Below are 60,948 nucleotides of genomic sequence, written 5' to 3'. Positions count from 1 at the left end.
ATCTTTGGAGTACAGCTGGGAATCAAAAACTGTTTGTAGAGGGTGACCATATGACATTCCCTACACAGTGTCACAAGTACCTGGAGACTTGACAGATAGCCTAGATCTGGTTTGGTTTTCTTTCCAAAGTATTTTCTGTTTCAGGTCACTGAATACAACTCTATTAGGCTCATGATGTCCAGCCCCCATGGATAAGAAAACAAAAGCTACCATGACATGATACAGGGCTTTGGCCTCTTTATTTTCTTTGTACAGTTAATTCCACGCATAAGAGACTTCATAAAGCACTATGGCTCTGGCTATCCCCCAAATGAGTTGCTGAGGATGGAACTGGTTGTTTTGGACAAACTGCACTGGGACTTCTATATTGGGACACCACTGGACTTGACCACAGTAAGTATGAGGAGTTTGCAGAGTCTACCCTAGACTCATTTGTTCCTTTGGAACAGCTCATAATATAGAATGGCCAAGCACAAGCGTGCACACGTCCTTGCACATGCAGCACAGTAAGGTGACCCACAAGGCTCATGACATACAGAACAGTGAAAATATATCTTAAATCCAATACAGTTCCACCAGACTCCCACTTCTAAAGGACATTAAGTTTACAAAGATTTTTAGATGGCACTATTATGGTGAGTTCTCGTAAATACACATTGCAAAAATATTTAACTTTCCATTCTATGAATACTGTACATAAAAAGCTGTCTGCTTTTGCTACACTTTACACACATTCACTTAGCTGTCTTATTCACCTACACACAATCCTTACTGAGGCTTTAGACCATATTGATCTGGCACTTAAAAAATATCATATTCATCTGTATTTGTTTTAGTTAGGGGATGATGGTTATCTTTAAGGATATGATTCTGTTAATAAGGCAAAATTATGCAATGTGAAAATGTCATGGGGTTTTGGTCTGTTATGAAGCATGGAGATTATATCACTAAGGGCTGTTTCATTATGAAAATCGGCCACTGTTGCCAAGTTGCAGAGTTTCTTCTCATGTCAAGCAGATACAAGGAACTTTTCTGCTACCTTAATCTTGAAGAGCATGCTTCTATTTTTCAGAATTGAAACATTGTTATCAAGGTACTTTGGGCCTCTTAAGGCCATGTTACAAAGCAGACTACCTTTTTCCTCCAAGGTTGAAGCTCAGCTTGACCACAGAATGGGCATTAAGCCTCAAGCCCCTTGTGGGGCCGATGGAAATGAAGGAAGTTGGGCAACATTTGATGTTCCCTGATGGAAATTTAAGTTGTTTGCACTTTTGGTCATTGATATATGAAAAGTATGGGGTTTTCTGTTCTAACATTAAAAACCACAGTCTCCAGTTCTACTCCCTGGCAGTTGTGGGCTGGCCCTACATGGTGGAGCTGCTGCCTCAAAGGAATCCTTCCCTCCACGTTGCATCCCTGACCAAGCAGCTGCAGCACTGTATGGCGGGCCACCAACTGCTGCAGTTCAAGGGCTCCACACTGGCCTTGGTCATCATCACCTTAGAGTTGGAGAGGCTCATGCCCGACTGGTGTGCTCCTATATCTGATCTGCTAAAGAAAGCACAGGTAGACATCAACTTTGCCCCACACCAAGGTCTCAGTTTTGTTCCTTGAGCTGCTGCCCTCAGTCCCCAAAAGGGTACCCATGGCCCTTGTGGATTCCAGAAGATGCTCTGGCCATGATGACTCTTTGAAGAATCTGCCTATAGGCTAGGCTTCCCACACGTGGCATGCCCTCTGGATTTGATTGTGGGATATGTGTTCCCTTCACTGGGCAGTCAGGGTGGGATTCTCTTGACAGTGAGAGGAGCTTTCTCAGGGGCAGCCCTTGCAGCCAAGAGGATGGGGAGACGTGATCAGTTTAGTGGGAAGCAACCCTGAGATTAATATTGAGGAGTATAAATTTCAGACCTCTTACCCTCTTTATGGGTCTGTGACACCAGGTACTGAGGGGGTGGGGGCCAGAATCCCTCAAGATGGACAGGGTAGGATGGAATGCATAGTTAGATTCATGGCAGTTTCACTGAAGTTGGAAGATGGATGTCCCTGAGGTGGTGAGGTTAATGTGCTTAAGTTTTGTGATTGGCCCTTCCTGAAATTGTTCCATGCTAACATTTTGACACTTAACTGCTCATTCCCTATAATGCAAGATGGTTCTGGGTCAAGAATGACCACTCTTTTAGTTACAGGTCAGTACTGAGAAGTTGGTCCCCTGCAGGAGATTAGCAAAGCAGCAGCTGAGAAGTCTTGAGTTCTCCTCCCACACAGACAACTCCCTCTTTCCCCTGCCAGCCTGTGTGCCCCCACCCCAGTGCTCTTCAGAGCATAATGGCATCCTCTCCTTGCTTGGCCCTTCTAACTTCTAGTTTTATGGATCTTGTAGCAAGGAAGGAAGGCACTAGAAGAACAAGTGAGAAAAAATTCCTGTGTCCTTAGAAGAAAAGGGGGGAGTTGTTGGGGTCACTAGAGGTAAGGGTAGATAATGACCATGTTCCCTTCTTTCCCCTGAGCCTTCTCTCTGGGGGAATGAATGAACACTAATATAGCAGCTGGTGTTTCTCCAGCAAGGGCTGCTGTGGCCCCCAAGAGAGATGGAATGTGGGACAGGAGGAAGGCCTTGCTCAGGGCTGAAGGGCTGGGCTGGTTTAGACTGACCAGCTCCTGCTGCTCTCCCCACCAGAGCTGGCCAGGTCCTTCCGACTTCCCAGGCTTATACTGAGCAGGGGTGCAGCACTTTAAGCTGTAGCCACTGCAAAAATAGGATGGTCTCTTCAAATACATTTATGCTGATTTAGTCTTGACTTATGTCCTCTGTCTACATGGCCTAGATTATAATGTATGCTTTGTTTAAAGTATGGTAATCAGACCAAGCTTTAAACGTATTTTTTCTTTGTTACTCTTAAGCAAAGTAGTTGATTGGCTTAACTAAATTAAAGCCAATTGGCTTATGCTAAAGAATATTACAGGGTGTGGCCCCTGTGATGGGCGGTGCCGCTCTGAGAGCTTTCCGTTGCTTTCTGAGGTACTCAGGTTCTGAGGTCGAACCCGCTCTGACCACTGTGCTGCCAGAGGAGGAGATGGACTGGCATGGCTGTGAAGGGGAAGCCAACTGCCTCTCCGAAGCTGTGACACCATAGAGCCATTCTTTATGCAGTGGGGTCCAGCAGGCAGGGATGACAGCTGGAGCGGTGTAAGTCGTGTTGGGATATGAATGACTGAGCCACATTTAGAGGTGATTTGTGAAGTCTTTCCACCTTGAACAGTTTTTGTAAATGTGCTCAGCCATGGGGAGTGTGATCTGCTACTATGTGCAAAGTGTTTAAGGCCCAGATATACTGTAATAGGGTCTGCGCTGCAGTCGGGACTGATCCCACCCTTTTCTTGAAACACATTTGCTTGTTGGAGCTTTTGTCAAAATAAACTTTTGACAAATTATTTTACAGATACATGGGATACCAGGCATTTAGACTTGGGGTCAGGCACAGCAGGAATACCATCTCCTGGGTCCATAATAACTGCCCTCTAGTCCAACATAGATGGATATGCTGAGGATAGTGTGTCCTCTGCCTCCTTCCTTACACTGTTAGTGGGCACTGTAGTAGGTGGGATGGGTGGAGGCCCATCCTGAGGGCTGACACCCTCAGGCTGTCTCTGGCTTTGGGGAACTGGTAGACCTTTTAACTAGGTAGCTCTGGATATAAGTTGGGTCCCCAGGCCCAATTCAACTAAATTTCAAAGAAGGCAGACCTGTGAGACCCAGTATTGGGGAAAGGGACAGTCTTGTTGCTGTGTCGTTTTGTAAATAATAAAAATTATTTGTATTATTTGTAAAAATTGCTCACAGAAATTAGGGGATCAGGGAATGTGCAGATACTCCAGTACTTTCAGTCTTTTGTAGAATTAATGTTCGCCAATGAAATAAAAGTTGGTTCTGTATCTCATTTGCATAATCAAACAACTTTATTTGACTTGTTTGTTTTTCCGATGTTCTTGTTTAATAAAAAAAATCAAATGCTTTTTTTTATTGCTTCATATTCATTTTGAAATATCCCCTAATTTTTGTGAGCAGTATATTCCTGTCCTTTGGGGAAGCAAACTTGTTTTGCCAAAGTACCACTTGTGACTTAAAAACAAGTTGTTATGCTGTTCAGGCTTGCATGGGGGTCCTATCCTACTCTCTTCTAACTTTTTTATTTTTAGCTTAGGAATTTATATCCCATCTCAGATCGGAGATAGACACAATCCCCCTTCCTTTTGTCCCCACCACAGAAGAACAGGGATTGGTGAGGGTTTTGAGTTGCAAAAAATGGAGAAGGGAGAAGGCTCAGATGGGCTAAGGGAAGTACAGGGTAGGTGAGCATCATGCACCTTTCTTAAACTTGTCCAAATAGTACTCCCCTCCAATAGATGAGCTAAGGTGTATAGTGTTGTTCCTGCCACCACCAAGGCCCCCTCCCTTTGGCTTCCTGGAGAATCTCTGTCCTCCAAACCTGGTAGACTTTCTCCCCAGCGCCCTGCCTCCCTGTGGGTAGAGTTGAGCTGTACCTTCATTAAGAGTGTCTGCATACCAGTATCCCTGCTGGGCTGTGGCTCCCTGACTTCAGTCCCAATCTCCTTATTTTGGTCTCCCCTGAAATTAGTCTAATGCCCAACAGAGAAGCTCCTCAACAAATCGACCCATGAACTTGTGATCACTTCCTTCCAACACCAGCCTACCTTCCTCAATCAATTATCTGCCTACCTGCCAGGGCATGCCACCTCCACAAAACCATCTCAGGTCCACCAACCCACACTGTCAGGCTCACACTTTAGTACTGGCTGCATTTCCACTGTTCTCCCACCAGCCATAATGTTGCCACTATACCTCAGGAATTAAAGGCATAGGATACCAATAGTCAAATCCCAATACCTCCAATTACTAGTTGTGTGACCTTGAATAATTACTTAACCTCTGTGTGCTCTAGCTATAAAATGGGGAAAATGGTAACTGATCATAACATTATTATGAATATTAGAGGGTTAATGCATGTATGTACTTTAGACTGAGCAAAGCCTGACACACAGTAAGAACTCAGGTGTTAGTCTTCCCATGTCAATCCTCTTCCCCAAGGATGGACACTCTTCCAGGACAGGATTTGCCTTCTTTGTGTCCTGCACAATTCCTATAGAAGCTGACCAACCCCACAAAGTTCACAGACAAGCTGTATTTTGCAACAAGTGTAGTGAATTAATAGACTAGTAAACTTGTTAAATCAGAAAAGCTATTGCCCAAAAAGACACTAAAAAAATTCAAAATAAATGCAAAATTTAATGAAAACAAAACAAAACAAAAACCAATACAAAGTGAATGAAAAGGAACAAAAACAGTCAATGAATGGAGGAGTAAATGAATTAACAAGGGAAGCAGTTTTAGGAAAGCATGTTAACATAACAGACTAGCAAGCCACATTTCCTCAGGCCTCTTACCCAGAAATACAAGCCCCACTTAACAAAGAACCCACAGACATACAAGCATACGTGCAGCTGGTCTGCACCTGTACAGACCACCTAGGCTCCAGCTCCCCATAACTGGGCAGACCACACCTCCCGGTTTGTCTGAGATGATTCTGGCATATGCCTGATGAGCTAGAATAAATCACAGCATCTCCTTTCACTCCCAACGTCTCAGTTTGGACAATAAATTATATGGTAATTTTACCCCAAAACAACTTGATTCATGAAAGACACAATAGTAAATGCCAGCATGATCCCAATGACAGCCCAAATAATGCCAACCAATGATACTGAGAAAGAAAAGAAGGGGCAAATCCGACCCTGCAGGCCAGGGTCACATTCCATGAGGGGTAGCTTATTAAATAATGGCAAGTTTTAAGCTCACCTTGTGCACCTAGGACTAATACGGTCTCAGCTAAAGATGAGGAAATTCCAAACACAAATAGCACAGGGGGTAAAGTTCAGTGGGGTTCATTAAAGCTGATGGGACCTGTGGAGGCAACTCAGGCCCCAGAAAATGCAACAATGACAGGTGCCCCAGGAATCTCCCTCGGATAGGTAACCAGTCACAATTCCGGCCTTCCAGTATGCCTGGGCGCAGCCTGCAGTCTACGGTGGATGGGTGGCAGAATATGCTCCCTCAAGTCCCCAAATTGGCTCATGAGCCAGGTTCTTCACTTCTTACATAACCAGTGAATCAGCTGGGTCATCGAGCCTCATCCTTGGAAATACATTAGCCAACAGAGTCTATCTTTAGGTCATACTTCTTTCCAAGTTTATATACATTCAGACAAGTCACTACCCTAAAAACAAGCAACTCACAACCCATCTCTGCCTTAGATACTCTGATTTACCTGTCTGGATGCCCACACTGAAGCATCATTTATATCTCACAACCAGAGGTGTGCTGGGAGGCTAATGAAGCTTATAGTCCTCAAGGCCCCTTCTGAGGCCCCGTCCCTAACGGTGTAATCAGGTTCTTTTTCTTGAAGAAGCTTTCTCAAATAGTTCAAGTTTCTAACCCTTCAAAAGCTGGATCTAGGCCCTGGTCAGTTGGCTCAGTGGTAGAGCGTCGGCCTGGCATGTGGGGGACCGGGTTCGATTCCCGGCCAGGGCACACAGGAGAAGCGCCCATTTGCTTCTCCACCCCGCCCCCCTCCTTCCTCTCTGTCTCTCTCTTCCCCTCCCGCAGCCAAAGCTCCATTGGAGCAAAGATGGCCCGGGCACTGGGGATGGCTCCTTGGCCTCTGCCCCAGGTGCTAGAGTGGCTCTGGTCGTGGCAGAGCGATGCCCCGGAGGGACAGAGCATCGCCCCCTGGTGGGCAGAGCATCACCCCTGGTGGGCGTGCCGGGTGGATCCCGGTCAGGCGTATGCGGGAGTCTGTCTGACTGTCTCTCCCCATTTCCAGCTTCAGAAAAATACAAAAAAAAAAAAAAAAAGCTGGATCCACCCAGGGTCATGTCATAACACTGGGAGAATTGTCACTTTGAACATCAATAGAACCTGCTCTGCTCCTGGTGAGCCCCTTAGGTGCAGAGGCTGCCTTTTCCTGGCCTTGCCTCATGGACACACACAGCCCAGCTCAGCCTCATCTATATGGAGCACCATCTCAGAAGGGCAGGAGAGAGCCAGGACTTGGTCCTGCAAAGAGATAAAGCCAGCAACAGGAGGGAAGAAGGTGGACATGAAAAACAAATCAATCACCGCAGCTGCCCGAGGCTGCCACCAGGGAGTACGCTGGGTTATGATGTCCTCAAGGGTAGGGCTGCGTGTTACACTGGGAGCCTGTGCCCCGCACAGTGCTCATCAACATTACATGAAATTCTTCCTTTCATCTATTCACATCTTGTCTCCCATTTCATTGGGCTATATTTTCAACCCTGATCCTATTGCCAACCAACCAGAATTGCAGAATCAATGAGCCTAGTACTTTTTTAAAACAGCCCCTGTAAGAATGCAGCATGAGGGAGGGCGGTCCTTTGCTGACAGTTTCTTCTTAAACTGTCCACAGACATCAGACACCTTCATCTTTTGCCTGTGACTCAGCCAGGAAAAAGAAAACAAGGACCTTGAGATAAAAACCTCTTCCTGGCTGAGCACTCTGTGCATCTGGAATGGGCAGGACTGGCGTGGGGTCTTAGGAGTCAGACACGAGCACACAAATGGAGTTGGTCCTTGGCTACAGGCAGCACCTTGCAGGTACACAGACTAGGGCTTTGGGCTGCTGTTCCATTTACATTCACAGTGAAAATACTGGACATAGTCTTGTTCGTGTTCCACTTTTATCCATAAAGAAATTCCAAACACTGTCATTACAGGATGTTTATTACCCACCTCTCCCTGTATAGTATGGGGATACTTTTACATAAAAATGCTGAGAGAAATTTTTAGTTTTTAAAAACCAGGGAATTTGTGTTACTTATGAAACTAATGGAAGAGGATGTTATTAGTCTTTACACTTGTGCCAAAATAAAAATTTAGAAGTGTTTTATAAGTTATTGAAATTAAGCTCTAGGTTAGAAAAATTAAAATGAGGGAGAATTGGGCAAATTTTGCAGCATGTATACTGGACCACATGGCCACTCTTAAGGCACCACAAGAGTTGCCATCTTGACGCTGAACAATTAGACCGCACGTCGCCAGCGGGGCCTCGCTAAGCGGCACATAACTGCTTCATCAAGGAATAGTGACACTGTAAATGGAAGCCCAGCCACTGGCTCTGAAAAAAATAAACCTTGTCAGTTTTGGATTCCAGCATTCATGGCTTTGTCGTGTTTGCATAGAGAGGGGTTGCCTGCCAGGCCCAAGGCGGCCTGAGAGTGGGGTGGGGACAGAGCAAGGCTGTAAACACTGGAGTCCAGACTGGCTCCCAGTCCGTCCTCACACCATGTTATGGGAGAAGGGTCACAAGGTGTAACTCAAGCAACTTAACACATGAAAATCTAAAGTCCGCTCTTGACATGTAAGTCTGTGCGTGCGTTAACTGAAAAATAAAAATAAAACAAACAGAACAAAAACAGACATATTAAAAGATACGCAGACAACCAAATCAAACAGAAGCAAAAGACAGCAAAATGGACTCTGGGAAAGAGCAGTCAGTTTAGCATCTGTCACGAGCAAAGCGAAGAATTAGCTTCAGTTTGTGACATCCCAGGCTGAGGGTCAAGATATTATTGGGAAGTAATTTTACAAAATAGGATTAAAATTTAAAGAATAAATACAACCAATTGAAACCATTCAACTAAATGGTCATAAGCCCCCACCCCTCCAAATGCACTCCAGACATACCCCATTCCCCTGACCAGCGCAGAAGGGAGGGGTGCTCCCACCATCCCACCTAGCCAACTCCAGCCCCCACAAGGCCATATAGGAGGAGAGACCGCTCGCCCAGAGGCCAAACTGACTGGAACTTTCTGGCATGTCCAGCGAACAGAAAAGGCCTGTTTTCCAGGCCCCAGCCACATGGGAAAAGCAAGGAGACCGGCACCAATGAGCCCCCTCCCTGAGAGCTATGTTGGTACCCTTGTAGCCAGTCTGCACCCCACCCCTGACCCTTATACCCAGACCTGGCCACAGTCCTTGTCTTCATTTCTGAGTGGTTTCTCCATAGCTTGTTTCCTAGGGGGACTCCACCTGACTTTTCTTTATGGCCTGGGCCAAGCTGGCAGGGGGCAGGACAAGTCACGTGGGTGTCAACACCTGAGTCATAGACATGCATAACCCATTCCAGGGAAAACCAGCTTTCTAAGCCACTACCTTGTAACGCACCCACGTTCTAATGAACAGAGCCCCCACACTTACCAAGCCCAGACTAGACGGGGACAAGGGCTAGAAGCAAGAGCCAAGCAGAGGAAAAGTTCATAGGGCTGAGGGAAGTGTGGGGCTGGGTTCTCCCTGAGCCCAGGCAGGGCTTCATCTGTCCCAGTAGTTGGGATGGGACCACCAGTCAGCAGGATGGGGGTGACTACAGAAAGGAGGAGGGTCTGTCCCAAAGCAGAGGACAGGCCCTACGAGTGAGAACTAGCATCCAATTCCTAAATGCCTGGCTTTGTCCCCCTCGTCTCCCCCAGGGAGAAGCTCTTTACATTTCATTTCCTGAGCTGTGTCTGTGCTTCTGTGCTGTGTGTCTGGGGGCAGTGTGTACTGGAAGGTAGAAGCCTGAGTCTGCATGTGACAGGGCAAGAGGGAGAGGCAGTGTATGTATACATGTACGAGTGCATGCGTATGTGTGTGAGCATCTGTTTTAGGGAATGCAATATAGCTTTGCACTGCATGGCCCTGACCACCGAGAAAGGAAGGGCCTGGTACACACACTTCCCAACATTTCAGGAGAAAACAGGATTCCACGGAGCCTAAGAATGAGGGCCCAGATGGGTAGACCTGCTCAGTTCCTATGCTAGCAAGGCAGCAAGGAGCCTGGCACAGCTGGGAGCTGCAGGGGTGGGCCAGGACCCCTATAGCGTGATGTGCTAGCGGCACTGAATGGAGCAGGGTGGGCAGGGAGCTCCCCAGGAGCCGGAGCATCTGGACTCCAGCTGAAAGTATGGAAACAAGCCATGGAAGAAATGCCAAGAGTGACTCTGTTGCCCCGACCTGGCCAATCTGTTGACAGACTCCTGGAGGCTGAATAAAGCCTCCTTGCTACTCTCACATGGACTTCAGGGGTGGACCTTTTCCCTAGCAGGACTCATAGAGCCCCAAACCAGGGCTGCTGTCTTCCCTTCAGCCAGGCAGTGACCATAGTGTCCAGGGGACAGTGCTGGCTGGGATCAAGTCTCTGCTGTTCTCAGTCACCACCTGCCAACCAGCAGGGGTCCCGCCCAATGCCTGGGGATGGGGGGTGGGGAGGGATGCACCACAACTGGCCAAGCAGAAACCACCAGAGCTTTTGGAATCTGTCAGGGAATGCTGACTTTCCCAGGCCCTATCTCTCTCTGGCCTGAAAGACCTGACCCAAGATCCCTACAGACTATTAGGGCCACTCCCTGCCTGCAGGGCCCAGCCTTCACCACCTCAGCTCTTAAGAAGGCTGCAGGAAAATAAGAGAGAGAGAAAGAACAAGAGAGAGAGATCACTTGTGCGAGAAAGAGTGAGTGCACAGACACTTGATACCTTGAGATATCGAGATCATCAGTGAAAGAAAAAGAAAGGTGAGCAAGAAGGAGGTGAAAGGGCAGTGAAAATGAGAGAAAAGTGGTAAACAAGCGGGGGGGGGGGGGGGGGAGAACAGAAGTCACCGTGAAGGAGTGAAGGAGCCAAGGGGGACAGAGTGAGCGCCCAGGAAAGAGCAGGAGCAGCGCAGGGCAGGGAGCCCCCCACCTACTTCTTCTTGTCCTTGTCCTTCCTCAGGGGCTGCTGCAGGGTGGTGTGCAGGGCCTGAGACTGCAGGGCCTCCGCGGCTGCCTTCCTGCGGTTGAAGGCATTTGTCTCCTCCTCCAGCTCCCTGCGCTTCTCCTCCACCCTGCGCTTCTCCTCCTGGTGGACTCGCTTGAGGTGCTCAAACTTCTCGTGGAGCTGTGGACAGAGGTGGGAGCCAGCATTCCGTGTGGGCCGGGAAGGCGCCAGGCCCGGGCTCGCCCCAGAACTGCAGCCCAGCACCCACCTCCCTCTCCTTCTCCTTCAGCTCCAGCTCCGTCTCCTTCACTTTGTTGACGAACATCTGCCTCATCTCCTCCTCCTTCCTCTGCAGCTCACTCAGGAACTCCTTCCTCTTGGCCTCGTACGTTTCCTGCAGGCTGTGGAGACCAAAGAGGCAGGGTGGGATTTTAGTGGGATGGGGTAGGGAAAGCCAGAGAGGCCGAACTGCCTGGGCACTGGGGGCAGGAAGGTGCTGGGGTCCTGACGGCCATGGTCCCCAACTCACGGGACCCCAGAAGCAGGTGCCAGCAGGGCAAGTCAGGCTGAGGCTGGGAAGACAGATTTGCTCTGTGCCCAGGACATCACCTGAAGGGCTGGCTGTCCCCATCGCTGTCTTGGAAGCCCATCTCCTCCAGTTTGCAGCGGCGGTAGAGCTCGTAGTGCCGGCTGTGGGTCTGCTCGCGGAGGTCCTCCATGTTCACCCGGATCAGCATCTCCCGCAGCTTCACAAAGTCGCAGTGATTCTCGTTCTCCACTGCAGGCAGAGGGACACGGGGCATCAGGACAGCCGCAGGTGGGCACAGGAGGACAGGGCACAGGACAGAGGCAGACTCCAGAGGCAGGACAGACCACAGGGGGTCATGGTGAGAACATAAGACAAGGGCTACAGGCAGCAAGGCAGGACAGGGGACTAAGTATGGGCCCCAGCTGGGGATGCGTCCTCCCCACCACACTCACCCTGCACCACTCCCCATGGGTATTGCCGTGCTCGGACCAGCTTGTTCCCCACCTTCACCTCCTCCGTGCTGCCGACCACGGCAAAGGGCAGGTGTGCCTGGAAAGGGGCCCAGGGATGCATGAGCACAGGGCTGAACAAGGCCCGGCCAAACACTTGCTTTCTGGCTACCTTTTGGGGAAGTATCCTGGGACCTCCAAACCAGGAAATGGGATAAATCCACAGACCTCCTTCCTCATGGTCTTGTTCTTTCAGCCCTCAGGCTCCCCAGGGACCACTGGAAGATCCTTCAAAGAACCTGTGGGCCTGGCTCTTCCCTAAGTTCCCAGATCTGGCATCCTGCCTGCTCTCTCCTACAGGTTCCAGGTCCCCACCCTGATATCTTGTGAAACTCAAACCTGGGGAAGCCCCAGTACCAGCCCATGTCCAATGCCTCCCGTCCCTTGTCTACAGGACATAGGACTTGGCCGGGTCCCAGATGCCCACCCATCTTTCCTCGAGAAGTGAAGGCTGGAACCTAGGAAGTGAGAGCCTCCAGAGCCATCGGAGATCTGTGCTGGCTCCAGCCCTCTGGACAGCCGTGGGTCCTTGCCTAGCACTCACATTCATGACTGCATTAATCTCAGCAACAGCCTCATCATCAGTGGGAAACTGGTAGATCTGGACCCCATTGCTGACCAGCTCGCCCATGATCTTGATCTTGAACTTGTGGAGCTCACTCTTGGAGATGGTGTCAGCCTTGGCAATGATGGGAATAATGTTTACCTGCCAGGATCAGGGAAGGGGGGGCAGCATGTTAGTTGCTCCCTGACTGTGGAAAGCCCCACCCAAGCCACATCCCTGGGAAGAGGGGCAGGAAGCCGAAAGACAGAGCTGCTCTATGAGGAGGCTTGGCCTGACTCCATCTATCTGGGGCCCTTCTGATGGGCTGTAGCAGCACTTCTCAGAGCCCTGGTTCCCCCAAACCAATCCCCAAATTAGTCCCCTAGGCATACTCAACTTTGACCCAGAGTTCTCTGAAGGTCTTAACCAGCCTAGGACCTAATACAAGCAGTGGTAAAGGGCTGAGCTCCCACCTAACCAGGTAAGATGACCCATTGGTAGTAGCCACAAGAAGACCTCAAATCTCCCAGGCTAAGGTTATCCCATGTTCCCTGTGAAAAATAACTCCTAAGATGGGGAGGGCAGTCCCATGAGCAGTGACCAATGACTGGGGTCGCACGCCCTCCAGAACCCTGAGCCCTTCCTGTTGTCCCCATGAAGCTGCCACCCCAAACCCTACTCCTCACTCGCACTGCCACGTCTGGGCCTTAGCTCTCTTCTCCCTGGTGGGCTCAGGAGCACCCGAGGGAAACCCACGGCAGGCAGGATGGGCGGTGAAGGGAGGAGAACTAGGAACTAAAAGGAGCAGAATTGGAGCGCTCTGGGGAGAGGGTCAGAGGGCCGAGGGGGAGAAGGCCAGGAGCCAGCAAGCTCTGAATAAGAATTCATCTGGCTGAAAGGGGCTCCAGGCTGCACCCAGGGAACAGAGCTCTGGAGAAAAAGCCCAGAGCAGGTGTGCCCACTGGCACAGTAGGGACAAAGAGAAAAGAGAGGACCAAGTCCAGGGGGCTCCTGCAAGCCCCCAACCAGCAGAGCCACTGGGACCACAGCGGACAGTCACACTGCAGCCAGCACACCCCACCCCAGGGGACACTGTGGAGCCCATGGAACCAGTGGGGGATCAGGGATGGGGGGTAAGCACACCTTGCTGTCCAATTTCTTCATGGTCACCAGGTCCAAGGACTTGAGGGAGTGGCCAGTGGGCGTGATGAAGTAGAGACACACGTGGATCCTCGTGTCGTGGTAGTCAAAGAGTGAGCGGCGGATCTTCAGCTCCTCCTGCAGATAGTTTTCAAACTGCGCATCGATGTAGTCGACAATGGGCCTGTAACTACAGACAGCTCCATCACCTGGGAGGCAGGTGGCTGGGTCTCCCCGTGGGGCTTGGGGCTGCACCAGGCTGCCCACCAGCCTTCTCTCCCTAGGAACAAACAGCATGGGAATCCAGGTCTGGATCCCTTCTCCTGACCTCCAAAGGGTCCTCAGGACCTCAGCTCTTTCCTGACAGGCCCTCTGTGGAGTGTGGGACTTGGGAATGAGGAATGCTCAGGCAGAGGGTTAGAACCAAGGCCAGCAGAGGTGGGATGGCGAGGAGGCTGGGCGGACCACCCTTCCCGCCTCTTGCCTCTCATCCTTATTGATCTGATCTCCGAAGCCCACAGCGTCCACGATGGTCAGCTTGAGCTGCACGTTGCTCTCCTGGAGGTCGTAGGTCTGGGGGCGCAGGTGCACACACTCCTCGTGGTGACTGGCTTCCTCAGTCTCAAAAGTCGTGTTGAAAAGTGTGTTCATCAGTGTGGACTTGCCAATGCCGGTCTCCCCTGGGCAGAGGGGAGTCAGAGGTTAGAACTGGGGCTGTCCTTAGTGGTTGGCTAGGCTGGGTAGGGCTCAAGCACCCGCAGCCTCCACAGAAGAGAGAAGGGCGGGCCTCCCTCTGCATCCCTCCACCATCTCTGTCCCCAGGAGCCAATCCCTCTGAGTGGCCTCAGAAATAATGTGTGAAAGAAAAGGCCAAAAGGCTGACTTGGACATGAGATGTGGCTACACAGAACGTGCAAGATGTTTCCTTAGGGATAGGAAGAGGCAAAGCCAGGCAGCTATGAGACATCACTGGACATTGACCTTTGCTGGCCTCAGCGGGACCTAGTCGCTTGCTCTACATGCCATCCATTCTAGATCCAGGATGGCCATGGGGCCAGCAGGGCCAGAGTTTGAAGCCAACAGAGGCTTGGTCAGCTGCTCTGGTGGCCCTGGCAACATATAGCTTTAACTGGGGGGTTGAGGATAGGCTGCTTCTCGAGGGGCACCCACAGCCCAGCAGATATGAAGTCTTAGGAACCTGCAGAGATTCTGGCCGAACTCTTCGTGCCTCTGGGGGCCCCAGACCCTGAGGCGTATGGCATCTCCCGGGGCCTCCCTGTTTGGGGCTGTATGTTCAGATGTGTGTGGAGCTCTTACTACATGATATTGTGATCAAAGAGTCTTGTTTGCCATAGTGTCCTAGACATATACAGTTGTGTCCGTAAAGTCATAGTGCCCTTTTGACCAGTCATAGGAAAGCAACAAAAGACGACAGAAATGTGAAATCTGCACCAAATAAAAGGAAAACCGTCCCAGTTTCTGTAGGATGATGTGGCAGCATGTGCGCATGCGCAGATGATGACGTAACACCATGTATACAGCAGAGCAGCCCACGGCCATGCCAGTCGAGATGTGGACGGTACAGAGGAAAGTTCAGTGTGTTCTGTGGCTCGCTAAATTCGAATCCGTGACCAAAGTGCAACGTGAATATCGGCACGTTTATAACGAAGCGCCACCACATAGGAATAACATTACTCGGTGGGATAAGCAGTTGAAGGAAACTGGCAGTTTGGTGGAGAAACCCTATTCTGGTAGGCCACCAGTCAGTGACGAGTCTATAGAGGCTATACAGGATAGTTACCTAAGGAGCCCTAAAAAATCTGTGTGTGAGGCCCTGGCCGGTTTGCTCAGTGGTAGAGCGTCGGCCTGGCGTGCAGAAGTCCCGGCTGGGTTCAATTCCCGGCCAGGGCACACAGGAGAAGCGCCCATCTGCTTCTCCACCCCTCCCCCTCTCCTTCCTCTCTGTCTCTCTCTTCCCCTCCCGCAGCCGAGGCTCCATTGGAGCAAAGATGGCCCCGGCGCTGGGGATGGCTCCTTGGCCTCTGCCCCAGGCACTAGAGTGGCTCTGGTGGGCAGAGCGTCGCCCCCGGTGGGCGTGCCGGGTGGATCCCGGTCGGTCGGGTGCATGCGGGAGTCTGTGTGACTGTCTCTCCCCGTTTCTAGCTTCAGAAAAATACAAAAAAAATAAAAATAAAAAATCTGTGTCTGTGTGTGAGCCCACATCATACTGTCCTGAATAGGTATGAAACTGGGAGAGTTTTCCTTTTAATTGGTGCAGATTTCACATTTCTATCGTCTTTTGTTGCTTTCCTGTGACCAGTCAAAAGTGTACCATGACTTTACAGACACACTGGGAACAACAGTCAAAATGTTTTAAATAAACAAACAACCTAAATTTCTGTGATAAATATTCTCAGTTTACAAAGCACCTTCCCGTGCCCAATCCTGTTTACTCTTCAAGGCAACTCTGAGTCAGGCCCTCGCTCCAACTCTGTCCTTGAAACTGGCACAGACATCAACCAAACCTCATCCTGACCCCTCAAAGTGTCACTTTGCCTGGGAGGTCCCCATACAGCTTGATAGGTGGCCAGGGCAGCAGCGCCCCATCTCCCAGAAGGCCCTCGTCTGAGGCTGCCCCTGGCCAGGCCATGGCACTTACCCACACAGAGGATGTTGAAGCTGAAGCCCTGCGTGACCGATTTGCTGACCAGCTGGTCAGGGAGGCTGTCGAAGCCCACATGGCCGCCCAGGGAGAGGCTCCGGGGCTCTGGCTCCGCATTCTGCTAAGAGAGAAACAGTGAGGCAGTGAGCCCACTGGGGAAGAAGGGCCAAGCTGGGGGAGAAAAAAATCCCATCTGAACTCTCAGCAAATCTCAGGACACAAGTTGGGTATACCAGAGCTTTTTTGTAGGCCAGGTTTCCACAAAGGGAGCCCAATGGGCCTCAAGGCCCCTGAATCCATCTCAGAAAAGGCCCTTAAATCCACTTGGCTGCTCCACCTGGGCTCTGCTCCACCTGGGCTGGCAAAGGATGCCAGGGCCTGGGACATCTCTGGCTGCTACCTCTGAGGGCTCACCTGTCCTCCTACTCAGGAGGAAGCCCCAGAAGGTCCCTGTATCTTAAATAAAGATATTAAGAGGCCAGGACTGAAGAGTCTTAGGGTCCCCTTCAGACCTCCTAGACCTGCCTACCAAAGCAGGACTCAAGTAGAGGCAGTTCTGGCTTGACCCTTCACTCGAGCTCCATAGGAACTTTCACCTGCAGCCCTTGATCCTTATGCACCCAAGCATGGAATGCATACATGGGCCCTGCTAAAGGGCCGGTGCTCACTCGGGACCACCATTGGGTCTCAGAGCAGATCTCCAAGGCATCATGAATCTGAGGCCTCCCCCTCCTGCTTCAGGCTCTGGCTTCTGCCAGACTCCCACCTCACCCCAACCCTGGTTGTTTAAGCAGAGGATTTGGATGAGAACGCAGGGACCTGACCTTAGCAGAGAGGCAGGCAGCAGGTCCTAAGTAAGCCAGGGCTACTAGAGTTGGCCCACAGCACTGTAAAAAAAAACTCACCAGGACCCAGAGCAGAGGGTCAAGGTCAGACTTCAATTGCTATGGCTTTCCTGGGAATGGGGTAAAATGCTGTCCTCCGAGGGCAAGTTCCCAGGCCCAGCCTTCCTGGGTTGGCCCCACTCGAGGGCAGGCCACATACGGCTCCCTGTTGGGCAGAAACCTGCCTTCTCCATTCCCAGCCCCCTTGCCCTGACTGCTGGCAAGAAAGAGCAAGGGTAGCAGAGGACAGTGGGTGTGATGCCAGGGAGGAAACAGACCCAAATGATTAGGACAGTGGCAGCCCTTATGCCAAGGAGATACAGGCACAGTGGCAAAGGGAGCTCAGAACCAGACAGGAGGGCCCTGGCTCCCTGCCCTCCCACAAAATGGTCTCCATAGCACCTGACCTCTCCCTGAACCCTCTGCAGCCCAGCCTGGTGCCTCAGCCTGAACCCCTCCAACCGTTCTCTCCTCCCCACCAGAGCCCCTCTAGCACTCACTCCCAACCTCTCTTCTCCACTAATTATGCCCACCCCACCCCTGGCCCTCGCCCAGCTTAGTCACTGTAGCCCTGCATCAATGAATCCGAAGTGTGTGTATTGGCAGTGTAGACCCCATGTGGTCCCTCTTGACAGACCCCTCAAAAACTCAGGGTTATGCCCTGGCCAGTTGGCTCAGTGGTAGAGCGTCAGCCTGGCGTGCAGGAGTCCCTGGTTCGATTCCTGGCCAGGGCACACAGGAGAAGTGCCCATCTGCTTCTCCACCGCTCCCCCTCTCCTTCCTCTCTGTCCCTCTCTTCCCCTCCCGCAGCCAAGGCTCCACTGGAGCAAAGTTTGCCCGGGCGCTGAGGATGGCTCCATGGCCTCTGCCTCAGGCGCTAGAATGGCCCTGGTTGCAACAGAGCGACGCCCCAGATGGGCAGAGTATTGCCCCTGGTGGGTGTGCCGGGTGGATCCTGGTCAGGCGCATGCGGGAGTCTGTCTGACTGCCTCCCCATTTCCAACTTCAGAAAAATACAAAAACAAACAAACAAACAAACAAAAAATCTCAGGGTTACCCCTAAAGCTGCTCTCTCCAAAGGCCCTCTCAATGGAGCCTCTATTCTTGTATTCTTGATTCTTTCTCCCTCTTCCCCTGTCCCCAGGTGATCATGTCCCCACTCAAGCCCAGGTCCCCACAGGGCTGTAAACAGAACTCAACAAAGAGGCCCCAAAGGCAGTGCCCTCTCACTGGTGCCCACATCAAGTACAGTAGTGCAACATAGGATGTGCTGGTTCAGGCCTAATGCCCGAGCCTTTTCCCAGCCCCTTCCCGGTCTGAGGCCTTCCTTACAGCTCAGTTCCCACCCAGCTGGTTACTCTGAATTCACTTTTCAACCTCGGCCCCTCCCTGGGCTCCAGACCTCACTTACCCTTTCCCCTGGCACGTGCTCTGACCAGGCCCCTACTTAACACTCCAGGTCCCTCACTTGGCAGTGACCCCATTTCCTTATACTGTTAGCTGTCCTTTTTCTTTTTTAACTGCATCCTGGTTCCCCATCTCTTCAATAAGCTCCCTGAAGTTGTCTGCAGGCTGGAGGAGGTCAGGTTTTCCATTCCTCCCACCACTATGCCCAACGTGCCAGACAACACTACCATTTATAAATTCCTGAACACCGTCCACAACCGCTATAGCACCAGGGCTGGCTGCAGCCTCACAGGGAGCTGCATTATCTAGTCCAGGGGTCCCCAAACTACGGCCCATGGGCCACATGCGGCCCCCTGAGGCCATTTATCCAGCCCTCGCCGTACTTCTGGAAGGGGCATCTCTTTCATTGGTAGTGAGAGAAGCATAGTTCCCATTGGAATACTGGTCAGTTTGTTGATTTAAATTTACTTGTTCTTTATTTTAAATATTGTATTTGTTCCCGTTTTGTTTTTCTTACTTTAAAATAAGATATGTGCAGTGTGCATAGGGATTTGTTCATAGTTTTTTTTATAGTCTGGCCCTCCAACGGTCTGAGGGACAGTGAAATGGCCCCCTGTTTAAAAAGTTTGGGGACCCCTGATCTAGTCTCTGCTCCACCTGCCCGTACAGCCTGAGGATCAAATGGAGGACAAAAGAGCTAGACTAGAACTTTGTTCTGTTCAGGCGAGAACAAAAAGCTCCAACATTTCAGGCGTGCTGTGCTTGCAGAGAAGCACATTTATTCATCTTCTTCTTCCAAGGGTGACACAATCAGGATGCAATCCAACATCCTGCAGTCTGCGCCAAAACCCACCCAGTGGGCTGTGTCTGGCAGTCACAGGCGCGCATGCTCAGCTGTGGAGGACCTGCGCAGAATCAGAGGCTGTGCTGTTCCTGAGTGCCCTCCTCACCTTTCCTACAGTTCCAGGCTCCAGAGGCTAGAAGCAGGGGAGTTGTTACAAGAGACACCTCTCCACACTCAGCAAGGCCCGCCTGCCTTCACTCACACAGTGACGTACAGGGAGGTCTTCATCCCCAAGTTGTTGTCCTGTCACCCCTGGGCTCACAGCCTGGGGCAATCAGTGCCTGCTCAGGAGCCTCAGGGACCATGGGCATGGCACTCTCCAGAGCATGTGTGTACACAGGTATGTGCACACAAAGAATGGCCACTGGCCCAACAGAGACAGTCCTGTTTCCTGATTTCAGAAGACTGATCAGACCTCCCCATGCTACTGAGTCACTAACGCCAGCCTCCTTGATCCTTTATTTGGCATCAACAATACCTGACCCAAGGTGCACTGCTGGCTCCGAGGTGCTTGCCCCAGGTGTCTCTGCAGGCCTGCGTGTGGCCCCAGGCCAGGGGGAGCCAGCACCTTCTGGAGCACCACTGGCACATCTCAACTGCCATGACTCTGGAAACCTCCACGTCTCCCACTGGTGACCGCCTATCGGCCCTGCAATTTGGCAGGTAAGACCACAGTTCTGGCTCTGGGGGTGGGGCCTAAGAGTCCTGATATAATCAGAATGATCCCATAATTGGTTCAGTACAGGCACATGACACAGGTAGAGCCTTCGTGACCATTTTGTGGCTATCAGAGGAGCCAGCCTAAGGCTGAAGCCCTCTCAGAGGGTGGCAAAGCCAAGAAAGTCACAGAAAAGGGAGAGAGCCAGTGTCTACCCTCCATCTGGGCTTTTCCTTTGACCTCTGGCCATACCCCTTTTACTGTTGACTATTTCTTGCAACTGCAAGCATCTGATACAGTCTCCAAAGTGAAACTCTGAATGCAGACAAACAGGGAAAAAGCAAAAAGAAACAGGACAGGCAAGGGAGAAGTGTGGAAAGTAAGGGTTTACAACCAGAGGAAGAAACAGATGTCAAATGACCACACCACCACATCGCTGGGGACCACTTGTGCCACATAAACCAAGTGATCTTCCACAGCCTCCTCCACAGACCATTCCAACCCTGCATAGCAGACACCTCTTATCCCCCTTTTATAGGTAAGGAAATCGAGATACTAGAAGCTGGAGAAAACCAGGGCAGAGCAGGGATGTGAGAGCAGCCAAGCCCTTGCCACAGATCACTCTGCAATACTGACTCTCCTGCTCTTACAAGGTGCCCAGCTCATTCATTCAGTCCCTCAACACATGCTCACTGGGCACGTCTGCTGTGTGCCAGACACTTGGATGGCTGCCAATGAAAAGATGAGGGCACTGAATCCTTGAACTTGGGGGCACAGTCTAATTCAGTCTAAACTCAAAAGACTGTCTGTAGAAGCCAAGCAGGTAATGTGAATGGGAGAAGGGAAACAGGATAGCAACAGCTAAGAGTTATCAAGCACTTATAACTTATAATGCATGACTCTAATCTCATTTGGTCCACACATCAGCCCCATGAGGTAGGCTGTAATATTATCTCCATTGCACAGATGAGGCAACTGAACCATCGAGAGATGAAGCAGTTTGCTCAAGACCACACTGCTCAGAAAGGTGCAGCCAGGGTCTAAACGGAGATGCCAAGAATCAGTCACATCACTTCACTGCTGACAGGGCAGAGGGTGGGGTCCCTCAGGGAGAGGTAGGAGCAGTGAAGACCTATGCTCAGTCCACAACAGCCAAGATTCTGCAACCCCAGCCGGCTGTGGGAATGCAGAGCTTGCATTGCCACATCTTCCCTTTCAATTTTCATGAGAATCCAGAAATCTAGATTTTTATGTGAAACAACCTAGTTTTTAAAGGTTGAAAACTAATACAAATTGAGAATGAGGGCCCAACACAACATGTCTGGGGGTTGGAGCTGGCCCATGGTCTGACAGTCTGCAACTCCATACATCTGGTAGGAGAGTGATCCAGAAAGACAATGTATCCAGTCTCCATCCTTGGGGTATGGAGACTCAAGGGAGACTGCTCCATGGGAAGAGCCCCTGGGCTGGACAACTGAACTCAGGCTCCAGGGAGAGGCAGTCCCAGTTGCTGCTGCCCCTTTCACACACCCAGCTCCCAAAGCTCCAGCACAGAGTGCTGAGCTCTACAGCAGCTCTGAGCTCTACACACACAGTGGGAAACTCCACAGGGCCATTATCCCCTCTCTAATCACTAACAAGCGTTTGGCTCCTGAGCTAGGCTCCAGGCTTCTGTGTCATCATTTCTTTGGTACATCAAAGACAACAACCAAAATAATAACTGTTCAGGCCAGCTGCGTTCCTCCAAGCCCAGCCATCCAGAACACAGCGGAGAATAGCATTTGTTATGTAGCACAGTGGATAACTAGGACGTCCTTCTCCTGACCAGGAAATGCTGTCTGAGCCTTCTGGAACAGTCCTAATCCCCATCAAAGAGAAGCTACCCCTTTAACAAGAAGAGAGGTAGAATTTAGGGAGAAACCATGTCTCACAGCTTGCCCACAAAAAAACAGGTTTTTATCCAGAAGGGACTGGAAATCTGCTGAATGTATGAACCAACAGAGTCAAGGAAACTGTGGGTGAGTAAAGACCCCATGATCAAACCTCCCAAACAAGACTGGTTGTTGAGATGGGAGCAGAGATGATACCCCACCAGAAGTGTCCTGGCTCCTGAATCCAAGACAAAGAGCAGCCCCTAGCCCAGCCTTCCACAGAGTTCTCTGGTGCCTTGAACTTCTGACACTTTTCTCCCCACCCCCACCGCCTAGGCTCCCATGCCTGGCAACCACTGTCCTGAGCATCGTGCCAGGCAGGCAGGAAGCCCACTCCCCAGGAGAGTTATTAAGTTGTGCAGCCTTCTCCACCCATGTTTCTGGCACAAACCACCTACCCCCCACTCTAGCTACTCTAAGCAGCTTGGGCCTTAAATAGCCAGAGCAGAGGCCTCTGGCCAGAATCCGTGGTCATAGCACAACTGTCCTTGAGTCTGCTAGGAATCCTAGGAATTTTCCCAGGAAAGGCTTAGGCTCTGGTCCCAGGATTCCACAGCAAGCCTCTAAGCCCAGGTCAAAGGTTACGGGAAATAATCAAAGGGATGTATGTGGGAGTGGGGGTGAGAAGGCTGCGAACTGGGACGGAAGGACAGAGGCATGGTATACCTGTCCCGAATCAAGAGGGACCAGTGTCTCTCTAAGGCAGCAACAGAAGCCTGGGGAGAAGACACGAGCGGAATTAACCTTCATGGCGCCCACACAGATAGCCAGGGCAGCCACTTAGTATTTTGGGATGGCTCGTTTCACATTTTGCGTGTTCTAATTGGGTTTCTAAGAAGCCAAGAGCGGTTACTGGCCTGTGGGTCCATCCACCCCAACCCAGGCCAAGGACATATTCACATTCTTGAGTTTTACTGTGCTGCCTGAGGGGGAGTAGTCCATCTACCAGGGAGCAGATAGGGAAGGTGCTCTGAGCCTTGGAAGGTGCTAGAACTCCAGGCAATCATACTTTCCCGCTTGGCTCAGGAATGCCAGTGGCAGCCCCGCTGCCTCATATTAGGGAAAGCCACATGTGGTCTGGACATTGCTGGAAGGAGGCAGTCTGTGTTCCATAGTGAATGAGAACTCAGCCTTGGAAAGGAGAATATGGACAGCAAAGGTGACCCTGACCCCTCCAACCCCAGGAGGGATGCTGGTGGAGGAAGGGGCAGAGGAGTATATGGGCAGAGATACGGACAGTGACGGCTCGGGGCAGCACTGCCATGCTTCTTCTCTATTGCTTGTCCCATTTACCCCAGCATCAGAAGGAGTGTCACACTCACCCACAACCAGGCCCCACAGCCAGGTCTGATGAGTAGACTTGGGTCCATGCTCACAACCCGAGGCCCCAAGTGCCCAAGCCCAGGAGACCCCTCAAAGAGTAAATAACTTCTAAAATCTGAAATAGGCCCTTATCCCTCCCTCCCCCAAATCTGTCCCTCTAATGTGGTCTCTGGGATAGAAGCCAAGGACCACCTGGAAGCCATGTGTTCTGAGGAACAGAATATCTAATTTGCCCCAAGACCACTTGGGGCAACAGATGTTATAGCCAAGATGCCCCTTACCCTGTCCTCCAACACCTCTTCTCAGCATGGTTCCTCACACGAGCCATGAGGAGGTAGGTGGCTCCAGCAAAATAACACCCCAGCTCTATCACGAGGGCATGCTCACCTTGGGAGGCATCCTTCACCAGGCAGATGTGTCCCTCTCCCGCCAGCACAACTCTACATCTAGTTGTCTGGCAATGTTTTTGCATAGGGGGCCATGCCTGGGAATCCTGAGACCCTGGCTAGCAGCTCGGAGGCAGAAAGGCTGACTTGGCCACAGGACCACACAGAGGCTTGCTGGCCCTCAGGCCCTTTGCTCTGTCATCCTGCAGCCACTTGCTTCTGGTCGGGAGTCAAGCCACAGAGACATTCATGGTAGTTACTGTCCCAAATATGCACTTCCACCTCACCTACCTTAAGGCTCCAAACTCACAGGGTTCCACTCTCTCTGCTACCTCAAGTGTTAACGGCATGCTGGGGTTGGGTCTCAGGCCCAAACTTGCCAATGACCAGAGTCTGCATCCTCACCCAACTACAGGCTGCTGGTGTCAACAAGATGATGGACACAAAGCATCCAGTGCCCTCCCTGCCATCCAAACTTTTGACAAAAGGCAAGCCCTGGGTTCCCAGCCTCCACCCACTCTCCCATCTCCTTAGCATCATGATCCATCTCCTGCTTGCTACCCTTTCTGTTCCTCCCCTGGTTAGTTCCTTATAGTGTGCTCCCTCAGATCACAAATGCCTGCCACCAGCCTCCCTGCTCTGACCCATCAAGGTCCCAGGCAGACTGCCTAACACGAGCACCCAGAGCATGGTATGATGCCCATGCAGGAGGGAGGGCAGGGCAGACCACTTCCCGGGGGAAGGTGGGGCTTACCGATGCCCCTCAACACCACCAGGCACCACAAGCTGCACAGACATCTGTTGCTCAGCTCTCCTTTCTCCTTTGGAACAGCTCAGCAAGGAGGTTACTGGTCATGTTCACAGGATAGGGAGATGGCACTGTAACAGAGCCCCATGTGGGTGCTCACCATCCCTTCCCTCCAGCTCTGGCTTCAGGCAAAGAATAGACACTCCCTGGATAGGCTGCTTCTTGGGGAAGTGTCAAGATTACAGGGGTGACAACGGAAGTGACAGATGGTACAGGGGATAAAGCTGACAGGGGTGGGGGGAGTGACTGGCTGGGAAGAATGCCAGGCGTGAGGCTGCCATGCTGCATGCATCTTCCCCTCCTGCTCATATCTCCACTTTCTGGGGCCCTAAAGCAGGAGAAACGCAGGGTGTGGCCCTCAGGAGCAAGAAAGGGTAAACCCCCTAGACTGGGACCCAGTAAGGAGAAGGGGCAGAGCAGGAGTGGACAGAGGGCAAGAGGCAACAGAAATTCCTCAGACAGCTGTCCCAGACATGATCCTCCAGGAGGTGTCGACAGTAACCCACGGCTGATCCCGGGTTGAGCTGGCCGAGCCAAGACATAAAGGCTGCTGAGCCTGTGGTGTTTACATCAGAACCCAGCACACACTGACCTCACAGCACAACTCCCTACGCTCATCTAAGCTCCAGGTTAGGGCAGTTCCCAGCCCCCCAGCGCCTGTCCAACCACTGAGCCAGCCTGAGAGACAGTATAAACCTGCCACAGCTCAGAGCCTCGTAGCCACTGCTTAACACCAAAGTCAACCCTGGGGCTGGCGAGACACCTAAGCATATTTTCGAACGTGCCATAGCTTGCAATTAACCTTTGACAGACTCTTTGAAGAATATCGATATGGTTGTACCCAGTTTTTGGCAAGATAAAGGGATAAATTATTTTCCCAGGATGACAAGCCAGGAGAGGAGAATGGAGTTCAGACTCCTAAATTCAGGCCAAAACCCCACCCAAGGTCTCCACCCAAATTCAACCTTGTCCAAGCCCTCCCAGGAGTGTGGTAGCCTAGAGCACCCAGGCATGAAAGGCATTCATCCATCTAGCTTAACCTGGCACAATTACTAAGGCTCCTGCACTCAGGCTGTCCACCCTTACCTGAGTCAGTCCCCCCTCTGTGCTTCAGCTTACCATGGAGATAACACCCCAGATCCTCACAGATCAAACATGAGAATCTTAAGGAAAGGGCCTTTCCACCTGCCTGGCAGTGCAGCTGAGTCTCTGAGCCCAGCCTCTGAGGGCGCTCTCCCAACGTGCAGTGACAGGAGCCCCTTGGAAGAGCCATATAATGAAGCAAACACGGGCACTCTTCACATCCCCATTGGCACTAGGTGTCATGTCTCAGTGTGTCTCACCGTGTGCCAGTGCTCATGGTACCTCACCTGGATCCTCTCAGAGAATCCTCACAAAATGGGGGAGGTAATAGTTTTATCCTATTACTCAATTTGAGAACGCTAAGAGGTTAAATTACTTGCCCAAACATAGCCAGCAAGTCAGGTGGTCTGATTCTGGTTACTCCACATACTGCACCCACCTGCAAGACCAACTGTTAGAGCAATGTCTGGTGACAGACAAGACTCAGACATAACTTTCTGGTCAGCTGGGCAGAAAAAATGCACACAGACACACAAACTCACAGGTCTCCTGGCCTCCTAGTAATCGGCAGGTGTGTTAGGATTCAGGTGTTGCCCTCTTTGGGTATAAATTCCAATGTACAGTGCAGAGGTGAGGTGAAGCTCTGATCCCTTCAACCACTGGGTCTGTTTCTCCTGTATCTAAACTTATTTCACTGACACGGACCCTCCCCAGTAGAAATAGCACCCTAGTCTAGAAGTTATGAAACCAAAAACTCCCACTTTAGTTATTCATATTTCCAAAGTAGACCAACAAATGTATTTTCAGATTAAAGGGAAATTTTAAATATATAAATTCAGATGACTGTATTTATAGCAATAATTACATAAGTCCTAGATCCCTTATTTAGCCCCAGAACAAATTCCTTATCAGTCCCTATTCAGCATTTCCCTCAACACACTCTTCCCAACAGCCCTGGGTTCTCCCCACCCCCCTTCCACACAGACCAGGGCCTCACATGCTGGCAAGAGGACACAGTTTCCTTCACTGTCACAGCCCAGCCTCCCAGACACACCCAGATCTAGCCTTAGACACCAGGGGACATGCAGACACAACCTTTAAAAAGCCCCCCTTCCCGGACTGAATTAGCAAAACCTTTAGTAAGTTGGCCTTTGGCAGGATCAGGCCCAGACACCCCTGCAGAGACCACCAGAGCCCTTAGTCCTGCAGAAAGCAAACTCGTGAACTGGGGTCCCGACAAACGTGCACTGGGCTTAATCTGGAACCGCTCCAGTTCCTGGGGAATGGCTGCCTCAGACCTGATCACTGAGGCCGGACCTGCCTGAAATCGCACCCAGGATTCCGTCGCTTGTTTTGCGAAGGGGGTGGGGAGTGCGGAGAGAGAAGGAAAAGCAGGCCCCGGTCTTCAGGACCCAATCTGCCGCTGCCCTGAGCTTATTTGGGGATTCTTTCGGATCCTTAGGGCTTCATCCTCACCGGTGGTGCCCATCCAACAGCACCTGCACGGCCAGGAATCTCCCCAGCAGTGAAGAAGAGATCTTCGGGAATATCCGGGGTCCTCCCCCCCGCCCCTGGGGCCCCAGTCTGCACTCGCACCTGGCCGGAGCCGGATGGGTGTTTATTTCTCCTTCCCGCGACAGGGGCCTGCCTCTCTGCGTCCAAGGGGGGGCAACCCCGCCAGCCGCCCCCGTCCGACGCCCCAGGACCCCCGGCACACGCTGCGAAGAGCCCGCTCGGGTGTCCCTAAGCTGCTGGAGCGTCGAGGCCCGGCCGCGCGGCGCTGACAGCCCGGCTCGCGCCCCCGGCCAGCAGCAGGGCGGCCCCTCCCGCGCCCCGCGCCTTCCGCGCGCCGCGCCCCGCGGCCCAGCGCCGCCCTCACCGAGAAGCGTTCCAGGTCCGTTGCCGCCATAGCGAGCTCCGCACCGGGCAGACGGGCCGGCGCGTGCACCCGGGGCCGCGATGGGGACAAGCTGGCTGCCGGACGCGCTCCGCCCGGGCGGCTGCGGCTGAATGAATCCAATATGGCCACTTCCTGGAAACTCCCCTCGGCGGCGGCGGCGGGAGAAGCAACCGAGCCGCCCCCGCCCCCGCCCGTGGGACCGGCCTCCCCGCCGGGCCCCGCCAGGAGCGCAGCTCCAGCTCCGTCGCTTGGACTGCCGGGGGTCCGCGAAGAGGCAGGAGGTGCCAGCTGCGGGGGCTGCTGGGACTTGTAGTCTGCGGTTTGGTGGGCCGGGGAGGGCAGTGCCTGGTGGCTGGCCGGCCTGCCGCGTGTCCCTGGGAGGCTAGGGCCGAGCCTGGGTGTGAGTGTTTCGGCCCACGCGCTAGGAAGCCGGTTCCATGGGGAGGAGAGTGTGGTACTGCGTGCGCCCCAGGTCTTCCCTGACAAGCCGCCTCCACCACGTCGGAGTCTGCAGATGCACTGCGAACTCCAGCCAAAGCTAACTACGGCCCGCCGGGTCCAGGAGAGGCCGCCTCAGCCTCGTAAACCGGTGCCCTGGGCCCCACCTGATGCTGTGGTCGGGACCTGGTCCCGGGGCGGGACCCGCGCGTCCGGCCCGGCGGCCTTCCTGGGCAAGGGACCAACCTTCAGCTCCTTGCATAACAAATGCGAAGGATGGGCAGTTCAGGCCCGGGATTTGTGCAATAGAAAAGCTGGACTCTACTATCAAGGCATCAAATTGCAACTGACTGTCACCCTGCCTGCCCCAAGCGCTTGGGGCGAGGTCTTAATGGAGTCTGGGCACTGTGCAAAGAGGACCACTGACTGCTCCTAATGCATGTACATTCTCTCTGCTAACCTCACCACCTAAAGGGTGCACAAAACTCAAACTATGGTAGCACCTCTGCCCCAGCAGAAGTTGTCGGGGTTTTGGTCCTTTACACTGACTATCCATATAAAATCCAGATCCCAATCCTCTGAAACTCTTTTTTTCTTCCTCTCCCCTCTGTTTTTCTGTTCAGTTTTTGGGAATGTGGCAAACTTTGCCAAAGTACCCCTCCCGCACCACTTATAATCTTACTCCTATGTACATCGTGCATTAAATTATATTCTCCATGAATATTAAGCAGGTACATATTAATTAAATGGTACAGGACATACTAATTGGTCATCGTACATAAACCATTCAGTCCAATAAATCCTTGTCAACAGGACTATCCCCATCCAAAAGGGGATCTCTTGATCTACCAACCTCCGTGAAACCAACAACCCCACGGACACCACATGGTAGCACTCTTCTTGCTCCGGGCCCATTAATCGTGGGGGTTTCTAAACTGGGTCGTAAACGGCATCTGGTTCTTACCTCAGGGCCATGGGACTGTAAAATCGCCCACACAGTGCTCTTAAATAAGACATCACGATGGATTAGTCGCTAGTAAGTCCGTGATCCCGGCATACCTTGCACTGTCATGCCTGGGGTGGGTTTTTATTTTTTGGGGGATGCTTGGATTCAGCCTTGGCCGTGGAGGCCTCGATGCAGTCAAATAAAGTCAAGCTGGACTTTAAAGTCAAATTTCCTCGGACAATGAATAGCACTGAGATAAAGAATGCCGGGATCATGCCGGGTATTTCTGTAGAAGTCCTCAGAAGTTTTGATAAGCTAACATGCACTCACTGCCTAAGAGGTAAAGAGACCATATACAGCTCTCTGTAAACTTAGTTGATCAGCCCTGTGCCCCCACCCTATACACATCCAGCACAATATTGAACTTGAAAATGACAGACCTTACTGTTGCTTGTCTTTTACTTTTGGTTATAGTTCTTTTCATACAAAAGTTTAAAATGTTGATGATGTAAAGTTTTTCTGTTATTTCCTTTATGGTTTTCAGCATAACTCCTCTTTTAAAAAACCTTTCCCTAGATACTCTCTTTGTATTTTCTTATAAAACATTAAAAAACTTTTGGGGGGGGTCACATTTAGGTCCATCAATGATTTGTTAATGTGTGCCAAGCCAATTGTTTCATTATCCCCAATGATCTACAATGCAGATAGTATCACCGACTAAATTGCTACATATGTGCCAGTCTGTGGATGAGTTAGAATTACCTTCTATGGCTTCAGCAAGACAGAAGTACCTTTCTTTCTCATGTTACTCAGACAGGCAGTTTAGGTGATTGACACTCTATACATGCTTTCTATGTTGCTTTGTTTTGAAAGGCCTTAACCTCATGGTCCCATGTGATGACTTTTACATTCCAAGCAGCAGAAAGAAATGAAGGTGATGAAGAGAAAATGAGCAAACCCCCTCAGGTGATTCCAGAAGTTGCCACATGGTATGTCTACATACATCCTGTTGGCTAGAGCTGAGAAATGGGGTCTTTATTCTAGCCCTCATGTGTACAGCTGAAAATTCCATAAGATGTTAGGAGAATCAACATAGAAATAGCAATCTCTGCCAAGTATGTTTTGGGATTATGTATCCTATTCCAAGGAAATGCCTGAAAAATTTTTAAAATATTTTAACATTTTTATTTATTGATTGGAAAATGAAAATATTAAAAAGTGTCAAGTAAGACAAGAGTCAGCTACCTTTCAGAATCAACTACAGAACTGACCATGCTATTCCATCGTACCAGAAAGCTTTCTATGCTTATTTACAGATCAGAGGAAAGACCATATAGCTATTTTTTGTAAGAATTGGACCATAATACATATGCTTTTTAAATAAAAAATATTAGATTTAATCTACTTGAATGTAAAAGAAGTTGAAGTGAAACTGAAGGAAGAGTTATACTTCAAATGATGTGTCTTGACCACAAGAGATATTACTTCCTAAAAGATACGTCTAAGGTCAAACAAAAACTGTGAAAATCATTAAGAGGTTGAAGTCAGTTTTTTAATTACTCATTTCAGTTATGTTAATGTATTATTAGCTCCCATGATTTCTTCTCTTTTCATCTCCCTTGACCCTGCCTCCTGACTTTTGTTACTTATTCTATTATTTTTACATTATTCAGGCTATGATCATGTTCTGTTCTATAAAAACATAATTGCATAGTTATGCAATTGCATTGTGATAATGAGAAAAAATGAAATAAGTCTTATTAAGAGAATTACTTAAAATTGATTCAGGAGGCTATTAGGTTAGTGGAGTCTATGGAGCTTATGCATAGCTTGTGCCTGAGAAGCCAAACCATTGCTAAACTGAGTCATAAACACTCTGGACTGATGGGGCACATGTGGACTTTACATCCTCCTTGTAGTTTTCACCTCCCTCTTTTGCATATTGGAACTAACCAATCCCTGTTAACCAAGACAGCAACCCTCATTTGAATGAATTACACTTTGTGGTTTTTGCAATTGTAAACCCAGCCTTTCTTTGTTCTCTCCCCAGAGCACAATGAGTTGCTACCTATGTCTGTGTCTCCTGAGTTGCAGCTATTTTTCCTCAAATAAATGCTTTTTATTCTTTATTACAGCCCAAACTTCTTGGTTGACATTTGGCATACAGTCTAGATTCAAGTGAATTCAATGTTCTCCACTGGTACTTTAATCAAGGCTTCTCCATTGGCAAGTTCTTTGTTTCAATTCATTTCTTAATAGACTGAATCTGATTGTTAAGCTGTTTTTCAAGAAGGATTTTGGCTGTTTAAGAATGTCTCTCTGGCCTGACCTGCGGCAGTGCAGATAAAGCCTCAACCTGGAATGCTGAGGTTGCTGGTTCAGACTTGCCCCATCAAGGCACATACAAGAAGCAACTACTAGGAGTTGATTATCTTGCTCCTCCCCCTGCCTTTCTCTCCTCTATCCTCTCTTTAAAATCAATCAATAAAATCTTTTTTTTAGTGTTTAAAGTCCTAGCCAGTGGCTCAGTGGATTGAGCGTCAGCCTATCATACAGACGTCTCAGGTTCAATTCCTGGTCTGGGCACACAAGAGAAGCGACAGTCTGCTTCTCTCCTCCTCCCTCTCTCCCTTCCCTCCCTCTTCCCCTTCTGCAGCCAGTGGCTCAGCTCATGAGATTGTGGCCCTGGGTGCTGAGGATAGTTCAGTATTTGGGCATCAGCCCCAGACAGAGTTGCCAGGTGGATCCTGGTTGGGGCCCATGTGGGTGCCTCACTATTTCCCTTCCTCTCACCTAAAAAAAAGGGGGGGGGGTTAAAAAAAAGAGAAAGAATGTCTCTCTGTTGCTGTTACACCAGGACCATCTTGGTTGGATATATAACTCTTGGGTCTCACCTTTATTTCCCCTCATAGAATGTGGTAGGGTTAGCTCCTTTTTCTTCTGAAGCCAGTCTTAATTTTCCCTCCTGTAGGTAATTCTTTTTTTCTTGCTTGTATTCCTAAAGTCACTTTTTTTTTTTTAGTTCAATGACTTAATTAAGGTATGTCTTCATATTAAATATTGTGAACTATACTTTACTGGAACAGAAAACATGTGTCTTTCAATCTGCAGCTTTAGTCTTGTTTTTTCTGTATTAGACATGCTCTTTTGTCTCTATTTTTGGTTTCTCTTAAGAGATATCAAATAACCCTTATATTGGATCATCTTTGTATTTCACTTCTGTTCATTCTAATTTCTTAAATCTCTTTACCTTGTTTAGAAGCCCCAATTCAGTCATTTGAGTTTCAATGGGGTCAGTTCTCTTTCTTATTAGTTCTACTACTATATTTATTTGTTCTATAATATTTTTTATTCTCAATTCATTTCCTTTCTATCAATTCCCTTGTTTTATCATTCCAACTTTGAGCCTCCAATTTGTTAAGTTTGTGGGTTTTTTTTTTTTTTAAGTTTGTGTTCTTATTAAGTCATTTTCTAGGTGAAGCCGCTGTGAAGAATTTTCTCTTGGCAGGAGGGGAAGAGCCCTTGTCTTTGGCCCACTGTTTTCCCTCTATTTCTTATTGACAATTTGCTGTCATGTGTTTGAATCCATTTCTTGTCATCTTGGCTTGGTGGCTCTGTCCAGAACTTTTTTTTTTGCTATTGTAACATGGTAGGAGAAGGGGGCTTCCTGACCATCTCCCCACTGCTTCAGACCAGTCTGTTTTTCCCTTGGAGCAAAGTGAGAGTCTGGGTATTTGGCTTCTGTCCCTTCTTTGGTAGTCTGGAGGGGAGGAGGGGAAGAGGAGAGCTCAGCAGAAGCAGAGTGCAGTCTTTGCTGGAGTATGTGTGTGAGCTTCTGTCCTGAGGTTCTGATTAATGTCCTGCACAAGGCTCATGTCACCTGGTTGGGGCTGGATAAGAGGACATTATATACCTTTCCCAAGGATGGGGGATAACCCAGGCTTTAGATCAACTTCTCAAGCTGGAGTGTTGCTCTGGAGACTTTATTTCTATCGCCTGAGTCAGCTCAGTAGATCACGTTCCCTGCTTCCCCTATTTCTCCCCACGCACATTTTAATGTTGTTCATTCAGAAGAGGAAGAATGTAAGGGCACGACTCACATCTGTTTCCTTTCAGATTTGGGACATTAGGGAGAATGTTCAGGATTTTGTCAGTTTCTGGGCGTTTAAGGACAGATTAAGGAGCAGAGGTGTGCTGTACCAATCCTCACCACTCCAAAACCTTCTGTATCTTTCTTTGGATGCCAAATTTGAAGTTTATTGTATTGGTTGCTGACAGTTAGTCTCCCTATAGTCTTATCTACTTTCTTTTGTTAGGAACTGAGAAAGAGAGGCTCTGGGGGGAAGCTCAGTATGTATCTGGAAGTGCCCCCACACAGTGTTTGCTGTCTCTCGCTTTCAGGTCTGACTTGTTATCAATGCCTGTGGAATAATACCGGGCAAAAGCAGAGCCGAGGAGCCTACTGGCTGTAGACAGGGTACTGGCTCCATGTTCCTTTCACAGAGTGTGTGTTGGCTACAGGCACTGTCTATTTGTTGAGCTCCTTTGTTCAGTCTCAATTCTAGTTTTCATAACCACACTGTCAGTGAAAAAGGCTGATGGGAGTGGAGGGGTGGGGGTGGGGTGAACACGTGGAACACAGGACTCGGCCAGTGTGCTCCTTCTACACTCACACACCTTACCCTCAGTGGGTCACCTACCCCAGTTTTTTCCCTTCTCACTGCAAGCTTTAAATTAAATCATTTAGCTGAATGACCTTAAATCAGTCTAGGAGTCCTTCTGTTCATGACCTCTGGTAGATTACTTGGAATTCAACAGAATCCCACATGAGAAACAACAATGATTTGGCCCCTAGGGCTGGGCTTATTGCTATCAGAACAAAACTGGAGTCTTGCTGGAAAGAATGGGAGAATGGCTGCTGGGCAAGTGCCTAAAGTCACAAGAGTTCACATAGTCTGGTCTTCTGATTCCAAGTCAGATGCACTGAGTTCATTTCACACAAGAGTCCATTTTTCTGATAACTTGCAGATGCGAAGCTGTTAGAATTTGTTCTCATCAGAAGTTCCTCTTGGGGAAGAAGAGGACTGGGTCACTTCTCAGGATCCTGCTGGCCAGGCTATTGTGATTTTCTTGGTCTGACTAAACACTGAGGTCATTTAGTCATTTGTGCCACAAAGATTTACTGGACACTTACTTTGTGCCGTGGGCATGAGGATAATAAGGCATGGTAATGGCCTGCCAAACCTCAGGGCTCAACAGGAAAGCAAACATAAATATTATTAATTATAATCATTTACAGCTGAAATTGGCCACTCACCCCATTTAAGAATCTTCCCTCAGCAAAGGGAAATAGATTGGGAGTCAAATAAAAGGGCACATGCCCCAGCAACTTGAGCCAGCAATCCACTCCAGTCCCTCTCTGCCCATGTTCACCTGTACCCCCCTACACAAACCTGCTCACAGCCCCCCACACACCTGCTCACACCCCCACACACACCTGCTCACAGCCCTAGCCTGCCCAGTATGCTGTGGACCTCAGTTTTCTGCAGGCCTCCAGAACCCAGTGTCCTGACAAATGCCCTTATTGGCGTGGCAATCCCACCAGAGCTACTGGTGGAGGCCTGATGGCTCAGCCTGGCTCCTGACCTACCAGTATGTGACCCATCCTGGCCCTACTGTTCCCCCGACCCAGGCTTCCTAGTGGGACTCCCAGCACCCCCTGCCTGGGATACAGAGGAGGGAGAGGCAAGGAAAAGGCTTCTCTGGGGATTACATTTGGACCGAGGCTTACACACTAACTTGCTCTGGTCACAGCAGCTACCAACACAAACGATAGGCCCATCCAAGGCAAGAACACTCTCTAGGACCGAAACCAGGGCCTTGGGGAGCTATATTAACTCCTCCAGGCCTCCAGTGAGAGAATAACAGCAGGTCAACACACATTACAAAATCCCCATCTGCTTTCTCGGCATGTTCCTCCACTGCCAGCATAGCATCAGAGAAAAAAAGAATATATTACCAGCCTGGCTGCATGGCAGCACAGCCCCTTAGGGCTCCTGGCTCAGCAGACCTCCCAGAGTTGCTGGAAATTCTGCCCTTGTTCCTAACCACCACTCCATCCCATTCCCCACAGCAGCTGCTCCAAACACTAGTCTCTCCCCCATTCTATCCCCCACCTCTCTCCTCTCTGCTGAGGCCTGGGCCTCTTTTTCACAAAGAAAATTCATCCATTCAGTCAACAAGTATTAACTAAAGACCTACTGTATGCTAGAGCCATGGGGATAAATCAGGCCTGGTCCCTGCTCTCACAGTCTAGTCGGGTCAGGAAAGTGTAGGAAGGTGAGATGTGAGACAAATAGGCCACGCTGTCACTGAAATTGCTGGGCATGGCCAGCTTCTAAGGCCCCCGTCCCAACCACAATCCGCCACTCACTCAGCCCAACACTGTGTCCAACAGTGCCACCTGGATCCCTCCCTCTGGGCTCCAAGAAAGTAGTGCCCCAAGTCTTCCCCAAGGCATTTCCTTCCTTTTGTCTATCTTAAATCTCTCCCTCCGTCTCCTGTCTCCTACCTTCTTATCTGGCCAATACCCTCAAGTCTCCTCCATCTAAAAAAGCCTGTCTTGACCTCCCCCCTGTACTCCCTCCTTATCTCTCTCCTTCCCTTCCTTGTCCAACGTCCTGAAAGAGCTACCTATTTTCTTTTCTCTTTTTCTTTTTCTTTTTGTATTTTTCTGAAGTTGGAAATGGGGAGAGACAGTCAGACAGACTCCCGCATGCGCCCGACCATGCCCACTAGGGGGTGATGCTCTGCCCATCTGGGGGGTTGCTCTGTTGCAACCAGAGCCATTCTAGCACCTGAGGCAGAGGCCATGGAGCAGTCCCCAGCACCCGGGCCAACTTTGCTCCATTGGAGCCTTGGCTGCAGGAGGGGAAGAGAGAGACAGAGAGGAAGGAGAGGGGGCGGGGTGGAGAAGCAGATGGGCGCTTCTCCTGTGTGCCCTGGCCAGGAATCAAACCTGAGACTCCTGCACGCCAGGCCGATGCTCTACCACTGAGCCAACCGGCCAGGGCCAAGAGCTACCTATTTTCTAACCCACTTGGGTGTGTTGTGTCTTTTGTCAATCTGTCTTTTGTCTCCACAACTTTAAGGAAACTGTTCTAGTTGACATCATCTCTTAATGGCTCAGCCTGCTGACTTCTTTTTAATTCTGCTTCTCCACCCACCCTGCACGAGGCTCCCATTACCTTCTCTGATATATTGTATGTACTCATTGAAAGAAAGCCAAATATAGCAGAAGTACATAAAAAGTGAGAGACCCCTGCACCAACCTCCCACTCTACTCCCTGGTGGACACATGTCTTTTCAAATATTTGTCTAGGAATAAACAAAGTAGAATTCATGAACAGAGTTTGGGTTGTTTTTTTTTAAGCATAAAAACCACATCTTATTCTACAGATTCCATCCCACCACCTGACTTCCCACAGTGGATCTGGCTCTGGCCCCCACCCTGTGAGGAGTATTTTTAGCCCTTGGATAACAAGATCACAAAAGCCAAATTCCTGAATATCTCCACTGTGGCTTGAATTTCTGAATTTGTTCTGCTTCTGGTCTATAGAATGATTATCTTGTTTGAATGTACCTCTGACTTTTAAATTTTCTCCTGCTATGCTTTCTCTATCAATGTCGTAAGCCTTCCTTAGCATGAACTGCAATGGCAATTCTCTTGTTCAGTGAGTGATCCTGTTGAGCACAAATCAGATCCTGTTAGTACCATGCTCATAAGTCTGCAATGGCTCCCCACAGAGTACAAGCCTCAGTCCTCATCATGGCCTGCAAGACTGTACGTGATATAAGCCCTCTGACCTCTCTCTGCTCTAGCCACACTGGACTCCGTCATCCCTTGAGAACTCCTGGCTCATGCCTTCACTTCCCAGTTTGCTCCTCCCCTAGGTATCAGGTGGCCTTGCTTCCTCACTCTTTGTGTCTTTCATCAAAAGTCACCTTCCTGCCTGGCTGATGGTGGTGCAGTGGTTAGAGCAGCAACCTGGAACACTGAGGGCCAAGGTTCAAAACCCCAAGGTTGCTGGCTTGCACATGGGCTCACCAGCTTGAGTGTAGAGTTGCCAGCTTGAGTATGGGATTATTGACATGATCCCATGGTTGGTGGCTTGAAGCCCAAGGTCGCTGACTTAAGCAAGGGGTCACTGGCTCGGCTAGAGTCCACCAGTCAAAACATGTATGAGAAAACAATCTATGAACAACTAAAGTACTGCAACTATGAGTTGATACTACTCATCTCTCTCCCTTCTTCTCTCTCTTTCATGCTAAAAAAAGAAAAAGTCACCTTCTCTGAGCCACCCTGTTTGAAATTGCAACTCTTCCTACATTTCCTGTCCCTTTCCCCTGCTTTATTTTTTCTCTTTAGTACTTGCCACCTTCTAACATACTGTGTATTTTACTTTTCTTCTTTGTCATCTGTGTTGCCCACTATATTGTGAGCACCAAGAGGACAGGAACTTCAGGCTATTTTTCTCACTAATGAATCCCCAGTGCCTGGGCATTTAGTAGATCCTCCCTAAACACTGGTTGTATGAGTAGAGGTGCTGGGTTCATTTAGCAAATACCATGCAGGCACTTTGATCCTTGTCAGTACGTACCTACAGTTCTTCTCATTCCTGTTCCAAAGGGACAGCCATGTCACAATTTAGCCATTTCCCTATGTCCTTATTTCTTCCTCCTCTTCCTCCTCCTCCTCCTTCTTCTTCTTCTGAGAAAGAGAGAGAGCCAGACAGACAGACAAAAAAAGGGAGAGCAACGAGAAGCACCAACTAGTTGCAGCACCCTAGTTGTTCATTGATTGCTTTCTCATACGTGCCTTGACCTGGGGCTCCAGCCAAGCCAGTGAACCCTTGCTCAAGCCAGTAACCTTGGACTTAAGCCAGTGACTTGGGATCATGTCTATGATCCTGTGCTCAAGCTGGTGAGCCCATGCTCAAGCTGGCGGCCTCAGGGTTTTGAACCTGGGTCCTCAGCATCCCAGGCTGACTCTTTATCCACTGTGCCACCTTATGTGGCACTTATGTCCTTATTTCTTAGAACTCCTTCCTCCCTTGGCTTTCTTGCTTTTTGGGTCCATTTCTTCCTCTCTCCTCCCTGAGTTATTCCTTTACCTGCCCCTCGGGACTGAGATTCCCCAGGCTTCTACTGCTTCTTCCCCCCTTCTATCCCTTCTCCCTAGATGGGCTCACCTGCACCCTCATGTCATCCACCATCTAGAACAGGGGTCCCCAAACTACGGCCCACGGGCCGCATGCGGCCCCCTGAGGCCATTTATCCGCCCCCGCCGCACACCCGGAAGGGGCACCTCTTTCATTGGTGGTCAGTGAGAGGAGCATAGTTCCCATTGAAATACTGGTCAGTTTGTTGATTTAAATTTACTTGTTCTCTATTTTAAATATTGTATTCGTTCCCATTTTGTTTTTTTACTTTAAAATAAGATATGTGTAGTGTGCATAGGGATTTGTTCATAGTTTTTTTATAGTCCGGCCCTCCAACAGTCTGAGGGACAGTGAACTGGCCCCCTGTGTAAAAAGTTTGAGGACATCTGATCTAGAAGCTCATAACTCCCATAGCTCCAGCCCAGATGTCTCTCTTGAGCTCTAGATCCTCATTTGTAGCTACCTCCCTGGTGACCCACTCCTTAACTTAAAATTTTAACTTGTTCAAACTCAACTGGCACCTTCCTTTTCTTCAATCTTCCTATCTCAGCAAAGAGTAACATTGTTTCTCTCTTCTCACAATCTAGACATTGTGGAACTATCTTTGAATATTCATATTCCCTCATCACTATATTAAAGATCACCAAATCCTGGTTGTGTTCTCAGAGATGTCTCTTCAACAAGGCTCTCCTCTTCACCCTCCTGCCACTGCCCTAGTCCAGGGCCTTTTCATCTCCTGTGGACTTTAACCATACAGTGTGTCCGTAAAGTCATGGTGCACTTTTGACTGGTCACAGGAAAGCAACAAAAGACAATAGAAATGTGAAATCTGCACCAAATAAAAGGAAAATCATCCCAGTTTCTGTAGAATGATGTGGCAGCATGTGCACATGTGCAGATGATGACGTAACACCGTGTATACAGCAGAGCAGCCCACGGCCATGCCAGTCGAGATGTGGATGGTACAGAGGAAAGTTCAGTGTGTTCTGTGGCTCACTAAATTCGAATCCGTGCCTGACCTGTGGTGGCGCAGTGGATAAAGCGTTGACCTGGAAATGCTGAGGTCGCCAGTTCGAAACTCTGGGCTTGCCTGGTCAAGGCACATATGGGAGTTGATGCTTCCAGCTCCTCCCCCCCCTTCTCTCTCTCTCTCTGTCTCTCCTCTCTCTCTCTCTCTCTCCCTCTCCTCTCTAAAATGAATAAATAAAAATAAAAAAATTAAAAATAAATAAATAAATAAATAAATTCGAATCCGTGACCAAAGTGCAACGTGAATTTCGGTACATTTATAACAAAGCACCACCACATAGGAATAACATTACTCGGTGGGATAAGCAGTTGAAGGAAACTGGCAGTTTGGTGGAGAAACCCCGTTCTGGTAGGCCATCAGTCAGTGACGAGTCTGTAGAGGCTATATGGGATAGCTACCTAAGGAACCCTAAAAATCTGTGCGTGAGCCCACATCGAACTGCACTGAATAGGTATGAAACTGGGAGAGTTTTCCTTTTATTTGGTGCAGATTTCACATTTCTATCGTCTTTTGTTGCTTTCCTGTGACCAGTCAAAAGTGCACCATGACTTTACGGACACACTGTAGCTTCCTAACTGGTCTTCCTGACATGTCTCTGCAGCTCATCATCCCCATTGCCACCAGAGAGCTTCCTAGAAGCCACATTGGCCATGAATTGATTTCTGCTTTCCCAAAGAGAATATCTTTGAAGCAGAAGCATAACCCTAAACAAGTCAGATGAGATCCCACCATCAAGAAGCTCAAAATTGGCCCTGAATGGCTAGCTCAGTTGATTGGAGCATTGTCCTGATACACCAAGGTTGCAGGTTTGACCTTCAATCAGGGCACATACAAGAGTCAACCAATGAGTGCATGGGTAAGTAGAACCAGTCGATGTTTCTCTCTCTCTCTTTTCACCTCTTTCCTCTCCCTTCCTCCATTTCTCTCCTTCTCTCTCTCTCCAAAATCAATAAATTTAAAAAAGGAGGAGCTCAGAGTCTGAAGACAGGCACTGAACAAGTAATGATAGCAGATGGGGACAAGTGGGGAGGGGGGCTAGAGAATGTTATGGGAGCTCATCTAGTGGAGAATCAGAATCCACTCCAGGATGGGGCAAGGCTGGATGAGCATGAAGTCTTGTGCAGTGGAGGCGGACAAGGAGGAATATCCCAGGGTGAAGGAACAGAATTGAAAGAAAACAAGACCCATCCAGGAACTGAGAAGGGCTAAAGGTCAGGGGGAAGAGTGCTGAGGAAAAGGCCAAGACTCTCACTCAGTTCATGTTTGCCTCCTCTCTTTTCAAGATTCCTTTATAATAACTGTATGGAAAAAAATTTTAATTCCATTTCTTTCTGCTACAGTACAGGAAAAAAGAGAAGGAGATATCTTTAATAAAGGATTTCAACAAATTTCTAGAAGGCAGAAAGTAAATGGGTAAGTGTTCAGGGATAAAAGAGAGTGAGTGAAGCCAGAACTCCCACTGAGGGGTCGTACCCCCCACCCAGATGCTGCTCCCAGGCTCTAGACTGCTGAGACCACTAGTGCCATGGAGGCAGCAGGAGGGGAGCTAAAAGCCAGAGGGGCTGATTGGTCTCTTGTACACTGAATATTTTTCCCCCTCCAACTTCCCAAGCAAGTGTGGATCAAGGTCAATTTAAAAAGGCCCACACCTAGACATGTCATGGTAAGATTTCAGAACTATATAGGTAAAGAACAGACCCTAAATGCTCCCCTAAATAAAATTTTAAAAGGTCACATACAATAAATATGTCAGAACAGCATTAAACCTCTCATTAGTGATGTTGCTTGCTTAGAAGAAAATGAAGCAATGTCTTCAAACTTTTCAGAGAAAACTATTTTTAACCGAGAACTCTCTATCCCAAGCCAAGCTGTCAATTCAGCATAAAGGAGAATAAAGAAATGTTCAGACATTTTAAAAGGTAACAAAGCTTATCACGTGTTGGGTGTGAGAGAAAGGAGATATAAGACCCAGGAAGTTAAGTAAAAATCCTTAGTTTTCAATATAATTTAGATGTTTAGCATGAGTTTAAGACGTGTTTTCTCTTTAATAAACATGTGTTTCTAAGTCTACTGAAAAATGATCAACACAGTAACAATGAGAAATGGTTTATCCCAGGTCTCGGACAGAAAATACATACATGATGAAACTGGTAAATATCAAGGAAGAATGAAGACAAGAGGCTCAGAAGCCAACTGAATGAAGTTTCTACTGGCTAAAGATAGGATGAGCATCATTAAGGCTAATAACTGTAATAAATTGAAACAAATGTCAAGTTTATGAGTAAAAATTTACAAAGCTCACAGTTTCCTTTGGGAGATGCTAGGGACACCTTATTTTGAAAAATGAACAATAAAGGGAATTTATTCTATCTTTCCCATAGGAACCTGAGGGTCACTAAATAGTAAAGGAGGGGGGAATTTCTCTCTAAAGTAGGAGTCTTCCAGCTAATACGTGACAGAGTGATAGGATTTCACCAAGTTGGAATTCCCAATAAAATAATGGATTTAGGCAAGGATCATCATGGCCATTCACATTACAAAAAAGAGACAAGTAGACATATGTGACTCCTTTCAGAAACACATAATGTTACCTGTGAAGGTATTACCAAAATAATCAGTTTGAATCTGATCGAGACTCTGGATTGAATTACTAATTCACAGGAAAACAGAGATAAAGAACTGTGGCAAATATCAAAACAAGAATGCAATGAGCGCCCTGGCCCGTTGGCTCAGCGGTAGAGCGTCAGCCTAGCGTGCGGAGGACCCGGGTTCGATTCCCGGCCAGGGCACACAGGAGAAGCGCCCATTTGCTTCTCCACCCCTCCGCCGCACCTTCCTCTCTGTCTCTCTCTTCCCCTCCCGCAGCCAAGGCTCCATTGGAGCAAAGATGGCCCGGGCGCTGGGGATGGCTCTGTGGCCTCTGCCTCAGGCGCTAGAGTGGCTCTGGTCGCAACATGGCGACACCCAGGATGGGCAGAGCATCGCCCCCTGGTGGCAGAGCGTCGCCCCTGGTGGGCGTGCCGGGTGGATCCCGGTTGGGCGCATGCGGGAGTCTGTCTGACTGTCTCTCCCTGTTTCCAGCTTCAGAAAAATGAAAAAAAAAAAAAAAATGCAATGAGCAAAATCCAGATTGTAAGAAACCATGAGAAAAACCAAATTCTCTATTTTTTTTTCTTAGAGAGAAAGAGGGACAGACAGAAAGGGAAAGAGATGTGATGCATCAACTCACAGTTGCAGCATCTTAGTTGTTCATTGATTGCTTTCTCATACGTGCCTTGATGGGGGGTGGGGTGGGGGTGGGGGTGGGGGGGTGGCTTCAACGAAGCAAGTGACCCTTTGCTCAAGCCAGTGAGTGACCTTGGGCTTCAAATCAGCCACTTTTGGGCTCAAGCCAGAGACCATGGGGTCATATCTATGATCCTATGCTCAAGCCTGCGATCCCCTACTCAAGCTGGAGACCACGGGGTTTTGAACCTGGGTCCTCAGTGTCCTAGGCTGACACTCTATCTACTGCACCACCACCTGGTCAGGCCCAGATTCTGTTTTTAACAAATAAATTGCAAGGCAAAAAGAGATAAGGGAAACTACAGATTAAAGAGATTCAAGAGACATATCAAATAGCAGCAATTGGATCCAATTCAAACAAGGAAATATTTATATGTCAGGGAAATTTGAGCACTGACTGGCTATTTTATGATGCTAAGAAAACATAGCGGCCCTGGCCGGTTGACTCAGCGGTTGAGCGTCGGCCTAGCGTGCGGAGGACCGGGGTTCGATTCCCAGCCAGGGCACACAGGAGAAGCGCCCATTTGCTTCTCCACCCCTCCGCCGCACCTTCCTCTCTGTCTCTCTCTTCCCCTCCCGCAGCCAAGGCTCCATTGGAGCAAAAATGGCCCGGGCGCTGGGGATGGCTCTATGGCCTCTGCCTCAGGCGCTAGAGTGGCTCTGGTCGCAACATGGCGACGCCCAGGATGGGCAGAGCATCGCCCCCTGGTGGGCAGAGCATCGCCCCATGGTGGGCGTGCCAGGTGGATCCCAGTCGGGCGCATGCGGGAGTCTGTCTGACTGTCTCTCCCTGTTTCCAGCTTCAGAAAAATGCAAAAGAGAATGCAAAAAAAAAAAAAAAAGAAAACATAGCTAACTTTTTGATGTGCCCTTACCTTTTCAAAGTACATTCTTATTTATTTACTAATAATACAATATCTGGCATTTGCTTCCAAATAATCAGAGAGTGGTAAGAAGTGGTTAAGAGTATAGATGAAATAAGGTTGGTCATGAATTGATGATGATTGTAGCTGGTAGATGAATACATGAGGGTTCATTATATTATTTTATCTCCTTTTATACGTGTTTGAAGTTTTCCATAACAAAAAGGTAAAAATAAAATTATCCTCTAAGCATCTTTTCTTAGTTACTTGATAGCATGCTTCAGCAGTAACCAAGAGAAAGAGAAAGATAGAACATTCAGAAACACTGCATCCAACCCAGGAGAGCAGGTAATGGGAGTCCCCAGAGGAGAGCGGGAAGTGCGAGGCACGCCAGGGCAGCCATTAGGACAGACTGACCAGAGGGCTTTGGAAAGAGTTGGGACCTGGGGAGGAGGAATTCAATAGAATGATTGATGGCTCCAGAAACACACAGAATGCAAAGGAAGGAGGAGGGGGAGGGCCGGGGAAGGAGGAGGAGACATGCAGTAGTTACACACCTAGATAATAAATGTTAGTCAAATAAGTTAGTAAAATATGATTTTTATGTTTGCCCGCTTATAGTTTGTATTGGGGGCTGGGCAGTGCAAGGTATATGTGGTCTGTGAAATTGCAAATTACCTTCCTGCTTGGGAAGGGCTACTTACTGTTTTGCTAATGTTTGCTGGAGGAGAGGTTTTTGTAAGGTATTTTTCCCCACCGAGAAGGAAAGAAGGGGGCCAGAGCCTGGAAGTGTGGAATAATAAAAGGCTTTATTGAGTACAGAGCACCTTCCCACCCAATGAGGTTCCCTGGCTCCAAGGAAAGATGGAGGCCAGGGAAGTTGCAAGTGGTGACCCACGTGGAAGATATTTAAAGGATCCCTAGGGTGGTCGAGCTAATATGACTTGGTGAAATCTCACTGGCTGGCAGACTGTCGCTTTTTTCCAAAGGGTTCCTGGGAAGTTTCCTTTGGTGCGCTTGGTTGTGGGTTGGTCCTAGCCAAAGTTCCTGGGCCTGAGCTTTCCCCATTATCCACCGACCTTTCAGTTTTTGCACCAGAAAGTCTTGAAAAGGAGAGAAGAAAAAGAAGAGTGCTGAGAAAGAGGCCATGTTTGCACAGTGAGAGAGAGAGAATGCAGAGTGCTGAAGAAGAAGCCATTTTTGCAGAGAAAGAAGCCATGTTGGCAGGAAAAGAGAAGGTGTGCAGGTGGGGAACCAGAGGTGAGGGGCTTTTGTGAGCTCCACTGAGACTGGTGGGGCCTTTGATTCTAGGAGAAACCGGAGAAGATTCTCCTGGTTGTGGAACTGGAGAATGTGTCAGTGGCTTTGGGAGCCAGAGTGAAAGGGAAGTGTTTTCCCTGTGTGTTTGCTCATCCGCCAGTTGCGAGACTTTAATAAGGAAGGAATGGCCTGCTGTTTTTTTGGCTCCACTGTTTCTTTACCATCTGCCGGAATCTAATGAGAATCTGTATGTGCATGGCCATGACGGAGGCGACTACTGGCCATACAATAAACAAAAAAGTAGATAAGAAAGCAAATATGAAGCAAACTAAAACACAGCACAGAGGTGAGCTGCAGTGAACATTTTTTCATGGTTATTAAAAAGTCCAAAAAAATGTTACCTTTTAGAATCAACTTAGAACTTATAGAAGATTTTAATATGGTTAAATGGAATATAAATTATCAGACTGCACAACATGCAGGTCAAGATGGAGGCAGGGATTGGCTGGGAGTGGACGGTGAATGGCCACGAGGGAGCGCTAATGTTCTCATTTTACAAAGTGGTGAGTGATATGTCTGTCCAAGATTGAGGAAGCAAGAAATTAAGGTTTAAGTATACTTTTTAAGATTTCCAAAGAGACCTGAGGAGAAACTAGAAATAGTCTGGGGACAGAAAAGAGAGATAAAGGTAATAGAACTCAACTAAACTCTTATTATACTAGGATATTCAAGATTGATCAAGAAATTTCAGTACAAGCATAATATTGGGGATATGGAGGTAACCAGCAGAAGTACCAAAACCCAGAACTGGCCAAACAAGGTTCTGTAGGGAGAAAGCCTGTGGATGGAGAATGTCAGGGCATTACTGCTTCCCATTATAAGCTTCTCTGTGCATGTATTTTAAAATCTGAAGCTTTATTATAGAGGGTCTATTCTAAATGCATCACTGGCTACAGCTAAGAACAGAGTGGAGGCAGTCATACTGGGAGCAGAAGATTGGGTGCCGGGGGGGTGGGGTGCCTTGCAGATGTCCAGGCTGGAGATGATAATGGCCTGACATAGGAACAGAGAGAGCTGGGTGGATTCAAAAGATACTAAAGAGAGCAAGGAAGAATTGCACCTGGTCCCCAGGTTTCCACCAGCTGGGCGGGTGATGATCCCTGTCATTAGCTGGAGAACCCTGCAGGCGGATGAGGAGGGTTCAGAGAGATAACGAGTTCAGTTTGGACACGTTGTTTGAGTCATTGAGGATGTGTGCAGCCCTTAATAGCCTGGCACCAACCACCTTCTCCAACCTGTTTCTGTCCTTACTCACTCCCCATCCTTACTCTTGTTCTCTCATGAACCTGAGTTTCTGGCTGCTCAACAAACACACTCTGTGCCGCAGCTCATGCTTATGCCACTGCGGAGAAGCCCTCCCTGCCCTCCTCACTCTGCAGAGTTCCTGCTTGTTTCTCAACTGATTCTCTTATCTTGTCTCTCAGAAAGCTTTCGGAGTCTCTCAAAGAGAAGTGCTGCCTCCTCTGGGCTCCCCAGCACACAACACATCTCCATAGCATCCTAAGCACACCCTCCCATCCATCTCTGCTGTCTGTCTTCCCACCAGGAAATTGCTTTATAATGCAGAGGACAGGAACCATCACCTGTGGTTCTTTATATTAGAAGATATTTTATCTTGTCTGTCAACTCTCCCAGCTTGGGGATGAATCCCTGGAATGCCAGGTTGCATGTGGTTCCAGAGGGGTGCCAGCAGTGCAGGGTGGTGGTACAGTTCTGAGAAAGAGAAAGTCTGTTATGGATGGAGTCAGGGACCAGCAGTTCAGCAAATGAGCTAACAAGAAACACCCCTCCCACGCAGAGTAAAACTGCCCGGCTGACCTGCTATCTCATCACAATAAAACACCTGCCAGAGGCCCTGGCCAGTTAGCTCAGTTGGTTAGCATTGCCCCAACATGCCAGGTTGCAGGTTAGATCCCCAGTTAGAATCAACCAATGACGGCATGAATGAGTAGAACAACAAATCAATACTTCTTTTTCAGTCTTACTCCCTTCTCTCTCTAAAAATCAATAAATTAAAAAAATTATTTTTAGATACCTGCTATAAAAGAGGAACCTAGATACCTTTAGACCTTCAGTGTTGGAGACTGCAAGCTGACAGTGTCCTGGTGGTTTAGATTTTGGGGGGAAAGATGTGTGGGGAACTGGCAGTAAGCTGACAGACTGCTCATCTCCTCATCTCACTTGCTTAAGTTGCTAAAGGCTAAGTTTTTCTCCACACCTCCATGTTAGCTATGATACTGGATTGTTTCTACTAGTCTTATCCCCCATGTCCCTCAGAGAAAATGGAGGAAATTTTCTTTTTACCCTTTTTTTGTGAAGTTAAGATGTTATGCAGAGTGGAGGGTTTTCTGCACTGGGGAGAATTCTTGGGTTGCCTTGGAAATGTGACTTTGTATCAGAGATCTCTTTGATTTGCTAATGACTTTACTCTGCCCTATAACTAAAGTGGCTTGGGGGTGGAGACTGGCTCTTGCAAGCTAAAGGCATTGCAGAGACCTCCCGATCCCATCCTTTTTCTCTGAGTTTATTTCTTCATTCTGCACCATTCTCACTCAGGACCTGGACAATTACTAGCCGCATTAGGGATTCAGGGGATTTTTGCTCCCAGAATTTGGCTTACACTCCAGAACTCTCCACCACGAAGCCACACCACACACAGGTTTTAGCTGAGACATTCCTGGGCCAAATCTTCACAGCCCAGGGTCATCCGAGTCCTAGGGACCTGAGGAAAGCCATTTCAGGAGGAATCCTCAAGTTCAGTGAGATCTGGATAAATTCCTCCTTTCCTTCTATCATTTGTATTAGTTTCCTATATCTACCTTAACAAATTACCATAAACTGAGTAGTTTAAAACAACAGAAATTTGTTCTCTCAGAGTTTTGGAGTCCAGAATCAAGGTTCCAGCAGACTACACTCTCTCCAGAGGCTCTAGGGGAGAGCCTCCCTTGCTCTTCTGGCTTCTGGTGGCTCCAGGTGTCTTGGCTCCCTGGGCTGCCTCGCTCCAATCTCTGCCTCCGTCTTCACATGGCTTTCTCCTTTTCTGTGTCTTGTCCTCTCTGTCTCTTACAAGGACACTTGTCATTGGACTTAGCACCCACCTGGATAATCCAAGCTCTGCTCATCTTGAGACCCTTAATTTAACAACATCTATAAAGATCCTTTGTCCAGATAGGGTCACATTCTTGGGTTCTAGGACATAGACATATCTTTTGGGGGCCACCATTCAACCCACTACACCTTCTGGGTGGAAAATGACAAGCAGGACATAGGATTTGTTCATTTGGAGACATAACAATTCCTGTTACTGGAGACATAAGGAATGTTCTTTAAAAATTCACACTGAACAGCCTGACCAGGCGGTGGCACAGTGGATAGAGCATTGAACTGGGATGTGGAAGGACCCAGGTTTGAGACCCCGAGGTTGCCAGCTTGAGCGCGGGCTCATCTGGCTTGAGCAAAAGTTCACCAGCTTGGACCCAGGGTTGCTGGCTCCAGCAAGGGGTTACTCGGTCTGCTGAAGGCCCGCAGTCAAGGCACCTATGAGAAAGCAATCAATGAACAACTAAGAAGTCGCAACGCGCAACGAAAAACTAATGATTGATGCTTCTCATCTGTCTCCATTCCTGTCTGTCTGTCCCTGTCTATCCCTCTGACTCTCTCTCTCTGTCTCTGTAAAAAAAAAAAAACTGACCTGTGGTGGCGCAGTGGATAAAGTGTCGACCTGGAAATGCTGAGGTCGCCGGTTCAAAACCCTGGGCTTGCCTGGTCAAGGCACATATGGGAGTTGATGCTTCCAGCTCCTCCCCCCTGTCTCTCTCTGTTCTCTCTCTCTCTGTCTCTCTCCCTCCCTCTCTCCTCTCTAAAATGAATAAATAAAATTTAAAAAAATTTAATTAAAAAAAAATTCACACTGAACAGTGGAAAAAGGCCATGAAGCAGCAGCAGGAAGAAAGCCTAGCCCTGACTGACATTAGCATGCTTGCTTTTGTCTTCACTGCCACAGACACACAGAAGGCTCTGTGCAGACTGTAGTCTTATTGTCCCTCCCCTGGAAAGTTTCTAAGGCCCAGTTATGTTGAGGTCGGAGGACATTAGAACATTGTGACATTTTGACAAAATTTTCCAGTTAAAAAAGAAAGGATTATTTTGCCCAGTGAATTCTATCATCATTGATCATTGTTAAAGAAGAGAAAGATTGGAGAAGGAAGAAGGAAGGAACAGGGTGTCACACATAAAGGGCCATGCTGCAGTCTCCAGCCTCTTTCCACTAAGACAGAGCCCTCAGCGGCTAGTGTGTTAGGGCCAGTGGGGAAGTGAGCCTCTGCTCCTGCTGAGCTGCACAAGCACCTCTGTACTCCTGTCCCTGGCTCTTACTCTGGCCCTTCCCTCCGGAATCCATGTCCTGCAGGATTAGCGCAGATGTTCATGTTGCTGACTATCTTATGCTCACCTCCATTCTATCACCATCTGAGAAGGTAACCAGATGTTTACATTCAGGAGAAAACAGAACAGTAGCCCTCTCACGGCCTTACTCCCAAATTTTAAAATTCTTGAACTACAGTGTACTACACAGATGATGTGTTGTAGAATTACGCACCTGAAACCTATATAATTTCATTGACCAATGTCACCCCAATAAACACAATAAAAAGTTTTAAAAATAAAATAAAAACAAATTGGCAGTTACAAAATAGTCACAAGGATGTAAATTACAGCATAGAGAATATAGTCGATAATATTGTAATAAGTATATATGGTGCCAGGTGGGTAATTGAAACCCCAAACTAATATAAAATAATATTGACTATAAACTACAAATGAAAAATAAAAAATTTTAAATGGTAAAAATAAAAATTCTTGAACTGTGTTAACCTATTGTAACACATCCAAGCTGTTTACTGACACTGAAGAGGTATGTAGACAGAAAATTCTGACGTTGTTTTATTTTATTTTTATTTTTGTTGTTTCTTTTTTTCCTGACTCCATTTTAAAAAAGAGCAAAGTGATGAGACTCACTACCATGTGACAAATGGTTACCGTTTCATCACTATTAATAGTCATTGAACATATTGCGTAACCAGTGAATAGTTATTGACAACACTGCCCTGTGACCCCATCCCGAAAAAAAAAAAACCCAAAGCAATGAAAGTCAGTATTATGTGACAAATCATTGCCATTTCATCATTATTAGTATTCACTGAATATTTAGAACCATATTCCAACTGATGAAGACACAGCACCCGGTTCCTAGGAGACTGAGCCGCCTTGGGAACAGATACCTGAAAAGAGACCTATATCATCCTTGTTTTTATTTCCAGCTGCTAGTATCTCAGTGATGCTTCAATCAGACAGGTCAAACCAGTGCTGTTAAGGGCTTCTCCCCAGGACCCCACAACCTCAGAGGCAGAGTACATACTCCTGCCCTGATGACTACTCAGCCTGTGTGCAGGCTATCACCCAAAACCAGTCTTGTTCTACAAACACCACAGCAATGAAGGATATCAGCAGTCTGGCTGCAACACCTTCAACTGGAGAAAATGGGGGGAAAGAGGCACCTCTTCCTCCACATGAGCTCAGGACCACATGCACGAATCTGAAATACCCAGGAAAGTGGCTCCAGAAAGAGGACAGGGCTCTTAGAACCAGGAGGGCTTAGGCAGTCAGGCCCAACGGGCCTGCCAGGACCGGGCACTAAGGAAGAGAGAACACAACCCCACATGCCACCATGGGCCCTGACTCAGCCTGTTCATGGACATAGAGAGGAATCACAAAATCTGCAGGGAGCCTATTCTGGGAACTGGTCCTCATCAGCTGAGAATCAAAGAAACTTTGAATATGGGCCAGCCGGGATAGAGCTTTATAAAGTCAAAATGGTCCTCAGAGACTCAGACCTCCCAAACCAAGTCCAGAGAGACAGGTTTATGGATCATTATTAAACTGCTGAGAAAAGTATAAACCAGGAGACTATTAGACATAAATCAGACAAATGAGGCTGTGGCCCCATTAGTAATGAAGAGATGTGGACATGGGCCAGCAGCACCTTAGTCTCATGAACACTCAGTTCATAGTGGGTAGGGGTTGGGGAAGGGTCCAGGTCCGAGCTTTACTCCCCCTCTACCCCAACCAGACCCCCCTCGAACCCTCTGCCACTGGACTTTAGACAAAGGAAGACAGAAACTGAGTCTGAGTCATCACCATGCTGAGTCAGCACTGGGGAGACATGGTTAGCAGTTCCTGTGGGTGCAGCTGTGATGATGGCAGTCCAGCCAAGCCAGGGGAGAGAGAGGGTTAAGCCCCCAAGAAGAGGTTCTAGAGCCGGCCGGTCTCCGGAAGTAATGAATGATGAGAGATGGAATTTGCCAGTTTGGACCTTTGGGCTGAGCCCCAAAGCTCAGAACACCACAATGAAAGGCCCACACATTCCAAAGAGAATAGTGTTGCCCACTCACTGAGACATGGCCAAGCAGGCCCCTCACTCTGCACCTGTAAAGGACACAAACAGGGTAATAGGGAAGAGCCACTGGCAGAAGCCATTTTACAGGGAAACCAAGGACGTATCCACCCTGTCACCCCTCCTACCCAGTGAGGGGAGGCCAGGGATGCTCGAAAGAGGGAATCCTCTGAAGGGCAGAGAACTGGAGGGCCCCTCCCAGAGAGGGAGCAGAGAGCTGCTCTGCCCCCAGCCCACGTGAACTTCAGCGGTGCCCAGATGAGGGGCCAAGTTCCGTCATGAGGGAGGCTCCTGCTCACCCCGACATTTCCTGAACTGTAGAGTCACAAGTCCTGGTGCCACCCAGGCCTAGAAGTGTAGGGTGGGGGGTGGAAGATGACAGAATCCCTCTACCCTTTGTACCCATGAGCCCAAGGCTCTCAGCAGTCATGTGAGGGAAACTGGAAACTGGAAACTGGACTACTCTCCAAAGCCCCCTTCATCCTTGTCCCAGTGCCCCTCCCCCCTCATCTTCCAGGCCACAAGCACCAGGCTGGGCTGGAGTGGCTACCAGGGAAGGCCAGACCCTACTCAGCCCAGCCCCCTAGCACAGGAATGCTAGCACCAGAGGGCCAAGGATGAGGCGGAGGGGAAGCCCCAGCACTCCTTGCAGCCTCACTGTGGCCTCTTGTTCAGAAAAACTTTGTGATGAATGAAGGGAAGGACAAGTCTGCCCCCACCCCCATTCCACTCCAACACTGGGGACCCAGACATTCTCCTGCTACAGCTTAGCTGATGCAAAGCTCAAGTCGGCATGGAAGGACTCTTCTATTAAGTTATAAATTACTTTCCTGAGGGAAGGCATAAAACTGAACTGGAATAGCTGAGTTAAAATAATTTGGAATGTTTTTACCTATTGATACAAATGTCAGTGTGGCATAAACAATGTTCAGGCCCTGGAACAGGTCTCTCTCACCTGCAGCCCAGCTCTGCTGTCCATTGTAGTGGCCTTGGTACTCTCTGTTTATCAACAAGCATCTCTTAACCACCCATGACACCCTGGGTGCGTCATAGGCACTGGAGAACAGCAATGACCAGGTTAGACATAGTTGCTGCCCTCCTGGAGTTTATGGTCCAGCAGCCACAATACCAGTAAACAAGGTAAGTATGGACTATGATAATACAACAGCTCATACTCCCTGAGTACTGACTCTATGGCAGGCACTAATCTCAGTGTTTTATATATATTCACTCATCTAACCTTAAAAGTTCTATTTATCTCCACTTGACACAAGACACAGAGGGGTTAAGCAGCCCATCCAAGGTCACACAGCCAGGAAATGGGGATCAGGAACGAGACTTGAGACTCGCAGTTGTGTGTGGTTCTAAGTGCCCCACCATGCACTTCTTGTGCTAAGACCTATAGAGGAAACAAACCGGGTGATGGGGAAGAGCAATGGGCAGGGAATTTTTACAGGGAAACCAAGAATGGCCTCTCTGAGGGGTTACAGAGACCAGAAAGAAGTGAGGGAGGGAGCCACAGAGGCACTGAGGAGGAGCAACAGAAACTGCAACACAAAACCCCAGGTGCAAAACCAAGTGGCAGAAATGAGAGGGCTAGCTGGAGCCTGGGCTGGAGGAAGGTAGTGGGGAGGGGATGAAGGGTAGGAAGGGGAGGGGATAGGAGGTGGGGAGGGGAGGGGATGGGAACTGGGGAGGGGAGGGGAGGTAAGGAGGGAAGGAAAGGTGGAGGGGGAAGTGGGGAGGGGAGGGGAGGGGGAAAGGGAGGGGATGGGCCTGGGGAGGAGATGGGAGGTGAGGAGGGGATGGGGGTGGGGAGAGGATGGAGAGGCTAAGAGGAGATCAGACCCAGATAGATCTTGGCAAAGAGCGATATTTTGATTTAAAGGACACAAAAAGCCAGGGTAAGCATGCCTGAGGCAGGGGAATGACAAGCTCAGATTCATCCTAGGGAAGAAGCAGGGGTGGGCAGGACCTTGGCCACCATTTCCTCATCTGCAAGTGGGGCTCTGGCACCATCTGGGCTTTTAAGGAGACCACCACATAAAATGAAGCCTTATTGTTGATGGAAACCAGAAGTCTCTATGCCAAATGCGGTGGTGGGGGTGGGGGGTGGGGGGGGTGGCGCCCACCCCAAGATAAGGGATGGGATGGGTGGGCTCAATTCGAGTGAGGCCAGAGCCCAGCTGCCAGTGAGGGCACTCTGGCTCCAGCTGGCACACAATTTGGCTCATGTTCCCTGCCAAGCTGGCCTCTCCTTCCACTAATTTCCTATTTGGTTCAAAAACTGCCCCGCCCCCCCTACCTGCAGCACCTGAAAGCGACTGCACCACAGTCCTGCGCCCTGAGCGCCAAGGGCTTCTACAACACTTTAGAGGCAGAGTGAGAAAATGTGGATATAAGCTGATCACGGGGAATGAGGGGTGACTTTGTTGACCCCCACCTCCCACCACTGTCTGTGGCCCACACGACAGGCCTATCTTCTCACTCACCTCTCCGCAGACACGGGCCCCAAGATGTCAGGGTGCAGGGGCAGGACTCAGAAAACACAAGTTCCCAAAGACAAATTATCATACTAATAACCATAAAACTTCCATTCCTGGAGCTGGACACTTACTGTGTTTCAGTTCATCCTCACAACAACCCTATGAGGCAGGCAAGGTCCTGCTGTCATTTTGTGGATGAGAAAATGAAGCCCCAGAGAGGATAAGTTATGGCTTCCGGGTCACACAGGTGGAGGTGGTAGAGACAGAACCTGAACTGGGCCCAGTCTGACTCCAGGGTCTAGCATTAATGCCTCACCAAGAGGACCTTTACACAGCAAAGATCCAGGCTGTATCAACCTCACAGTGAACGCCAGTCTCGTCTCACCTGATGGATAAAGAGAGCTAAAATTTACTTACGAGGTGCCAGGTGAGGGGCTTACCACTTGACGACAATATCTTGTTTGCACTCACAGGGAGTATTAATCCCATTTCACAAATCAGGAAGCCGGTTCAGAGAAGCAAGTTACAGGCTCCAGGGCTGGGTCACGAGGACAAGCCTTTGGGCTTTGGGCTCAGGACTGAGTTCCATGAACTGTCATGTTTGTTGCCAGACCCCCTCCCCCTGGGGTGCTCTGGGGCAGATGGGAGTCTGAGATGCCTTATCATCCTCCCTACCCCTTGGGGAAACTGGATCGGAGCTACCAGTCAGGAAGAGAGCTGAGTCTGACTCCAGCCCAGGTCAGGCGCACTGTCCTGGACACGCAGGCCCCAAGGATCTGCTGCCTTGGCGTCTCCAGTCAGGTCAGCTGGGCCCAGGTCAGGGGGCCCAAAAGAAAGGCCCCAAGCAAGGCAATTTCTCCCCCACAAAGCACCTTAAACTAGAGCACAGGCCTGCAGACCTGCTGGGTCCCTGTTATCCTGGAATGTCCCTCCCTATGAACAGAGAGGAAACTCTGAACCCTATCCCAGGACAAAGGACACTGAGGACCACACCATCCTACTGCCATAGGCCCCCTACACCCAATCACAGATCAAATTGAGTGTTACTTATCACCTTTACTTCTGCAGGTGGATGGAGGGTCTGGCGAAAGGTCTAGGGGGTACAACCTGACAACCCGAAGGCTAGAATGAAGGCCCAGATGAGCCGGAGGGGCTGTGCAATGAAGGGAGAGTGCCCACTCTTCCAGCCCAAACAGCAGTGTGCAGCAGCAAATTTCCCCTCACCTGTGTGGCCCACACCTGCTGTGAGGATGAAAGTCATCTGGTACCATGGGGGAAGCAGCTTTCTGCCCATGAACCCAATGCCCACAAGTGCTCCAATGGACAGCCATCTGCTTCCCAGCTGTTTGGTAAGCCATCTCCCCTCACTTCCTTGGGACTCCTGTCCCACTGTGGGCCTCTCTATGGGCCCAGAATGGTGCTGAACCCTCACACACATTCTTGTTAATCTTCACAATCACTCCAGCAGAAAGGACTATTATCATCATCTCCATTTTACAGATAAGGAAACTGAGACACAGTCAACATCAATGCCTTGCCTATAGTCAACCAGCTCATGTATGGAGGTGCCGTGAACCAGCGCAACTCATATTTGACCAGGACCTGAGGGACAATGGTGGGGAATGAAGAAATAAACAGAGAGAGAAAAAGAATGGGATCGAGAGGTCTCCGTGGGCTGACAACCCACCAGAGCCCCTACACCCCTGGTGAGCTTTATTTTATAGTACAGAGAACAAAGCCGTTTGCAGAACAAGGGAATCTCTGACACAAAGTCATATATCTGAGGTATAAACAGGATCTTTCTCAAAAGTACATGACCTTTCATCATGCATGACATTATAATTAGCAGTTCCACAAACAAGGGGTAAGAGGAAGGGCATGTAAATTGCCTCAAGGAGCAAAAAAATCAAAGGTTGTGGGGAAAGGCTTTGGCTTAACCCTTAGACCAGTGTTTCCCAACCTTTTTTGTGCCATGCCCCACCTTAACCTTTCTAAAATTTTTATGTCCCCCCCTATGTAACATACATAATTTTTAACATTAAAAAATTGATTGGTTCACTTAATAAACATAAATGATAGGTTCTAGGAAGAAATCACTATGAAATTGTTAACAAAACACAGTAAGTAAAATTTCAAAACATATCATGAAAAACAGAAATTTAAATTCCAAATAATTTTAATACAGATTTTTCTATATTAATTTATTATTTTAATTTAGTGTGATCCTTGCGCTTGATGCTTGCTGCACAGAGATTTTATATTAGGTTCCAATTTGGTTAGCTTTAGTCTCAAGTCTCCATGTTGTGAATATCCAGCCGATTTCTTTTTTTTACCAGTAAATCATTTACAGCACTAAATCCACATTCAGCTAAAAAGATGGAAATGGTAGCAATAGTTTTCTTGCACATTTGGTTGAATTTGGGTATTTGATTTCTGTTTCCTCACAAAGCCATGCCATCGCTCCTTTGATATTAAATAAAGCTTTAACTGACTCATCATTTTGCAATTCTGCGAGTTCTTCTTGATACTGCATATTTGATATATCAGACAAACCCACTAACATTGGCTGCTTCATCCATGTTGGGAAATCAATTTGTTTTAAATCAGAAAATCTTTCTTTTAAATCAGCCGATAGAATATTCAAATGATTGACAATAACAAGTAAAGCGGTATCAGTTACTTCACATTTTTGGAGCCAATGAAACTGTTTAAAGTTTTTGTTGTTAATATGTTTCTGACATAACTCAATATTGGTAATGAAACCAAATATCTTTGCTTTTGCATCGACAAGAGTTTTATTTGTTCCTTGAAGTTGCTTATTTAATATATTTAGTTTTTCAAAGATATTGGCTAAATAACTCACAAATGCTTTACCATCTATTGTTAACAGATACTTCATTTCAGGTTTGTCGCTTAAAAAATCACTAAGAGTATCAAACAGTTCCATAAATCTTTTCAAACAGTTTCCTTTAGATAGCCATCTTACTTCAGTATGAAGTAAAAGTCTCATATGGTCTTCATTTTGTTCTTCACAAAATAGCTTGAAAAGACGCTCACATTTGGCACTAGCTTTTTTTTTTTTTTTTTATAATTTTATTTTTTTAATGGGGTGACATCAATAAATCAGGATACATATATTCAAAGATAACAAGTCCAGGTTATCTTGTCGTTCAATTATGTTGCATACCCACCACCCAAAGTTAGATTGTCCTCCGTCACCCTCTATCTTGTTCTCTCTGTGCCCCTCCCCCTCCCCCTTTCCCTCTCCCATTCCCCCCTCCCCCCCGTAACCACCACACTCTTATCAATGTCTCTTAGTTTCACTATTATGTCCCACCTACGTATGGAATAATACAGTTCCTGTTTTTTTCTGATTTACTTATTTCGCTTCGTATCATGTTATCAAGATCCCACCATTTTGCTGTAAATGTTCCGATGTCATCATTTCTTATGGCTGAGTAGTATTCCATAGTGTATATGTGCCACATCTTCTTTATCCAGTCATCTATTGATGGGCTTTTTGGTTGTTTCCATGTCCTGGCCACTGTGAACAATGCTGCAATAAACATGGAGCTGCATGTGTCTTTACGTATCAATGTTTCTGAGTTTTGGGGATATATACCCAGTAGAGGAATTGCTGGGTCATAAGGTAGTTCTATTTTCAGTTTTTTGAGGAACCACCATACTTTCTTCCATAATGGTTGTACTACTTTACATTCCCACCAACAGTGGATGAGGGTTCCTTTTTTCTCCACAGCCTCTCCAGGCACTAGCTTTAATAGCATTAACACACTTTATTACTGTATGTAATACTTCATTCAGAACAGGCGAGATGTTTTTAGCTACCAAGTTTTCCCTATGAATAACACAATGCACAAGAATCATTTCTGGATTCGCATCTTTCATCAATTTTAAGCAGCCATTTTTCTTGCCCATCATATTGGGAGCACCATCTGCAGCACAAGATGTTATATTTTTCATTGGTATATCATTGACATCTAAGTAGTTTTTCAGCTTATTATATATATCTTTGGAGGTAGTGGTGCTTTCTAATCTTTTACAGAACATTTCTTCAGCAAAATGTCCTTTATCAATATATCTTACGTAAGTTATCAACACTGCCTCACTGTCTCTCAAAGTTGATTCATCCATTTGCAAGGAGAATTTTCTTGTTTTCAGCTTTTCAATAAGTTGTTTTTCAATATCCTCACTCATTTCGTCTATTCTTCTGCTAACAGTATTGTCACTGAGTGGCATAGCTTTTACATCTTTGTCATCTTTTTCAAGAACCATTTTTAAGAAATGCTGATATTGATGGTTTTATTAAATTCTCTCCTATAGCGTGATTTTCTCCAGTTTTAGCGATGAATAAAGAAATTTGATAACTAGCCTCAAGAACATGATTATTAGTTGAAGTATGAGCAGTAAATAGAGACTTTAATGTTGTTCTTTTTTCAAAATTTTTCTTTAAAGTTTTAAAGTAATTCAAATCTGAATTAATATGAGCACTATGTTTCGCCTTCAAATGCGCCTCAAGACAACCTCGTTTCATTGATTCATTGGTCAAGCATTGCTGGCATAAAAGACAAAAAGGAATCCGCTCATCGTGAACAGTGGGTATGAACCCAAATTTTAAATATTCCTCCGAATATTGACGAGTTTTTTTCTTGCTTGCACCACTCATTTTACTATGGGCTATAAGAAATAAAAATAAGATCAATTAAAAACTAATATTAAAATATGTGTTAAAATATATTCAATGTGACATAGAGTAAACGTATACTAAAAACTCATATTTACTTAAATGTATATAACACATTTACTACACTACCACCGCAAATCAAAAGGTATCTATATTTTTTCCACTTGACAAAATTTTCTGGAAAATTATGCTTCTAAAATTAAAATTATTGTGCATGCACTATTATAGCCCCAATAATACTTATAAAATATTAGTGCTTTCTAGCCCCGATGCAAGAAGTACTTAATAAAGAGTTTAATATTGATAAAAATAAAATCAAATACTTACCAATTATATCTATACAATATATATATATGTATATTTATTAAATCAGCGAGCTTTTACAACAGTTTTGACTGACACTTATTTCAAATTAACATCAACTGAATGATGTGAAACACTACAGAAGTTGCAATGGGCCAATTAGGTGAGAATAACTGCGTTGTTTAGCGAGTTTTTAAAACGTCCGGGGTTCCCCGCGGCAGACGGCACGCTCCGTGGTGAACCCAGGACGAAGTTTACCTGACCACGCCAATCACCCAGTTAATATTTTGGTCTCATCAAACGAAATTATACTTAATAATTATTTACCGCAATTATTTAAGAATTGCATTTTTTGTTAAATTTGGCACCGATATCTAGCATTGCATTTAAATGGCCCGGGGCGAGAGTTAAAGTCGTGTGAGTCCATTTTCAAATTGCCCCCCTTAACTATCGAATTGCCCCCCTGTGGGGCGTGGGCCCCACGTTGGGAAACACCACCTTAACCCTTGCTGAAAATACATCTTTCGTATGTGATTTTCCCAGTGTTTAAGGGCAAATAGTGGGTCACTGGAAGAACTGATTCAATGGCTTTTGACACTAGAACACCAAAATTTAAAAGCAGCCTGGGGAACTGAATGTCATTGGCAACCTTGCCCTAATGCAGGGGTCGGGAACCTTTTTGGCTGAGAGAGCCATGAATGCCACATATTTTAAAATGTAATTCTGTGAGAGCCATACAATGACCCGTGTATGTTATGCATCATCCAATAAAAATTTGGTGTTGTCCCGGAGGACAGCTGTGATTGGCTCCAGCCACCCGCAACCATAAACATGAGCAAGTAGGAAATGAATGAGTTGTAATACATGAGAATGTTTTATATTTTTTGTTTGTTTTATATTTTTAACATTATTTTTTTTTTATTAAAGATTTATCTGTGAGCCGGATGCAGCCATCAAAAGAGCTGCATCTGGCTCGCAATCCATAGGTTCCCGACCCCTGCCCTAATGTTTGGTCAAACTATAAACCAATCAATGAAAATATTAAATCAGAATGTGTTCAAATGCCCAAGTACAAAGGTTAAAGCCAGATCTCTACTTGAAGAGTTTTCCCCTTTATTTATTAACATTCAGAACATCGATTTTAAGTAACTGGTGGTCTAATTTTACACAGTAAATGAGCACAAGCTTTGGAATCAGCCTGAGGTTCAAGTTGGGTTCAGCCAATTAACTGTGACCGTGGGCACAATTCTTTGTATAGCTCAGAGCCTATTAAGCACGGTCAATGAACGTTGCTTGTGCCAGCAATTCCTTTCAACCAGTATTTAACCCCTTGCCTATTGTTAGTGATCAGTCAAAATGAGTTCAAACCACAAAAATCAATAATGATCTTGAACAGGGGAAACTTCTGCCACCTCCCATTGGAGAGAGAAGGCAGTAACAAATTTCAAATTGAATGAGGCTCCACTACCTATGAGATTATGGAAACCATTTTTCCAAGGGACCAAGCAATTTGTCCTGAAAAAGCTAAGAAAATAAAACATGAAAAGTGGCAATCAAAATGAAAATCACAATGAAAGAAATATGACTTTAAAAATAAAAACAGATTCTGTTTCTGAAACATCTTTGGCACCCATCCCTGTCTTTCTGCCCCCACTGCCTTAGCCTGGTGACTCTCACCACCTTTTGCAGGGACCTGGCCATCAGATTCTCCAAGAACTCCTCCTCCATCCATTCACCACCCTGGCATTGGTTAGTAAAGAAAACATAGGCTATGAAATAATGTGTGGTCCCATCCTATCTATATAGAGAGGTGTACATATGTGGTTGTGTTTATGTCTCTGGATGTTTAGAGAAAACTTCACAGAATAAACCAAAACTCTTGAGTGGTTCTCTAACATGTGATCCATTCTATTTTATAGTTTGGAAACTATTGAGAATTGGGAAAACATCATTATTAATTTTATAATCAGAACATAATTAAAGCTACTTTTTATTTTTTTATTTATTCATTTTAGAGAGGAGAGAGAGAGAGGGAGAGAGAGAGAGAGAGAGAGAGAGGAGAGAAGAGAAGAGATAGACGGGGGGAGGAGCTGGAAGCATCAACTCCCATATGTACCTTGACCAGGCAAGCCCAGGGTTTCGAATCGGCGACCTCAGCATTTCCAGGTCGATGCTTTATCCACTGCGCCACCACAGGTCAGGCTAAAGCTACTTATTAAAAAGAAAAACAAAGAGAAAGCATGCTTTCAATGGCATTTTATTGCAAACAGGGTAAAGTCCAAATTAGCATTTAAGGTCCTCTATCCATGACCCCAGATTTCCATTTGGACATGTAACATAATTAATTGTATTTTTCTCTCTTTCACTAAATGGTAAGCTTAGGGGTCGGGAACCTATGGCTTGCAAGCCAGATGTGGCTCTTTTGATGACTGTATCTGGCTCGCAGACAAATCTTTAATAAACAAAA

General features: G+C 47.9%; 1 protein-coding gene across 10 annotated transcripts; it reads right to left on the bottom strand.

Moving 5' to 3' along the window:
* Positions 1 to 214: 214 nt before the first annotated feature.
* Positions 215 to 27,624, bottom strand: SEPTIN8 (septin 8). 10 transcript variants are annotated; one of them, XM_066278355.1, is made up of 10 exons: positions 27,416 to 27,624; positions 16,210 to 16,333; positions 14,035 to 14,230; positions 13,554 to 13,740; positions 12,411 to 12,572; positions 11,810 to 11,906; positions 11,438 to 11,606; positions 11,097 to 11,229; positions 10,818 to 11,008; positions 215 to 1,551 (listed from the first exon to the last, which is right to left on the bottom strand). In XM_066278355.1, exons 1-10 carry the CDS (start codon positions 27,443 to 27,445, stop codon positions 1,386 to 1,388), a joined length of 1,455 nt encoding a protein of 484 aa, XP_066134452.1. In that variant the 5' UTR covers positions 27,446 to 27,624; the 3' UTR covers positions 215 to 1,385. The 10 variants fall into 10 exon arrangements, with proteins under 10 accessions (XP_066134452.1, XP_066134454.1, XP_066134455.1 ...); XM_066278357.1 differs by having other exon boundaries at positions 215 to 1,548; XM_066278358.1 differs by having other exon boundaries at positions 13,554 to 13,734.
* Positions 27,625 to 60,948: the final 33,324 nt, after the last annotated feature.

Source organism: Saccopteryx bilineata, chromosome 4 (genome assembly GCF_036850765.1).
Source record: "Saccopteryx bilineata isolate mSacBil1 chromosome 4, mSacBil1_pri_phased_curated, whole genome shotgun sequence".
NCBI classification, from domain to species: Eukaryota; Metazoa; Chordata; class Mammalia; order Chiroptera; family Emballonuridae; genus Saccopteryx; species Saccopteryx bilineata.
Note: the sequence above shows the minus strand (reverse complement) of the source record. Positions and strands in the feature narration are given on the sequence as shown.

Coding starts and splice junctions, on each gene's coding strand:
- SEPTIN8 (XM_066278355.1), bottom strand. CDS start 27,445: ATGGCGGCAACGGACCTGGAACGCTTCTCG. Junction 14,231..16,209: donor CTTCAACATCCTCTGTGTGG/GTAAGTGCCATG, acceptor CCCTCTGCCCAG/GGGAGACCGGCATTGGCAAG. Junction 11,230..11,437: donor GGGGACAGCCAGCCCTTCAG/GTGATGTCCTGG, acceptor TGGTCTCCACAG/CCTGCAGGAAACGTACGAGG.